At 32.7% G+C, this 65048-nt stretch overlaps 4 protein-coding genes across 7 annotated transcripts; 3 read left to right on the forward strand and 1 right to left on the reverse strand.

Moving 5' to 3' along the window:
- The first annotated feature begins 13872 nt into the window (after positions 1 to 13872).
- On the forward strand, positions 13873 to 22839 carry LOC102605540 (probable helicase senataxin). 3 transcript variants are annotated; one of them, XM_006353948.2, is made up of 8 exons: positions 13873 to 14046; positions 15317 to 17049; positions 18248 to 18427; positions 18856 to 18951; positions 19030 to 19195; positions 19273 to 19405; positions 19492 to 21255; positions 21370 to 22839. In XM_006353948.2, exons 2-8 carry the CDS (start codon positions 15669 to 15671, stop codon positions 21784 to 21786), a joined length of 4137 nt encoding a protein of 1378 aa, XP_006354010.1. In that variant the 5' UTR covers positions 13873 to 14046; positions 15317 to 15668; the 3' UTR covers positions 21787 to 22839. The 3 variants fall into 3 exon arrangements, with proteins under 3 accessions (XP_006354010.1, XP_006354012.1, XP_006354011.1); XM_006353950.2 differs by having other exon boundaries at positions 19033 to 19195; XM_006353949.2 differs by lacking the exon at positions 13873 to 14046 and adding an exon at positions 14136 to 14244.
- Positions 22840 to 29550: 6711 nt separating this feature from the next.
- On the forward strand, positions 29551 to 34980 carry LOC102606331 (random slug protein 5-like). Of its 2 annotated transcripts, none has more exons than XM_006353951.2 (6): positions 29551 to 29719; positions 31697 to 31821; positions 31897 to 32073; positions 32502 to 32600; positions 32953 to 33195; positions 34370 to 34980. In XM_006353951.2, exons 2-6 carry the CDS (start codon positions 31747 to 31749, stop codon positions 34766 to 34768), a joined length of 993 nt encoding a protein of 330 aa, XP_006354013.1. In that variant the 5' UTR covers positions 29551 to 29719; positions 31697 to 31746; the 3' UTR covers positions 34769 to 34980. The 2 variants fall into 2 exon arrangements, with proteins under 2 accessions (XP_006354013.1, XP_015167097.1); XM_015311611.1 differs by having other exon boundaries at positions 31704 to 31821.
- Positions 34981 to 35536: 556 nt separating this feature from the next.
- LOC102578340 (2,3-bisphosphoglycerate-dependent phosphoglycerate mutase) lies at positions 35537 to 39254 on the reverse strand. Its single transcript, XM_006353952.2, has 9 exons — positions 38850 to 39254; positions 38002 to 38273; positions 37568 to 37791; positions 37189 to 37307; positions 36943 to 37099; positions 36756 to 36857; positions 36547 to 36666; positions 35915 to 35968; positions 35537 to 35833 (listed from the first exon to the last, which is right to left on the reverse strand). The coding sequence occupies exons 2-8, from the start codon at positions 38270 to 38272 to the stop codon at positions 35924 to 35926; spliced, it is 1038 nt and encodes a 345-aa protein (XP_006354014.1). The 5' UTR covers position 38273; positions 38850 to 39254; the 3' UTR covers positions 35537 to 35833; positions 35915 to 35923.
- Positions 39255 to 55237: 15983 nt separating this feature from the next.
- On the forward strand, positions 55238 to 59925 carry LOC102599079 (probable cellulose synthase A catalytic subunit 3 [UDP-forming]). Its single transcript, XM_015311591.1, has 14 exons — positions 55238 to 55318; positions 55402 to 55597; positions 55675 to 55874; positions 55947 to 56052; positions 56144 to 56300; positions 56578 to 56877; positions 56963 to 57308; positions 57411 to 57548; positions 57635 to 57760; positions 57841 to 58053; positions 58146 to 58413; positions 58516 to 58703; positions 58796 to 59146; positions 59229 to 59925. Exons 1-14 carry the CDS (start codon positions 55238 to 55240, stop codon positions 59811 to 59813), a joined length of 3255 nt encoding a protein of 1084 aa, XP_015167077.1. The 3' UTR covers positions 59814 to 59925.
- Positions 59926 to 65048: the final 5123 nt, after the last annotated feature.

Below are 65048 nucleotides of genomic sequence, written 5' to 3' on the forward strand. Positions count from 1 at the left end.
ATCCAATAAAAATGTTTTACATAGAGATATCACTATGTGTGTCAGCTGTAAAACCTCATGTGATTTGCAGAATCTTGTACGAATCTAATTGATATATATGTGGTTTTATTTATTATAACACATCTTCGGATCATGAGTTTCTTTTTCTTCTTTCATAACTTTTGCCACAATCCGATTGTTTCGATGACAAGATGGAATCAAACAATTCGGACACACATTGATTCTGTGTACTTTTCAAGTGATTCCTTAATATAATTTTTTCTTGATGCCTTTACTTTGACAATTTTTTGTTTCATTCTGGCACCTCCCTATATATAGTTGTAGGGAGTAGGCATTTCAAAGTGTACATGAACTCTCATACCTTATTATGAGCGGTTTATGTAAGTCATAAAGCTTATCACAAATGTTATATGATAAAATTATATTTGTGTGATTGACCAAACATGTCATTTTAGATATTTGACGGATTTTGTTAGTTTTTGAATTTAATTAAGATTGTCACATTATTTGAACATGTGACATCATTTTTTTTGTTTTAAACTTGACAAGGATGCCAAGTCATCTTGACATGTGGCATAAGTTTGGCCTTCAAAATGAAATGAACCTTGAATTGAGTTTAATAAAATAGACTTATTTAATTGTGCAGTTCAAATTAATTATTTAATTCATATAAACATAAATTTAATCTAAATTTTATATAAATTTGACCCAATAAAATTTATGTGTCTATACTACTATTATTTTTATTTTAAAAAGACAATTGTCTTAATTTTGTGAACGTATAAAAGTCTAATTTGAATAAATTGCTTTTGATAAAAATAAAAGAATACGTGAGTATACAATCTTGACGAGCACTCGTATCTATAAATGAAATAGATTTGAATGTCTTGACCAATTTTACTGATATATTTATTATATTGATGCATTAAACACTTCTTTCAAGAAATAAACCACAACGGGTGAGTTTAATTTATTTATTTTCATGGCATAGAATAAGTTTACTAAAACTAGAGATTATTATGAACTAGTATGATTTTTCTCTAATACATTGTATCTAGGCAATCATATTCAAAAGAGAAAATTACATAATTAGGTTGTACACCAGAAAATATTAGATTTTTGAAATTATCAACATTACTTAACAAGGTAAGGATCATGCACCATCCACATTTTTTAAAAATCTTTTCATATGTCCAAAATTTAAATTACGGTTTAATTATAGACATTTTTTGAAAGTTCACACTTTATAGTATTATCTCCCAAGTCCCAACATTTTAGTATGTTTGACCAAAGTTTTTAAAAGCAGAAAATATTTAAATTTTTTTCAAAAAGTAATTATTTTAGAAAATTAGTTTGTTTGGTCAAATTTTAAGGAAAAGAATTAAGTATTTTCAGTAGTCCAAAAAAGTTATTTTTCAAAAATAAATCTCAAAAGCACAAATTACTGCAAAATATTAATAAAGTGTCTTTAAAATTAATTAGGTAAACATAAATTGTTATTATTGTGAAGTATCTTTTTAGAAAATATTTATGATAAAAAATACTTTTTAAAATTAAATCATTTTTGAAAGCTTAATCAAATAAACAAATTACGTTGTTTCCGTTGTTCCTAAGTTGTCATAAGGCGAAAGAGAAAAAGGGATGTTCATATGTTCATAACATACCAATCGGTGAGTTGAATATATTACTCCATATATTATAGTAATTGATGTTTACCGTAAGAGCTCATTTGATATGAAATTGGTAATTTGAAATTAGCGTTTATATATGCACTTTGAAATTATATTAAAGTTAAAATTATAACTTTATATTACATATCCAAAAACTTATTAATTTTCGTAATGTGGAAGAATTTATTGCTCGTGATAAAACCCCAACAATAACAATATTAACAAAGTAGTCATGGGTCGTGACTAGAATTCGTTGTAGTGAATAAATCCTTTATATGAATACTAAGTTTAATTTACAACATAACATGTAAGAACTACTCTAAGTTTTATAAAGCAAGAGATTTTAATGAAGGAACTTAAAAACAATTGACGTGAAATTCGTTTAAGGTGTCATATATACCTCCTCTTTAGAAGCTCGTTAACCTAGAAGTCAGTCAATCCTAATTAACCTACCTCATCAATCCATTTTATGCTAGGGACATTGCGTACACTTTCCTTTAGGGACTTACCGCCGTCACTAAGAGCCCGTTTGGATTGGCATAAAAATAGCTTTTAAGTAAAAAATAAAAGGTCAAACTTAAATGACTTTTAAGTCAAAAAAATAAAAAGTAGGGGGAGACCTACTTTTGGTTTTTAAGTTATTTTTAACCTTGTCAAACACTTCCTAATTTATATTAAGTCATTTTTTACTTATTTTAAGTTATTTTTATATTTGTCAAACACTTCCAGAAGTCAAAAACTGACTTGAAAATAGGTTTGACTGACTTTTAAGTCAATCCAAACACCCTCTAAGTTTGTCCTATCAGCAGGGCGGTTCAACGAAATATGTGGCCTAAAGCCAATACATAAAAAAGGCATAATTATATTTTACTTATTTTATTTTATATGTTTTAATTTGACTCGACATGAAATTTTAGATATATAAAAAAACTTTTAATATAATTGTCTAATTAAAAGTGTATATAACATACAAAAAATATTTTTTGAATAGGACATGATATTTATTTAGAAAATTTTAAATTTCGTGAGCAGAATTATTATTTTTTACAATAAATTTTAACTCTCTTTATATATATATTGGTGAATTTGGGGCTTTGAAAATTTTGGGGCTTAAAGCAAGTGCTTTAGGCTTCAGCCGGCCCAGCCTATCAGCGTAATGAGGGATACATAATACAATAATGACTAAAAGGCTTATAATATTATTCAATTTCTTCTTTATTTCAACGTGAGATTCACCTAAAATATCATATGCACCTTGTTTTAAGAAAATTGCAAGTCAAAAAGCCTGTAAGTTTTGTTTGCTTTCGAACTCACCCGTCCGTCCTCTGTCAAGACTCTCCCTAATACTAAATCTTTTAATAACGTGTAAACTATTAGATAATAAATAGATTATACCTAAGACATGAGAAAATAATTTGAACTCTAGATTATGTATGAAAATAGATCAACATACCTTATTTACAACATTTGAACATTAAATATTTAGGTCAAATTAAATGCACAAACGATATGAAACATACTTATATAATTATATCATCTAAAGAAAATTGCATATAAACATATATAATGAAATATGAATCCTAATGACGAGCTGGCTGGCTACTGCTTCTTTCTCAATAACACCATCTATAGTTGGAAAGGCCTCCTGCCCTTTGCTCTTTGGTACATCTGCCTTAATAGAAATCATATTGGTAAGACTGATTTCCCTTCTCCTATCTTAATTTGGAACATGACCATAGAATACATCACCCACACCCAGTTGCCTAGTAATCCGGATGCTATTGACATTCAATGGTTTCTACCCCAACTCGGGTTTTATAAATTGAACACGGATGGCTACTTCTCAAAAAACAAAGTTATAAGAGGCATCATCCGGAACTCTAGTGGGGGTTGGATGGTCGGCTTCTATAACATCCCGTAACTAGAAAGAAGTTAAAAAGTGTAAATAGTCATTTTTGGAAAGAATATAAAAATCTGAAAAATTCATGGCATATAGTTATTCGTTCATACTCGTTTACATATGGTGTGATCAATAATGCAACATTTGCATACATACATGCAATACAATGAAACAATTACAAACATATATTACACAAACATGAAATCACAACCATCATCTACCTTGAACAAAGCTTGAATCCCTAAGAAGCTTGATTCTTCCCCTTCCGGATTCTTTCCGCTTGTTCTTGGTCTACAAACAATCATAATAATATGAGGATCAATAAACAAGACCCAATTACCCGGATTCTAATCAATAATAGATCAAACCCTTGATCCCCATACCCAGATTAGGGCTTTTTCCACAATAAATTCCAGATCAAAATCCTCTTCCATTGATAATCACCAATGAATTTACTTTCTACGGATCAAAACATGGATTCGGGGAGTAAAAACTTTACCTTTAGCCTCAAGAATGGTGAAAAACGGTCAAGAACTTGCTTGGGGTCGTCTCCTAGCTCTCAAAGTCGAAACTTGCAGAATAAAACGATTTTGGAGTTTATTTCCGACTTAAATTGCGATTGTCCCACTACAACGGGCCCGCCCTGGTGGAAATAATCCCGTCACATCGGCTTGCACGGAAACAGTGAGTCGAATCAAGAGTTCCAAACCCCCATTTCACAACACACCTTCATCCCATGACACTCAGAACATACCCGTTCACGCTAAGATCAGTTTCGAGAGTTCTACTCGCCCGAATTTAATTACGTAAAATCGTACGGGTTCCTTAACGTCTTAGCTATCTACTCATGTGATCAAAATCATAATTAGATCACCCAATTGTTACTAGATTTCCCTAAGCCTTACTGACTCTGATTTCGTTCAAATTTGGACTAGGTTGGAAAATTTTAAGTTACTACGAAAAAGTTTTCCGGCCCAAAATTTTCCTTGTTGTCTTTTCTATAACAACGGAAATAGATCGTTACACTTCATCATAATTTTTATTAGGATAAAAAACATAAAACTCTTTTGGGAATATGGCGAAATTGTCATTTACACATGTAAACTAGACGAGGGGATTATTATTTTCTGAACTTAATTTTTTGTATTATTACATGCTTAAACAATGTGAAGGTCCTATTATCCCCTCCTCCCCCTCTTCTTCGAACTTAATTTTGTTCATATTATTTATATCAATATTCAAATTTTCTTTTAATTACACATGAACAATATGAAGGTCTTTGCATTATTATGTCATTTAAAAATTACATATAAATGTATATAATAAAAATTTAAAATTTATATTACACTAAAGCAAATCAAAATCTATGAACTTTTGTACAATTAGTAACTTCATCAATCTGATACTAACATTTTAGTGAATGACAAATAGGAGAGTCAAATACAATTTTTCTTATCCTACCAAATAATTTCATCATAATTTTTCCAAAATAGTCCAAAAATATTATTATAATTTTTTTAATATATAATTTGCCAATTTTCCTTGGAAAATTATTTATTCTATTAATATAATCAAGAACATACCAAATTAACCTATTTTCCTTGGGAAATTATTTATTCTATTAATCTAATCAAGAACATACCAAATTATATTTTAAATATTTATTTAATTTAAATTTGTTAAGAAGTTTAGAAAGAAATACTAAAAATGATGTTTTCATAATAAAAATAAATATTTGAAATGATATTTGTTTATACTAGTGTGACAATTTTTTTTATTAGATTTTGAATTATCAAACAAGATGTGAATTACGTGGGAGACATGTTGAAATTTTCATTATATACAGTTGTATTTATAAAAACATAACAACATTAGTACATAACTTGTTTATATCAATTAAATAAATATTAATCATCTATGTTGAAGTTAGTATTGAAGATACTAAATCGATAGTTAGTTAGTATTACTATTTGTAACTGTTTTTCTGATTAGTTAGTTAAGTTGTTAGAGTTTGTTAGAGTTTGTTAGATGAGTAGTCTAGAATCTAGAAGCTTCTATACTTGTATATATATATAGATACACATTCATCTTTGTAAGTAAGTTTTATTCATAAACATGAAATATACAGTTTACAATCTTTCTCTCTGAATCTCAAGATGGTATCAGAGCTTTGAACCAATAATTGTTTGGTTCAAGAAGAAAAATTGATTCTGGGTCTTCCATTAACAAAGAAGATCGATCTTCTACTTTGAGCAATGGTGAACGAGAGTGAGGCGCCTGCTACTGTTGGTACGTCTGTTGTTGTTGAGCCAGATACTTTGGCGTTAGTTGAATCAAGGAGAAACCATCCTCTATATCTTCATCCTTCAGATACGCCTGGCTGTGTATTGACTACAGTTCAGTTAACTGGAGCAGAGAACTATGCGTTATGGAGCAGATCCATGGTGATTAACCTCAGAGAAAAGAGCAAATTGGGGTTCGTGCTTGGGACATGTCGACGAACTGATTATGCACCTGAATTGGAGGAACAATGGGAAAGGTGCAATGCCTTCGTGCTTGCGTGGATCATGAATACAGTCTCAAAAGAGCTATTGAGTGGGATCGTTTATGCTTCAGATGCAGAAACAGTGTGGGCAGATCTGAAGGAACGATTTGATAAGGTCGATGGATCGAGGATCTATCAACTTCATAGAGAGATCTGTACAATTCACCAAGGTAATTCAAATGTTTCAGCTTATTTTACTAAGATACGGTTAATGTGGGATGAATTCGATGTTCTTGTTCCTCCTCCATCTTGTAGTTGCGATAAATCTAGAGTATATGTAGATCACATGAGATACTTGCGTCTGTTTGCTTTTTTAATGGGGCTGAATGAAGTATACAGTCATGCACGTAGCCAGATCTTGATGATGAACCCATTACCAAGTGTGAGTAAGGCATATGCAATGATATTGGCTGATGAAAGCCAAAAAAGTACTTCAGAAATGCACACAGGTAATCATATGGGTGAGGCTACAGCTTTATACGCAGGAAGAGGTAATTTCAACTCTAGAAACACACGTAATGATGGAAATAGGGGTGAATTAAACACTGGTAGAGGTGGTTACTATGCAAAGAAGAAAGTTAATTGGAACTTATTCTGTGATCATTGTAAAATGCATGGTCATACTCGAGACATATGTTTCAAACTCATTGGCTACCCTGATGACTGGAAGTTTAAGAAGAAATCAGGACATGAAGAATATGGAGCTACAAATCTTGGCAGAGGAATGAATGGGAACAAAGAAAAAAGCATTGCAAACAATGTACAAATTGAAAATGGTGCTGAAGATTTAAAGCATGATGCATTTGGGGACAAATCTGTAGGTTCTTCTGGAATGCAGAGTTCAAATAGTCTTCGTTCTGTTAGAACTAACTTGCAGGCTTTAGCTATGAGACAATCCTATACTCCAACTCAGTATCAGAAGATAATGCAGTTGCTTGCTGAAGAAGAAGAAGAGTATGCAGAAGTGGCCAATATGGCAGGTAATCCCAATTCCAATGACCTTGTTGTTTTCTCAATATCTGCGGGTGAAGATGGTTACATGGATATAGTAAACTCTAATGTTGAACAGAACAGAATTAGTAACAGCAATAAATCTAATGCTGAACAGAACAGAATTAGTAACAGCAATAAATGGATAGTTGATTCAGGAGCCACATGTCACATGACTTCTAAGATTGAGATGTTAGACAGTGTTAGTAACTCTAATAAGAATGTAGGAAGAAAGGTATACTTACCTAATGGCCAAACTACATCAGTTACTCATTCAGGAAATTGTAAGATATCAGCAGATGATGTGTTGGAGAATGTTCTAGTAGTTCCTAACTTCAAATATAATCTACTCTCAGTCTCAAAGTTGACCAGACAACTAAATTGTTCTGTGCATTTTTTCCCTGAGTGTTGTATCTTTCAGGACCTCTTCAATGGAGAGGTGAAGGGGATTGGTAAAGAGAAAAATGGTTTATACTACTTTCCCAGTAATTTCTCATATGCAAAGATAGCTGCCAACACAGACAAGATATTAATGACAAAGACAGGAGATTCAGAATGCATGTTGTGGCACAACAGGATGGGGCATCCCTCTTTCAAGACTTTGAAGCTCTTGTGTTTAGTAAATCAGGATACTACAATTTGTGATAATTGTTCAGTTTGCCCTTTGGCTAAACAAACTAGAATTCCATTTCCAATAAGTACTTCCAGAACTGAAAATGTTTTTGATCTCGTTCATCTTGATGTATGGGGGCCATATAGAACTCCTACACATAATGGTTTCAGATATTTCTTAACCATTGTGGATGATCATTCAAGAATGGTATGGTTATACATGTTGAGGTTTAAAAGTGATGTGTTTGGTGTTTTGAAATCTTTTCTTGCTTTGGTTAAAAATCAGTTTAACAGACAGGTTAAGAAAGTGAGATCAGACAATGGCACTGAATTTTTCAATAAAGATTGTTGCACACTGTTTACATCTTTCGGAATTATTCATGAGAGTAGTTGTCCTCACACTCCACAACAGAATGGAGTGGTCGAAAGGAAACACAGACATATCCTAGAGGTGGCAAGAGCTCTTAGATTTCAGGGGTCCATTCCTATTAAGTATTGGGGTGAATGTGTTTTGGCAGCAGTGTACCTGATAAATAGAATGCCCACTGAGGTACTGCATAAACAGTCACCATATGAAGTATTTCATCAAGCAAAGCCACATCTTCATCACTTGAGAACCATTGGATGTTTATGCTATGCAACTAAGCTTGTTAAGAACGACAAGTTTAATCCTAGAGCTGATGCATGTGTTATGATGGGGTATTCTGTCACTCAGAAGGGATACATTCTATACAATTTAAGTATGAAAAAATTCATAATCAGTAGGGATGTTGTTTTTAAGGAGTCTATTTTTCCATTCAGCAATCTTAAAGATCAATATATGCCAATTTTTGCAAGCCAACAACTTCCTTTTGACGACATTGAAAAACATGACACATTCAGAGCAGCTGTACAAGATCCTGTGTTATGTGATCCCAACCAGCTAAGGAATGATCCACCACAACAAGATAATAGTAAAAGTGATGTTGTACCTGATGATGATGATGATGCAGAGATTAATCCACAGTTAAGCCCTGAGGTTATGCCTGATGTAGGACCTAGGACTTCTACCAGATCTTCTCATCCACCTGTTTGGCTAAAGGATTATGTTACACAGGTGATTGATTCTTCACATCCTTATTCACTTGCCAACTATGTAACATATTCCCACTTATCTCCTTCATACCAAGCATACCTGAGTGAAATGTCCACAGAAACTGAGCCTAGAAGTTATGAAGAAGCTGTTAAGGATGGCAGATGGGTGCAAGCCATGAGACAGGAAATTAATGCACTAGAGGATAATGGTACTTGGACAGTGATGCAATTACCACCAGGGAAGAAGGCCATAGGTTGCAAATGGGTCTTCAAAATTAAGTATAAGGCAAATGGGGAAGTTGACAGATTCAAGGCCAGGCTAGTGGCAAAGGGGTACAGCCAGACTGAAGGAATAGACTATTACGAAACATTTTCACCGGTAGTGAAGATGGTGACAGTAAGGGCAATAGTTGTTGTAGCATCTACTGAAAATTGGATAATATATCAAATGGATGTCTTCAATGCGTTTTTGCAAGGAGATCTTTTTGAGGAAGTATATATGGAGTTACCCAAAGGATTTGGTGATAAAGGAAAGGGACAAGTTGGTTGCAAAGGGCAGAAACAGGTTTGCAAGCTTGTCAAGTCATTATATGGCCTGAAACAGGCCTCAAGACAATGGAATGCCAAGCTCACTGAAGCCTTGTCTCAATCCGGATATACACAAAGTCATCTAGACTATTCTTTGTTTACTAAAAGGAAAGGGACAGGATTGGTGATTGTACTTGTTTATGTAGATGACTTGTTGATTACAGGCAATGATCCCAAGTTAATTCAAGACACTAAACAGGTACTTCATCATCATTTCAAGATCAAGGATTTGGGGGAGTTAAAAATATTTCCTTGGAATTGAATTTTGTCGGTCTACACAAGGTATTATAATGCACCAACGGAAGTATGCTTTAGAATTGATATCTGAGGTTGGGTTAGCAGGATCTAGACCTTCAACTACACCTTTAGAATGTAATATGAAGCTTACTAGTGCAGATTTTTCTGAAGATAATAGTGATGAATTATTTGATGATGTGAGCAGGTATCAAAGACTAATTGGTAAGCTGTTGTATCTCACTAATACTAGGCCTGACATAGCTTTTTCTGTGCAATGTTTAAGTCAGTTTATGCAAAAGCCAAAGTCATCTCACTGGAATGCAGCCTTGAAGGTTGTTAAATACATTAAGATGGCACCAGGTTTAGGATTGCTAATGAGTTCTGATAAACAGCCACAGCTTACAGGATTCTGTGATGCAGACTGGGCTGCATGTCCTACTACAAGACGGTCTGTTACAGGTTATCTGTTGAAGTATGGGAAGTCACTGATAGCTTGGAAATCTAAGAAACAAAACACTGTGTCTCGCAGTTCTGCAGAGGCAGAATACAGGAGCCTAGCCACCCTGACTGCTGAGGTAGTGTGGATGACAAATTTGTTCAAAGAGATTGGAATGAAGTTGGATGCATCTACAAGTGTATACTGTGACAGCAAAGCTGCTCTACAAATTGCTGCAAATCCTGTTTTTCATGAGAGAACAAAGCATATTGAAATTGATTGTCATTTCATTAGGGAAAAAATTCAAGGAGGCCTAATCAAAACCTGCTACATCAACACACGAGATCAACAAGCAGATCTACTGACCAAGGCGTTAGGAAGGTCTCAACATGATTTTTTGTTAAGCAAGCTAGGTGTTTTGAATGTTTTCAATACATCTAGCTTGAGGGGGGATATTGAAGATACTAAATCGATAGTTAGTTAGTATTACTATTTGTAACTGTTTTTCTGATTAGTTAGTTAAGTTGTTAGAGTTTGTTAGAGTTTGTTAGATGAGTAGTCTAGAATCTAGAAGCTTCTATACTTGTATATATATATAGATACACATTCATCTTTGTAAGTAAGTTTTATTCATAAACATGAAATATACAGTTTACAATCTTTCTCTCTGAATCTCAAGAGTTAGAATCCCCTTTTAAGCACTTACAATATGAAATTGATTAAGTTGACTTGTTACATCATTTAGATATTAAATATTTAATTAGTGTTTTAAAAAAAAAAATCACGCAATGACAATATGAGACATACTTGCACATTAATTATGCCATTTAAAATAAAATTACATGTATATAAATATCTATAACAAAATAAGAAAAACATTATATTATTCGGTGAGTTCCTTAAAAAATGACCGTTTTCTATTGGATCAATACAAACTTGACCTTTTGTTTAGAGCAAAATAAATTACACAAAATATGTGACATTTCAAATTAGTTGCGTATAAAATTAAAATAAATTAATTCATAGTAACTTCATTAATATGATATATATTGATATTTGGTGAGTGATAAATAGAAGAGTCAGATATAATTTCTTTTCACATCACCAAACTATTTCATCATAATAATTTTTCCAAAATAGTCCAATGATATTATCCTAGGATCCTATAGATTTTGTCAATTCTTAAAATTTTATTTATTTTCTATGGCAAAACTTTTGTTTTATTGATTTAATTAAGAACATATCAAAGAATAAAATAAATAAATCTATATACATTTAATTTGTCTTAGTTAAGTGGTTTCGCAAAAAAAAAAATGCTAAAGAAGGAAAATATAATGACAAAGCAAATATTTTGTATGATAATTTTAAGGCATAATACATAAACATGATCCTTAACTTGACTTCAGTGGACAACTATGCCCTCCAACTTTGAGTGTGCACAAATACACTTAAACTTGTATAAAATTGAACAAGTAAACACACGTGTACTACATGACATAATACACGTAGGATGACATGTAAGATCCTAGTGCCATGTAGGACGAATGTGTCCATTTGTTCAATTTTATACAAGTTTAAGTGTCTACTTGTATACACCCAAAGTTAAAGACCATAGTTCAAGGAGCACAATATGTACAAATTTCAGTTGGTTAATATAATTATCAGTTTTGACCCAAGAAAAATAATTATGTATTGCACTAACATTAAAATTAGGCATAATACATGAACATGACCCTTAACTTGACGTCAGCTAGAAACTATGACCTTTAACTTTGAGTGTGCACAAGTAGACACTTAAACTTGTATAAAATTGAACAAATAGACACACACATCCTACGTGGCAATTTGCATACTACGTGGTGTCTAATATGTATTATGCCACATAGGACTCATGTGTCTACTTGTTCAACTTTATACAAGTTTAAGTGTCTACTTGTGGACATTAAAAGTTAGAAGGTATTAATGTGAAATGAGGCAAGTTAAAGGGCACATTAGTGTATTATATGTGAGATATATTTGATTCGCTCGATCTAGTAAAGCACCGAATTCTTGTCGTGCCTCTCCATATTTAGGGTTTGAAAAATAATAATTACGTGAGTTGTATTTGATTCGCTCGATCTAGTGAAGCACCGAATGCATGTCGTGCCTCTCCATATTTAGGGTGCGAAAAAAATAATAATTATGCGAGTTATGTTTGATTTGCTCTATGCCTCTATCTAGTGAAACACCGGATACTTGTCGCGCATCCTTATATTTAAGGCGTGACGAAGTATAATTATGTGAGTTATGTGATTCAATCGATCTAGTGAAGTACCGGGTGCTTGTTGCACCTCCCCAAATTTAGAGCGTGACAAATTAAAGTATAATCGTGCGAGTTTTTTTTATTCTCTCGATCTAGTGAAACACCTGATGCTTGTTGTGTCTCCCCATATTTAGGGTGTGATAACAAATAATTATGTGAGTTATATTTGATTTGCTCGACCTAGTGAAACACCGAATACTTATCGTGCCTTTCCATATTTAGGACGTGACAAAAAGATAATCACGCGAGTTATATTTGATTCGCTCGACCTAGTGAAGCACCAAATGTTTATCGTGCATCTCCATATTTAGGGTGTTACAAAAAGATAATTATGCGAGTTATGTTTGATTCACTCGATCTAGTGACACACCAGATACTTGTTGCGCCTCCCAATATTTAGGATGTGATGAAGTATAATTAGTGAGTAATGTTTGATTCAATCGATCAAGTGAAGCATCGGGTGCTTGTCGCACCTCGCCATATTTAGAGCCTGACAAAGTACAATCACACAAGTTTCTTTTTATTCGCTTGATCTAGTGAAACAATTGATGCTTATCGTCTCTCCCATATTTAGAGCGTGACAAAAAATAATTACGCGAGTTATAATTGATTCACTCGATCTAGTGAAGCACCGAATGTTTGCCTCCCCATATTTAGCCCGTGATAAAAAATAATTATGCATATTATATTTGATTCGCTCGATCTAGTGAAGCACCGAATGCATATCGTACCTCTCCATATTTAGGGCGCGACACTATTATATATGAACTATACTGGATAAATTTACATAATCATATCATCTAAAACAAAATTACATATAAACATCTATAACACAATAAAAGAGACAATTTATTTTGCTATAGAGTAAATCAAATTACAAAAAAAATAAAATGTAGTCTTTTCTAATATCATTAATGTATAAAATTAAAATAAACTAATATTATAAAAACTCTATCAACATGACATTAATATTTTGACAAGTGACAAATATGATAACCACATATGAACCTATTCACACCTTACCTATTTTCTCTCTTGGAAACTTTCTTTAATTAATCTAATTAATAACATACTAAAAAATAAAAAATAAAAATTAAATCTCTCTTCATTTTCCTTTTTTTCCTTAAAAGTCCAAAAAAAATAAAAATTTAAACACGAATCTCTTTTACATATACGACTGTTAAATGTATCTAGACAGAAAATCACGCAAAACACTAAACGAAATAACAAATTTACTCTCCAATATTAATTATTTACACTCTGTAAATAAAGAAAAACCAAAGGGTATTTACGTACACCAAATCATTATTATACTTCTTATGAAAAAGACAAAGTAGGTTTAATTTAATCAAATTAAAAAGATAAAGTGAACGCCGTCAGATTAAGTATCTGCCGGAAAAATTAAATTAACGGTGATCGGCGTTTTCTCCGGCGGGCCACATGGGCCTTTGTATTTTTCCTATAAATAGGGCTCTCCCCACTCTATTCTTTTCACTTTCATTTGTGTTCTCTTCTTTCTCTCTCTAGAAAAAACTCTCTGCTTTTTTCTCTACAGATATACAAAGCACAAAAACTATATAGTAAAAATAAGAGAAATTTATTATTTTAATATAAATAAAATCAAAATTTTATTTATATTAATAATTTTTTTTTCTCTTTGACCCTTTCTAGATTTCGTGGTGCTGTTTGGAGGTACTTTTCCCTTCTCTTTCTCTCTCTCTCCACACAATTTGATTAATAAATAATAATATATAATTAATAGTAAAAGAGTAAATAAAAAATAGATCGAATAAATTTTGTTGAAAAATAGATCGAAAAAGTGACTATTTAGTGGATTAAATTGGGTTTGATCTGAAGTGAATAGTGTGTGTGGAATTGAGAATTTCTTTGGTAAATTGACTAATGGTTTGAGTAAATTTTTATTTTTTTTGATTGGTTGTTAGATTATTGGAAACCCTAATTGGAATTGGTAAAGATTGAATCTGTTTGATGAATTTTTTGATTGGTAGGGTTCAATCTGGTATTTAATCTGGAAAGGTGTTGGGGGTGATTTAGTTGGGTGATAGTTGTTGTTAGCTGTATTATTTATGTACTGAGTGTATTTTTGTCACATTGGTTGGATTTGTTTTTGATGCATCATTCATTCTGTGGAGTTGGGTACTGTTTGTTGCATTACTTGCTGTATATTTTATTGTGGGGAAATGAAAAGATAGGACTGTTTATGTGTTGTTTTGATGAGTTTGTAATGGTGGATTAATAGATGTGAATGATTGAGGCTAGGGTTTGTTAAGGGAATATGGGTAGATCTTTTGGAGGGCTATGAGAGAATGTTGACATACATAATTTTTATGCATTTGGATATAGTTCATATACAGATTGGAAAAATCATGTGTAATATAGGAACGAATTGCACCCCAAGGGGAATGGGTGTGGCCTAGTGGTTAGTGAAGTAGGTTTGAGAACATTGAGGCCTCAGGTTCGAATCCCAATTGAGGTGTCCCATTTGTCTGATACGTGGTGCTGGTGGGAGGTGGTTACTCTTGGAATTAGTCGAGGTGTAAAAAAAAGAGAGGAGAAATATAGGCACCAATTTTGAAATGAACTGATAACTTTCTTTGGAATTTGTGCAATCTCAGTAGCCCATTTTCCTTCCTCTTAGTTCTGTAGTTGTTTTTCCTCGTATTTGGTTGTTGAGGCTCATTCGTAATTGCATGGTGTTTCATAGGATTTGAACTTGCAGATATTTTTAGGGCTTGAGCTTGATGATGATTTTTCAGTGTCTTTTTGCCTTCTCTTTATTGTTTCATTGATTATGACACAGTTAATCTTTGAGCTACTGTAACAATCAAGATTCAAGAGTTTAACTCCCCGATCATAGCATGCCTGAGTCTCTTTTTGGTTTTCCTTTTTTTTTTCTGCTGAAAGATGAATTGCTGATTGAAATATTAATTTGATCATGCAGGCTATAACTATACGTTCCTGTTTTAAGATTTTGCAACTGTAGCTGTGACTTGTGAGTGCTGACTGCTACTAAAGAAATTCACTTGCTTCATGATTTTAGTATTCCAAATAGACGACGATGATGTAAGCCTTATGTTGTAGAGTGAATTGCAAACCTATGTGTTTGATGGATGTGACTTTTGTCCTTTAATCAAGTTTGTTGCATTCCCCAAATTGCAGTCTTTCTTGCTTTTAATGATCTTTGAGCGATAAAGAGGTTAGAATAGTTGTCAATAGCTCTGCGAGAATTAAATATTTGCAAGAGGTGGTGGTATAAGCTCTTTTTGTTCAGTGTATATGCAATTATATTTGAGATGGGTTCTAAAGGAAGGGCGTTGTTTGATCTTAATGAACCCCCTGCTGAGGATGAGCAGGTTAATGATGGTGTCCTCTGTTTACAGCCTCAGAGAGCAGTTCCCTCTTCTAGTACCAACACTTCTGAGTTTTTGGCATCTTCTGTTGATCCTCCGGGGATAGTAAACAATCATGCATTTTCCCATGCCTCTTCCGTTTCAGGTTTTCAGCCCTTTGTTCGGTCAAAAGGTGCAGAGGCATCTAGAGCTCCCGAGGAACATGGGAGTGGTGGCCCCTCAACTTCGGGTGGTGCTTCATTATCTAAATCAAGTCAGGAACATACAATGAAGTCTTTGATCCAGCCAGATCTTAACTCTCTTGATATGCAAGTGACTGAAAAGGAAGAAGGTGAATGGTCTGATGCAGAGGGTTCAACATATGCGGATAAAAATTGTGGCTTGAATGATAAGTCGAATACTGATGTTGATAAAGCTTCGCAGGAGAAATCAGCAGTTGAGCCGGTGAGCAATAGTGATAAAGTTGGCTCTGTTGATAATGCTTCTCAGGATAACGAGAAAGGGAATGGTGAAAATTACAATATTTCTTCTTTAGAATTAGATCGTGATACAAGTGACAGGAAAAGCAATAGTAGCAGAAATTCTGAAACCAGTAGTAAAGCTGATATCACCATGGACGGTCAGGAGGATTCTGGGCAGGTGCCAAAGCATAGAGAGATTAGAGGTGTTGAGGCAAGTCATGCATTGAAGTGTGCTAACAATTTTGGTAAGCGTCCTAAGGTTGACCAGCAGAAGGAAATGATGCTGGGAAAGAAGCGCAGTAGGCAGACCATGTTTCTTGATTTGGAAGATGTTAAACAGGCAGGTTCTCAAAAAAGTATTGCTAGGCGCCAAAATTTCCCAGCACCTGTTACAACTCGCATTGTGAAAGAGTCTCGTAATGTTCCTTCGCCTTCTGAAAAGAATGGGGAAAAGCAGAGTCAGGTACTTGTCAAAGATATGAAACAAATTGATTCGACTAATGAAGGAAACTTGCCTATGGAATCTAATGATTCTAGATCTGAATCCAGTGCTGATGTGAACCTAGCACCTCTAGGTCGACCAAGACGATTGAATAGTGCTACTGACCTCACGTCTGAGGCTCAAACACCACCTATACCTAGACAGAGTTCTTGGAAACATCCCACAGATCAGAGGCAAAATAGAAATTCACAGTTTCCTGGTAGGAAGCCTGCTCTGACCAGTCAAAATTCCATGGAACCAAAATTGGGAGCCAAAAAACCTCCATCCAAGAAGCAACCTATAGTAAGTAGCCTGTGCCAAGATACATCTGTAGAACGCCTTATTCGTGAGGTGACAAACGAGAAGTTTTGGCAACATCCAGGTACTTTTGAGTTCCACTTGATTATTATTCTCATCTTTTATCATTGTGATTATTACCATTACTTTTTGTTGAATCAAAATTTGCTTCGTTAGTCTTCTGTCTTGAATTTTTTTTCTTCTCTGTGCTTTTTAAGCTATCTTAGCATATAAACTTTTTCCTGTTGATTCTTGTTTGGGGTATGTCCAGCTTTCTGATGCTCCAACTTAGGTTTCAATAGAGCATTGCTCTTACTGTGCCTAGTAAGGTATGTGATGGGAGATGAGCATTTATTTTATCAAAATTTTGCATTTCCTTAGAAAATTGTTAGAATGAGTGGTGCACAAGCAAAAATCCCTTCACTTTTTCTTGTGCTCTATAATAATGATTGTGTCATGAGATAGTATGGAATTCATCTTTGCTCTAGGTTTTATTCGAAGAAGCAAGTATGTGTTTTTTCCCACTGGGCACTGGACCGAAGTGGTCATTCAAGATCTATTAACCCTTTAAATTTCTTTTATGTTGTATTTTTCATTTTTCAAGTGTTCTGGATCGTAAAACTTTCTTTTTGTTTTCATTGGAAAGCTATAAACTGGTACCATTTTACCAGCTGAACATTGTCGCATCTCTCTTTCTTGTATGATCAGTCAGTTTCCTTATGATGGTTCAAGTGTATTCAATAACATGTGTTTTTATACTACCACTTTCTTCTAGGTTGTTTTACTGGCCATATTTAACTTCCTGTCCTATGGGATGCTTGGTGAGGCAGGATTTACTGCTTTAGTTTATTAAGTGGTGGTGTTTATATTACTCAGGCCCATGCATAGCAAAGGGGATCCTCCAGCTTCATCTGGTGGGCATCTCAATCATCAGGATAGCTTGTGGGATGGAAGAATTTTTGTGTCATCTCAAAGTTGGCTATATGATTATTAGTGTATTTTTCATGATTTCCATGACTAACCTGTTCATATGTATCAGGATAAAGTTCTGAGTACATCTTTGTGTTAGCTAACTTTATTGTTTAATGATTCTTCGGTTTGCTCCTCTGAAGCGCCTGTTTAGGCATGTTGAGTAGCGAGTCGCATTGTACTGCTCCTTGAGCCTCATAAGGATTTTTTTTTTCAATTTCTTATTTGCCTTTGTTATGTCAAAACGTGGTGTGGTGCATGAAGTTCCATCATATGGTGTATTATTAAGGGGTGAACTTCTCTCTTCATGTCAGATGAAGCGGAGCTTCAGTGTGTACCTGGTCAGTTTGAATCTGTGGAAGAGTATGTTAAGGTGTTTGAACCCTTGCTCTTTGAGGAATGCCGGGCACAGCTGTACAGTACTTGGGAGGAGATGGCTGACACAGGAACCCATGTGAGGGTCCATATTAAAAATATTGAACGGCGAGAAAGAGGTATAATGTGGCAACTTTATTTATATATTTATTTTATCCTTTGACTTGGATATGAGGAACAACTTTGTTTATACCAAATACATATTTGGGAAGCTATTCAATTCCCTCATCATTCAGTGGGGACGAAGGAGGTCGAACAGTTAATGTTGCGACTTTGAGCTGCTCTTGAGGGATTCATTTTTTCATTTTATCTCTAGGTTTTCCTAGGTTTTCGAGTATCAAGCATGACAAATTTTACTGTATCGAGGATAACAGAAGTGTTTGGGAGGTCCACTTAATATAGCTTACTCTTAGAATGGCTTCACTCTGAGAGAGTAACATGCACACACACACATTAAAGAGAAAGTTTAAGAGCCAGGAAGTTTTGGTCGGCCTGGCTGAATTTCTTTTCCTCCCTTTCTAATCAGCACTGTGTTCCTTCTGCACAGGATGGTATGATGTAATCCTTTTTCCAGATTGTGAGTGGAAGTGGTTATTCAAAGAGGGAGATGTAGCAGTTCTCTCCACTCCACGTCCTGGATCAGGTTGGTACTATATAACATTCTGTTGGTGTGTATTTCAAATTCCCTATGTTTCTTCTTAATATTTTCGTACCAATTAAGCAGTCCGATCACGGAGAAGTGGCACCTCAACATTCGGGGATGGTGATGAGCCTGAAATTAGTGGTCGTGTGGCTGGTACTGTGAGGCGACACATACCTATTGATACTCGAGACCCTGCCGGAGCCATCCTGCACTTCTATGTTGGAGATCCGTATGACACCAACAGGTCAGTGATTAGGCTTTTTAATTCCTTCCGCCTTCCGTTACTAGTGAGCTAAACGTTTTTGTATTTTGTTCTTTCAGCAATATTGGTAGTGATCACATACTGCGGAAACTGCAACCAAGAGGCATCTGGTTTCTGACTGTTCTGGGTTCTCTAGCTACCACCCAACGAGAATATGTAGCTTTACATGCATTTCGGCGTCTCAATCTACAGGTTATATCTTAAAGCCAGCTCTTTCCTGGAAATTACTTTTCTGCCTGTTTACCAGTTTGAATAAAGAATTATGGTCTTATGTGTAGATGCAAAATGCAATTCTTCAGCCAAGTCCGGAGCACTTCCCTAAGTATGAAGAGCAGACACCGGCAATGCCTGACTGCTTTACACCAAACTTTACTGACCACTTGCACAGGACCTTTAATGAACCACAGTTAGCAGCAATCCAGTGGGCTGCAACGCATACAGCTGCTGGAACTAATGGTATGACAAAGAGGCAAGATCCATGGCCTTTTACTCTAGTTCAAGGGCCACCTGGTACAGGTAAAACACACACAGTGTGGGGAATGCTGAATGTTATCCATCTTGTTCAGTATCAGCACTATTACACAGCATTGCTCAAGAAACTAGCTCCTGAAAGCTATAAGCAGAATAACGAGAATAACTCCGATAATGTTGTTACTGGATCCATTGATGAAGTCCTGCTAAGCATGGATCAGAATCTCTTCAGAACCCTCCCAAAGCTATGTCCAAAACCTAGAATGCTTGTCTGTGCTCCTTCAAATGCTGCAACTGACGAGCTTCTTGCACGTGTTCTTGATCGTGGATTCATTGACGGTGAGATGAAAGTTTATCGACCTGATGTTGCACGAGTTGGGGTGGATTCCCAAACGCGTGCCGCCCAAGCAGTTTCTGTGGAGCGGAGAACTGAACAGCTTTTGATGAAGAGTCGTGATGAAGTTTATGGGTGGATGCACCAGTTGAGAGCTCGTGAAGCTCAGTTGTCGCAGCAGATAGCTGGCCTTCAAAGAGAACTAACAGTTGCTGCAGCTGCTGGTCGTGCACAGGGATCTGTTGGAGTTGACCCTGATGTTCTTATGGCTAGGGACCAAAATCGAGATACTCTATTGCAGAACCTTGCGGCAGTGGTTGAGAATAGAGATAAAATACTGGTGGAGATGTCCCGCCTTCTGATTTTAGAGAGTAGGTTCCGTGGTGGTAACAATTTCAACATGGAGGAAGCTCGTGCTAGTCTGGAGGCTAGTTTTGCCAATGAAGCTGAAATTGTTTTCACTACTGTTTCAAGTAGTGGGAGAAAATTATTCTCTCGTCTTACCCATGGTTTTGACATGGTAGTCATTGATGAAGCAGCCCAGGCCAGTGAAGTAGGAGTCCTTCCTCCTCTTTCTCTTGGTGCAGCACGATGTGTTCTTGTTGGGGATCCGCAGCAGCTTCCTGCTACGGTTATCAGCAAAGCAGCTGGAACTTTGATGTACAGTAGAAGCCTCTTTGAGAGGTTTCAGCAAGCAGGCTGCCCAACTATGTTGTTATCAGTGCAGTACAGGATGCACCCACAAATTAGGGATTTTCCTTCTAGGTACTTTTATCAAGGCCGCCTTAGTGATAGTGAAAGTGTTGTGAATCTGCCTGACGAAGTTTACTACAAGGAGCCTTTACTGAAGCCTTACATCTTTTATGACATTACACATGGTCGGGAATCTCATAGAGGTGGATCTGTTTCATATCAGAATACACATGAAGCACAGTTCTGTCTTCGTTTGTATGAGCATCTTCAAAAGACTTGTAAATCTCTTGGTGTTGGGAAGGTTACTGTAGGTATAATCACTCCATACAAGCTGCAACTTAAATGCCTCCAAAGGGAGTTCGGGGATGTTTTAAATTCTGAAGAAGGAAAGGACATTTACATAAATACTGTGGATGCTTTCCAGGGTCAAGAGCGTGATGTTATTATAATGTCATGTGTGCGTGCCTCAGGTCATGGGGTTGGGTTTGTTGCAGATATACGGCGAATGAATGTTGCTCTTACTCGTGCAAGACGAGCTCTTTGGGTATGTTACTTCAGTCTCTGTTTATGTGCATAATGCTATATAGTCATAATATATATGTTCAAACGGCAACATATGAGTCAATATTAACTTTAATCTTTATTGTTCTCTTAACAGGTAATGGGTAATGCCAATGCTCTGGTGCAATCAGAAGATTGGGCTGCATTGATTGCTGATGCCAAAACCAGAAAATGTTACATGGACATGGATACTTTGCCTAAGGACTTCTTGCTACCCAAGGCAGCTTCTCATGCTCCTCCACCGACCAATATGTCTAATAATCGAGGTTTAAGATCTGGGTTACGACATAGAATATATGATCCACACATGGAGCCCAGGTCAGGAACACCTTCAGAAGATGATGAAAAACCAAATGCATTACATGTAAGGAATGGAAGTTATAGGCCTCCTAAGCCATCACTGGACAATTCGTTGAATGATTTTGATCAACCTGCTGATAGATCTAGAGATGCCTGGCAAAATGGTATACAGAGGAGGCAAAATACAGCTGGAATTGGGAGAAGAGACCTGTAGTTGGTGTCCATGAATATGTGCCGCATATCACAGGGACCAATCATTTTTGTTCCTGATGGTGTCTTTGCTCCTTGCTAGGAGATTGGTTGATGGCACAGCTACACATGCTGATCTTATGTGCAACATGGTTTGGTATAAAGTACTCCTTGGTGATGCAAGAATGGAAGGCTATATGGAAGTAAGGAAGCTGTTTTTTTTCCGGAAGACTTTGCTCCTGGCTTGGACAGAGGTTGATAACACAGCTGGTCAAGCAGCTGATTTCTTGTTCAGAATATTGTTTGACAAAAGAATTCTTGTCAATGAAGAGAATTGGCGGGTATGTCAGAAAGGAAGAGATCCTGGTTGATTATGGTGGTACTGTTGGAAGCTTTAACCAGTTAATTGGACTTTGAGCATGGGAGCTCAGTCGTGCCTGAAGTTCTTTTGCTGACAGATTATAATGGTAAATGTTTGAAATAAATGATGTTAGTATATGCTTGCTTCGGTTGGGATGAGAAGGAAAAAAGCTTATCTCAGCAAATGATCTTGAATATACAGCCATTTGGCTGGAAAATGGTAACCCTCTATGATTGCTTCTCTGTTGATGATATATACCATCGAGACTGACCCTAGAGACTTTGCAGCATGGTGTAAGTAGTATGTCTGGCCTTGACAAGACAACTAGTCCATGAAAGAAGCCCAGGACAGAGAGAGAACTGAGCTTGGCCATGTGGGGAAATTGTTTCAGAAAGTTACCGAACTCATTGAAGGCTCCGAACATGGAACTCTGGTCAGATGGCAAGTCTGTGATTTGCAGAACCATTACGAGCTGCTGATGAGCAAGTCACAGGAACACATATAAACTGACTGAGTAGAGTCCCAAATGTTGATATGGAGGGACCTGGAAGATAGCAACTAGTTCTGTACATATTCGTGTGGAGAGCATAATTCTTTTCATTAGGTGGTAGTCTCATACTTAGGAATGTTGCAGTACTTTTTGTTATCCTTTCTCAAATGAAATCTTGAAGTTCATATCTTGTCTTTTTATTAACCGTGTCCCTTTTCCATGTTCAATTCATTTATTGTATGTTCGATGACATTCATCAATGAAAAATTCAAAAAGGATGGTGCGTTTTAGTTCAAATTCTCTTAACTACGTGTAGCACTTTCATCAACAAATTACTCCTGTGTTCATATAACACTTCTAAACTGACATTGTTAATGATTTAATATACAACTGTAGGAATGCTTAATGTTGCTAAAACTATTCCTAGTGTGGATTAAAGATAAAAAAAAAATATAGCTTACATATGTATTATAATAACATATTTGAACGTATATAATAACAAATTCTCTTTCCTTTAATTTGAGGGCTGTGTATAGCGAGATATAGCTTAATTATGAAATGAAGCAGCATTTTGGTTTTAGAAGCGAAGTGTATTGTGTTTGCACATATTGAAATGCATTAAATTTACTCTATGCGTTCACTTGTATCCACATTCCACGCGTAGTATACAATATCTCTACTCTAGTGTTCTATATTAATTCAAATAATATGTGTATCTACACATATGTGCTATAAACTCCAACCTAACGTTATATTATGTACTATAAATTACGACTATAAAGATTAATTAGAGTGTAAACCTTCTTCAATTTACCTAATAGTTCCCTCCTTAGAGAGTTAGAGTGTAAAATTTTCTGCGGTTAACATGATTGAGACCACTTTGCCACTCATATTGTTAGTTTCATATTGGACTTGATACTGTAATAGATAGGGACGTAGGGTACTAATCTATAGAACCTTTGAAAGCTGAAGTTATTAACATTGCACATATGATATGGTAAAACTGAATATAAGACATAAAAATTGGAATTTTCAAAGATCCAAATATTTGTACTAAAACGAATATCCAATCTAAAATTCATAAATTTTAAAAATAAGATTCGGAATCCAGTATCCATAATCCAAAAATTCATATCAAATATCTAAAATATTCGATTTTAATTGGATTTTGGGATTTGCCAAGCCCACCGCCCCACCCCTACTCAACATTTAAGAGACAATACGCTAAAAATTTTAGGGGTTTGTGTCTAAGTGGTAGCTTTGAATAATTAACGCTCTATATTTGAATGCCGTTTAATCGAGGACACACATTAAGTCGATCAACTAAAAATAATTATATTCGATAGTTAAATATAAAAAATATTATATATTATTTAATATTAAAATATATTATATGTATATCATATATTAATAATATACCAAAAAAATATATTTCCAAACTATTATTTTAGTGAATGATTACTTATATCAACTTTTCTAAATAAAACACAAGTCTCTTAGGTCCCATTTGGATTTGGCTTTAACAAACGTTTTTTTAAATGGAATTTATTTTACGGCAAAAGATTGTGAACGTTGAAATTGAACAAATTAGTTGACAAATCGTTATGTTAGTAGCTGTCTGTGTCTTATTTTCAAACCATAAAGAGTTTCTACTTTCCAGAGGAATATTCTAGAACAATGTGGTAAACAAACAACTCATGTTCAATTTTATATTTTATTAAACTTAAGTTCGATCAATATATGTTGTATTTCTTTAGAATAGTTTTGTGATAATATATTATATTTTTATTATGATCTTTTTGCTTATTTCGTAAGATTGTAAAAGAAAATTGGAACAATTTTAATAGTTTTCACAACCTGTTAGGTTTTTATATTAATGAACAAACAATACAACTAAAAAATACAAGCGGTATGTCCTAACAAAACTTTAACTTTTCATATCATGATTTCAAATCACGATTTCATTTTACATAATCAAACGACCCTTAAATAAAAAATAATATAATGCATATGGCGGAGTGATTAAATGTTAATCTCTTATAGTAATTACTTCAAAAGCGTTCTTAGGTTATGGTAGTGTCACACTTCACTAATTTTGTATCTATATAGTATCATTTTTCATTCGAATAAATATAGAGTAATTCAATTCATTTTAAAAAAAGAAATATACCTAACTTTAGTTCACATGGTCACTACATAAAAAGTGGTCTTTAGCGGCAATTAATTAATGATAATAGCTTAATTATCACTAAATATATATTTTTAGCGGCAATTAGTACTCTTTTGTATATGTCCCTAAAGCCTTTAACGACATTGGATCTAATGATACTTAATTAATGCCGGTAAAAACTTTAGCACTCTTTATTAATGTATCTATTTATTGGCGTTAAAAATTATTTTTGTTGTAGTGGGTCCATGTCAATTGCATTGACCAATATATAAATTATAAGCCATGTCCTTACTCCTTAGGTGCAATTTTGGTTCAATTACACTGACCTCATTTTTTGTAACTAGTTATTTAACTTCTTCAAAAGTGGACCAGGTTAGCTAATTGTTAAAGTGTTTAAATCAAACATATGTATTATATCACATTTTTTTACTTGATTCATTAAAAGTGACGTATCTTAAATATTCTGAAAAATTTAAGTAACTTAAAATATTATCGTGTTCAACCATATACCACATGAATTTGGTGTCTAAGTTTCAAAGATAAGCTCTATATTATTGTAAATATCACTCCTATTTATAAGGATTAGGCAAAAAAAAAAAAAAAAAAGCTATAAAAGAGTTGTCATTCATTAATTATCCACTGAATTTTTTAGTTCACAGAATTAAAAAAAAAGTCAAACCTAAGAATCACTTAGAAATAAAAATTGCTAGTAGTTGTGCACAACATAAAGTAATATATCCCCCATTTAAAATATTTAAAATTAACAGCAATGGTTACGAAATTCAAGGATAGATCAGTCTTTTTCTTATATATATATGAAAAAGAATATCCGAATTTGCATAATAATTAAGGATCTAGGTGGGAGTCCCATATTCTTCCAATTTTTATAATTTTAAAAAGAAAAAGGTGGAACAAGATAAACAGAGATGAGATTAGTGGGTATGGCAAATTTATATGAGATTGGCCCCTCATTTTTATTATTGGGTGTGTAGTACGATTCTGGTGTTTGATTAAATTCAATTTTATGTCGAGAATTTTCACTTTTAATAAGTAAAATGTTTTTTTATCAAAGACGACTTCATACTAGTACTCAAGTTTAAATACGTCTAATAAGGAATGAAAAAAAATACTTGTACAACTATCATGTAACCCTTGGTAGTGGAGTGAATCCAATCGATTCCATTATCATTGATTCATACTATCATTCTATAACTAACTTTATTAAGGTTAACTAAATTTAATGTTTTCAAAGTTTAAATTTTGAATTTATTTCTACGTGCATTTATTGCAGAGTGGATGAAAGGGAGTGGGGGGCTAGCTAGGCCCTTGTGAGAGTTAGCATGTCAACATGGGTCTGTATGTTGTAAGGTCTTGGTGACATTATTATTTTAACAAATTGGAAACTTTCTTTTGTTTCTATCATTCATTAGAACAACTTTGTTTGTACTTGTGCTTTTACACTCTGTTTGGATTATTGTTACCCATTGTATTGTATTATATCGTTACTATACCTACAATGTTTGTTTTGATTGTTACTTAAAATGTATTGTATTGTATTGTATTGTTAAATTTCGTTGTTACGTAACAATGAAAACCCCTATTTTATGGAACAACCGATTTGGTGTGTTCTATTGTTACTTAATTTCTTTTTCCAATTATATCTTTACATAATATTTCAAAATACTATTTTACCCTTTACCTTATATTATTTAATTCTAGTCAAACCTCCTACCCTAGAATAATTAAGGATATTTTAGTAAATTTATAAATTACAATATAGTATGATACAATCAAATCAAATAATTAAAATGTTATTAAACAACAATAAACTATACAGTCTAGCCAAACATTGTATCTACCATACAACATAGTACAATAGAGTACAATACATTATGAAACAATGACTAACAATGATCCAAACAGAGTGTTAGCACCTAATTGGTTTCTGTCATTGCATAATTATTTTAGTAACATTGATAAAAAGAGCTTCTAAGTTTTTTCCCAATAAACTCAAATTAAATCACAAACGCAATGAGTAAACTAATTTATTTATATATAATATATATGTTGGCAAGAAGATTTCACAATAAATACTACTTAATTCTACAATTTATAAATATATTTTGAGTTGGACGATCACATGTGTGCATATTAATATCGAACTCTTTCGTATTGTTAAAAGTTATGTTGAGATGGATAAATATGAGGATTCGAGTTCGAGCATAGGAATAAAAAAAATCTTGATACAAAATGTTTCTTCCTTTAATAAGCCTTATATTGCATGAATTCAAATTGATCGGGGAATTAAAATTGGTACCAAACACATGATAAAAAAATAAAACGAAAACTAATATTGAGAGATTACTTTTTTTTTTCCTTTTTACATATATTCATTCAGTATTCAAAACTCACTTAACGAATTGTATTTTTTTCGCAACATAAAGTCCACGAAAGAGGAAATGTTCCCTTCTGGCGATTTTTTTATTCCGAGAGTGTGAATATAAGATCTCTCATTGAGAAATAAGAGTGGATGAATTATATTCATCCAGTTCACACTTGTTAGTGATATTAAGGAGAAAAATGACAAGACAATTACACGTATTTGTTGTTTGTGTGGAGGGACCGTTCAAGAACATTAATGACCTAAAGCAAAAATCAAATGGAGATCTTAAATATTTTTTAAAATATTATATTTTTTTTATGCAGTCTATTCTTCTAGCTTTTTGGGATGCAAAATTGATAAAAAAAAATTTATAATCATTCTTTTAATAAATTTTTTTCAATTGATAATCTAGTTAATTCAATTAATCTTTCATGAGACATAGTACTATAGATATGTCAAATTCCTAATAATTTGTTTATATGAAAAGTTTATTTTTTCTACAAACAGTACTCAATAAACAAAAAAGTCCTCAATTATTTTTTTAAAAACCTATTACTCCTACTACTATGTTAAAAAAATAGGGTTCCTTAAATTTGGAGGCTTAAGGTGCATGTTTATTATAAGACTCTTTAGAACCGTCTTTGGTTAGACGTGAACAAACTTCCATATTGGTGTTGGGTATTCTTAATTAATGATGTGATGCTTTTAGAAAAAAAAAAAGCTTGCGTGATAATATCTCACTATATTAAAAATATTTTAGATTGTTTTAATCCAACAACTGAAATCGATATTATGATTCAACGACATAATGTCTTTGTTCGTCTACTTGTCGCTTTGCTACCTTTATCCACAGCTTCAAGGACACATATACACAAAAACAAATTATTGAGCTTTGATTGCCATATACTCATTGATATGAATATATAATATAATGACACATAATTAATTTTCAAATTAACCCATGAATAGTGACAAATCATATAAAATTTAACTTAAAGAGAGAAATTATTTGGTGTATGTGAACAAAATCTACATTAATAAGTGAATTTTTTATTTAAGTATTTCAAATATTTTTAATGATATGAGAGCTTTTGAAAAAAATTACGACTAGAAAATCTTTAAAAAACTATTGCACTTGGCGCTTCAGAAATTATGTTAAAATAGTTTTATAGATTTTTATTTATTTTTACATATTTTCTTGAAAGTTGCACTTTTGTCCTCTTTTTTTTTCCCCTTTCGTTTCTTCTCGAGTTCTCGTCTATGCCAAAATAGCACACTAGTAGTTAGGGGGTGGGATACATACCACCAGATTGTTCATGGTTATGGTTAAAAAATCAAATCGAACCGTAATTCAAATCAAATTGATTAAAAAACCCGATATTTGGTTTGATATGGTTAGATTTGGTTTTACATTTTGAAAAATCGATACTATTTGATTTGGTTTTGATTTTACTAAAAAATAACTGCAAAAATAACCAAATCGAACCGATAAATTAGATATATAAATTTTATAATTATTTATATATTATTCATAAATAAAATATAAATATTTTGTTAAATTTCAAGTAACTTAAGTCGTTAACTTTATCATTTTTTCATGCCCAACACGTAAATTTTAGTCCATCTATTACAATAATAAGTCCAAGTCTATCAAAATTCATTACTTTAGTCTTTACCTACCATACCTTTCATAAGATAGTTACAACTACTCTTAATTGGATTACTTTGTTCATGTAATGATAACTTTAGTATTGTTTAATTGCTTAATTGAACCAACAATAGCTTTTCAGTAGATTGTTCATGTACTAGGTGTTTGTGTCTATCAAGATATGTATGTCCTCAAAAATTTATTACTTTCAAACTGAAAAAACCAAAAAAACTAAACCGAACCAAACCGTCAATAACCAAATCGACGGTTATTTTTTTTCATTTGATTTGGTTTGGTTTGGTTTTGGAAATTTAAAAAACCGACTAGATTGGTTTGATTTTGGTTTTAACCAATAACCGATCCAAATCGAACTACGAACACCCCTACATGTACTATATCGATATGAGCTTTTTGATATTCTAATTTTGATATTATGATATTTTATACGAATTTTATGAAAAACAAACTTTAAAATGCGACATAACAACAATTAAATATATTGAATAAAATTCACTAAATAAATTTAAAAAGAATAGAATAATAGTAAGTTGTCAACTTGACAAACTGAAAATTGACTTTGAGGGACCAAAAGTAAATTACCTTACCTGCTTGCTGATTCAGGATTTTACGATTTTGACCATTTTGTCCTTTATCGTTACCAGTAGGGACTGTCTTCAGATTTTTCTCACATGGTGAGCTCTATTCATACATCTTAATTATAATATAATATGAGGATTATTTCCCATCATATATATGTTTGTTTAATCTCTGCCAAAAACTGTATAATGTATAATGACCTCTCTAATCTCTGCCAAAAACTGATCTTCTTCCGGTGGATTCTGGTTCTTGATCATTGAGGAGATCTTCTTGAACTTTATCCAATTCTTCAAATTTACAGTTACCCAGGTAACAACTACTCAATTCTCTTCTGGGTTTTTTATATTTTTGAAAATGAATTCTGGGTTTTTGTTTTCTTGAGCACCCACTCTGTTTTGATGCCTGTTTATTGAATTCTGTGATCACTACAACTATAGGAATCTTGATTTCTGGCTTTTAGAAATCATGAGTTAGTTGGTTAGCAAGCTAACTAAGCTTATGTGGTGTGATGAGTTGGACAATTGGACTTAAAATTATGTTAAAACCCCATAAAGAGGGTAACTTGTTGATGTTTGCACTGTATACTGGAAATTTTGTGCAATTGGAAGTTTTCAATTACAAGGTTTGGTCTTGGTTGTGTAAATCTCAGGCTACGTCAAGAATGTAAGAAAAGTAAAGTGATGGTGGTTTTTTTTTTTTTTTGGTAGAAAAAGTCAAGTTCTGTTTTTTTGGGAATAAGAATCACTGAAATGAGGATGTACACTTCGAATATTACCTCTGGACATGGCAGCTTCACCTAAAATTGCTACTCGTGTTTGAGCGAACTGATTTAATGGATGATGATTGATGACTATCATTTCATCAATAACAAGTTCCTAAGTGATAGTAGAAATGAAGAAGAGCTTGATAGATTTTAAATGTTGTTTCTGATCTCTTGCAGCTAAACCATTAATCTAGGTTTACATTGTTCCTTAACAACTTAGTGGACATTGCAATATTTTCGTGTTTACATTTACCTGTTGCGCCGTCTGGGAATGCGAACAGGAAATCATGTTAGGCATTAACATATTTTTCCTCCTCAAAGCTTCTCTTAGTTTGAATCTTGACTTTTCAATCTGGTAATTTGAAGATTTTATACCAAACGTATTGCTCTGTAGAGTTTTTATCCGTCAAATATTTTGTTATGACATAGCATGTGATGCCTAAATGGCTTAATGACATATTTGGCAATTGAAAGGGGAGTGCTAAACTTGTGGTGGTGGTGTCTAGTATAAAGTGTTGATCAAGGAAGTGTGGGTAAAGAGAATGTTTTATTATCATTTTCTAGTAAGAACTTAGAATGTCATCAGTTTTGACTTTGGACTTCATATATCAATATCAGAAGATGTGTTGCAAACTGCTGGTGAGTTCCACGTTGAGGTGCTAATGTACTGGTAGAGGAACTAGAATCTTTAATGTGATATATCATAAGATATTATGATGAAGATACATAATGAGTTTTTTCATGCTTTTTAACATGGCTTACTAGTTTAAGGGCTAAACATTCAAAATATTCAAATTCCGATGTTAGTTCAATGGAAGCTAACAAATGAAAACATGTCAAGGCTAGTAGTAAACATACATGAAATACCTAGTCAAAGATGATAAATGAAGTGATACAAAGAAATTGTGGTCACTGCTAGGCGATTATGCCTTTCCCTGCATGAGTCCCATGAACCAATGAAGGCTGATTAGGTTTTGTCATCTACTATATAGTGCTCAATAGATTATCCTGGTTACACAAGTTGCAAGCAACAGGCAGCAAGTTTCTTGTTAGCATTATAAAAGGAAAAACAGCTATGAGAAATGCTTTGTAAATGTGATTTAAACTTCGTGCAACTAATGCCATTTCTGAGATGGTCCTAACTTCAAGGTTTATGTTCAGAATTTGCAATCCCACACAGTTGCTAATACGGGGAGGTATTTCTTCATATTCACGTGTTGCAAAAGTTCATCACTCTAACTGGGAAATGGTTCTCTTCTCCTTTATGTCCTAGAGAACAAAAGGGCTGCCTGAATAAATAATTATATGGCTTTTATTTATTTTTGTTTTTTGATCTTTAAAAGATTTTGATAAGACAATGAAAAAGTTGCAACTATTTTCTGCTACATTTATGAGGGAAGGGGTTCCTTTCGATTCTTGGCTCTTGCTTGAGTTGTGTTTGTTCTGATCCTTGGTTATAGCTGTGTTCTTGTCAGGCTGCACTATTACAATGAAACTTTACTTTGTAGTCATTTTCATTACAGTGTGCAGTGGTTGAATAGTTTTGATTACACCAGTAAAGCTCCCTGAAACTATGAGTACTGGTCCAACAAAACCCACGCCAAATGGCTTTGAGAATTCTTTGAGACCGGAAGAAGAACAGAACAAGGTATCTCAATTTTTAAAGTTCCGTTCATGGTTTTAAGCTGGATGGTGCTAATAAACAGTACTTTATTCCTAGCAGATTGATGAGATGAGAAAGTTGATTGGGCCGCTTTCAGGTAAGTTGGCCCTTTATTGTTCTGATGCATCCATTTCAAGATATTTAGTAGCTCAAAGCTGGAATGTGAAGAAGGCAGCTAAGATGCTTAAAGCGTCCCTGAAGTGGAGACTGGATTTCAAGCCTGAAGAAATTCGCTGGGTACTGCTACTGAACCCTCTCTCTGTCATGTTCTTTTTTACCATCTTCAAAAGTGTCTAGATGCTTGTTTGACACTTATTTCTTGATGAACTTTTGAAACCTGCATTTATGGGTCTTTCTTTCTTTTTCTTGCCCTTTTCTGTTTTGTGGAGGAGAAAGAATGATGCTTTTATTAATTAAAATTAACTTCTTTTGAGATTTACACCTCCTCAATCGGTAGACCTTTAGCATGATCTGCTTCATAATTATTATTTATGGGTGACATTTTTTTTCCGATAAATTGTTTTGTGCATTACCTTAGTCTGTATCTGCCGGATTGTAACCTTGAAACGTGACAGTAGTATTTGTACTGATCATGTTGATAATAGTATCCTCTGTTCTTTCTTGCTATTTTTTAATTCTTTTTAAAAAGCATTTCTTTGATGCAGGATGATGTGGCTAGTGAAGCAGAAACAGGCAAAATTTATAGGTCAAACTATAAAGACAAGCATGGGAGGCCAGTTCTTGTCATGAGACCTCGTTGTCAGGTAGGTTTCAGTTTTGCTTTTTCTTTCTTGGGTAAAATAGTGTGTTACAATCATATCGCTTATGATTTTCTAATCCAATTGGTTAATTGAGATAATAATTGCAAGGAAAATGAACATTTAAAACCATTTAAACTCAGTTATATAGGCCTCAAAGCTACAATGTATGTATCATTCTTTTTGTGTTATTTATATTACCTCTATTTCATGAACTTGATTCAAATTGATTATGCTCGTCTGTCTGTCAGCAACTAAGAAATGGACTTCAAAAACTGCATTAATAAGTTATACTGATTAATGTTTGGCTACAAGGAACTAACACAAGCTTGATAACATTTTGAGTCTCTCCTTGCAGAACACTAAGTCTGTAGAAGGACAGATGAAGTATTTAGTATATTGCATGGAAAACGCAGTTGTAAATCTCCCAGAAGACCAGGAACAGATGATCTGGTTGGTTGATTTTCATGGATACACTCTGTCAAATTTCTCAATCAAGGTGACAAAAGAAACGGCTCATATTTTGCAAGACTATTATCCTGAAAGACTGGGGATAGCTATTTTATATGATGCACCCAAAATATTTGAACCATTTTGGAAGGTAATTTTCCCTCAAACTTGTTTAAGTTAGCAGTTGTTAATTTTGTGAATGTTACACTACAGGATTCTACTTCTTTATAATGTGTACTGAATAAATTTTGATTATAATCATTGGCATGGACTGTGACCTCCAATATTAATGTTGAAACTAAAGATCATCTTGACAATAAGAGATTTCCTGACACCAGATAAAAGGATATCTTTTGGTATCTTAAGATTGCAGCAGTGAGGCTCACTGTCAGGTAAATGCTAAAGAAAAATGTTCATGCATGGGGTTGTCATGAGAATTGCATAACTGACGACATGGTCAATTGGTGTTTGCAATTGGTATATGAGCTGTATCACTTTTTAATACTCCTCTATCAGTCTTCTGTAGGCCTAGTCCTTTACTCTGGGTCTTTATGATGCAGACTGGGATTAGCTTTGTTTGCCTAAACTGAGCCAAAGTTGTAGTTACTTGTGGCTTTCTGGGACTCCAAGACATTGTCTGCATGTCTTGCATAGTTGTAATTACTTTCTAGAAATTCAGTTGTGCGTAAGATGGCTGATGGATTTTGGTGCAAACAATGGTTTTCCCAAAGGACAGAAATGCTGAAACTTTGAAGGCTAGTGTCTGCAGTAGAAAACTTAATTCATGTATTGCGATGCATGGAATAGAGTAAGAAGAAAGAGGACAATGTTGTCAATCAGATGATCATGGACTTCTATTTTCACGAAATCTAAACACACACTGAAACAGAGAAACTATAAAAAGTTAAGTGAGGAAAGAACGGCATGTGAGAACTGAATCAGGGCTTTTGATGAAAGCTAGTTTTACTTGATCAAGAAAAAATAACTGGATAAAGATAAGAGGCCTTCTGAAGAAAAGAAAGAACAGAGGAACCAGGATTGTTGACAGATGAATAATAAAAGCAGGAAAGTATGAGTTATGTATTAATTACTTATCCTCCCCCAAGATTTGGTTGGGTTATTTAGCAACCATTAGAGCGAAAATATGTGCCTGCTTCAATTTTAAGCATTCAAGTTGCTACATTACTTAAGGTTACATTTGCTTTATTCCAATGGATTCCCTTTGGACTCTGTTTTCTCAAATATTAGTATGACACATCCCTTATTTGCAGCATCTCCATTTGATTACCAGGCAACCAATTATTTTATTTATCTAAATGGTGCAGCTAGCAAAGCCTTTTTTGGACCCAAAGACTGTGAGCAAAGTCCAATTTATGTACTCAGAAGACCCCAACAGCAAGAAAATGATGGAAGAACTGTTTGACATGAGTCTGGTGGAGTCTGCATTTGGCGGAGATGATAAGGCTGATTTTGATGTCAATAAATATGCTGAGAGGATGAGAGAAGATGATAAAAAGTTGTCTGCTTTCTGGAAGAAAGACGATAGTTCTGCATCAAATGCACAACCAACTGTGACAGCTGATCCCTCTTTAGAGCCAACAAATTCTGATTCTGATTCTGAAGTCTTAGATGAGAAAGTAGAGAAACCTTCTCTTGATGTTGATGAAGAGGAATTATCAATTGAAGAAACTTTGCCTAGAACTGCGAATGTTAAAGCAGTGTAACTAGATGCTCACAACATGGGCAAATTAACCATTTCTCCAAATGGTTCAGAACTGAAGTGTACTCAGCAGAGAACATTTTGATGTAATGAGTGTGATATGCTATAAAATGAATGTTCTTTTGGATGTTTTGCATATACCAATTCTTTTAACACAAGAAAATGTGGAGACAGTAGCTTTTGCAAAATGGCAGTTCATCAAATTGCTTTTACTGATATGTGTATAGTTGATAGCAGAAGAAATGATTGAAGTAGCAGTTGGAATATTAATTTGGCAATATGAATAGTTCAATTAGAGTAAATTACTACCATTTGAACGTGGTTAACTGACAATAATATTTGATCCTTAGGAGTTCAAAGGATCTTTGGTTTGCCTTCTGATCTCATCAACAACCTATTTCTTAATTCTTGGTTTAATAGTAGTTCTTAATTGAAATATTTTTTCTTATGGGAACATAACATCTGAAGAGGTTGTCAAATATCTAGAATTTGTTTATCCAAGATAAGAATTCATGTATAAGTTTTTTGTACGTCTTAAAGTGAAACCTGACAGGGATGGCTATTTCATATTTCGTGCTCATTTTGTCATTGTCCTGTTGATGTGTTGGGTTCGGGAGGAAAAATAATAATTCCTAAAGTGATATAGCTTTTAATTAAAGTATCTTTCTAAGTAAACTATTTTGTGTTACAAACTTAAAATAAAAATTGAAGATCAACATGCAACGCACATTCAAAGAAAATAGCATAATGTAAATGGAACCACATAGCAAGCTGAGAAAAGAAACCCCATGTATATTCTACATTTGTCTTATTTATAAGCTGTATAGATGAACAAAAACACTAGTAGGCTCATTTGTCTTTAATCTGTCTACTCATACTGATCAAAACCAACATATTCTACATTACAATTCACATATAGAACAACATTTATGAAAGGCTAAAAGTGTCCGAGTTTGTTTGGCCTATCTATGCGAAGACTACATTAAACGAAAAAACAAATCACTCCCATTTGCAAGAGAAACTAGTCTTCAAGAGGCATATCAAATCTACTTCAACTGAAAGCAAACCCCTGCACAAACCATGAGATAATTAGATTCAAGAATCATAGCAGGTGGTTTTCAAGGAATAGAACACCAGTAAATCGCCATACCTTGTCACGTTACTCAAACATATCATCTAGCTTTTGTCTGTACTGAGCCAATTTCTGTGATTATGAAAAAGAAAGGAGTACTTGGTCATACAAAGATAATCAATTAGCTATAACCGGCTAAATGCTAAAAATCCAGGACTTCAACAAATGTAAAGACTGTTTTGCTTTGCATTTTACTATGTTCCTTTTCGACTTATTTCTTCTGTACTCTATGCCCGACTGAAGAATATCTCAATTAATGTTGGAGAGGTGAGAACCTGAGGATTCTTACTCAGACAACTTAAATCAAATGAAACTCCAAAGTATAGAAGCAAGCACCGCTGTTTGGCCTTTGTTAGAGGTAGCAGCAACCTAATTTTCCGATTCTTAACTACATGATTACACAGCTTCATATTTGTTTAGCAAACTATATGAAGTTCAAAACTTTGTGCTATAACCCAATTGTAATGCCTAATAATAACCTTTGCATGTTCAAAGCTATTATTCTTTATTGTTCCCTTTAAAAGCAAATTAACCAGTTGTTCAACAGGATTCTTTCTGGCTTCACTTTCATCCAACTATTTGTCAAACAAGAATGTGACGTCTAGATAAAGATAAAACAACTTCAAACACAACTTTGAGAATTTGCATACCTTCGTATAAGCATAGACTGTTGCCTCGGTTGGTGCTGGAGGACTTCCCCTGCGAATAAACCTTCCTTCTTTGAATATGTAAAGCATGGGGATTCCAGTGGCAAGCTCCAAACTTATAACCTGATAAGAAGAGTTTCAATTCATAATGTTTCCTAACAGGACAAGACGAAAAAAAAATGCAAGAGATTCCAATAAGTTTGAAATTCCACCTCTTGGGATGTTAGCTTGTCAAGATACATAATGATGGACCTCAATGAGTTCCCATGGGCTGCAATCATTATATTTTTTCCACTTGCCAGTTGGGGTTCAATCTGCAGCATTACAGCAACAATGTCATTTCATAAAACCTAAAACAGGATTGATGATATGATGGAACAGAAATATGCTTCAGCTTACGTGCTCTGTGAAGTAGGCAACAGCTCTCTCAGCACACATTTCCAAACTTTCGCCGTTCGGAGGAGGAATATCATAGCTACGACGCCACTCATGAACCTGCTCACTTCCATATTTATCAGCTGTTTCCTGCTTATTAAGACCTTGTAATTCCCCATACCTACAAAATAGCAAAGTCATACATCAGAACCATCAACTGATATATAAAGAGATAGGAAAAATAACCTTGGAAGGAGAAGATGTTTTTACATTCTCTCATTTAGTTGCCAAGCTGTTACAACTGGTATACATTGCATGTTGGTATCTTCACTAAAGATCTGACTCCAAGCTCCTGCTTGTTCACTCTCTTCATGAATGATAGTTGGCACCTAAAATTGACATGAAAGTGGCAATGATAAATATTTTAGGCTACCAATACAGAAGCCTCAAGCAGTTCAGAGCAGAAGGATAAACCAAACTGAAAGGAGTCTACTGCGGTTTGAAAGCATGTATAGGCAAACACACTAGGCTTCTAATCAAACCATAATATTTCTATCTATTACGATACAGTTTCCCCCAAACACATCTTACCCTTGTGAAATGAAAGTAAGAAAAATCCAAATGTTACAAGCTTTAACCACAAAATTACCTTCTTGCGGCGGTGCTGAGTCATGGCAAGCATGGCAGTCATTTGAGCACGAATCAAAGCAGAAGTATAGATCATGTCGACAGGTATATTACTAATTCGTTTCCCAGCTTCAACGGCCTCTTCCACACCCTTAGTAGTCAAAGGCACATCAACACAACCAGTGAACAAGTTTTTTTCGTTCCACATAGACTCGCCATGTCTGATCAGGATCAAAGCAGCTTCACCTGAAGAGAAAAGAGGAAGATGGGAATCAGATGTGGTGCTGCAGAGTAGCTTAAAACAATCATATAATTTATCCCATGAAAATCATTTCCAGGAAGGGGAACAATTACTTCTTAATGTGATAATGAAAGAAATGATCACAGATTCTTCTTATCTTATGCTGTGCGTATGATTATTTTGAAAATAACAGTTCAAGAGATGGACTATCATACTTGTTTTCTTGTTGGAGTCACTGGTGGTGGCACTTGATGGTGCTGAAGCTTCATCAAACACCATAGCCTGAGAAGCAGAGGCTTGAATTACACAACTACTTCTCTTTCTAGAACAAAAACTTCCTCCTCTCAACAATCCCACATCAACTTTGAAACCCTTGGACACCGATCTAAAGGAAACATGCCCATAATCAGGACACAATCCAGAGTTGACATTATTTCTACAAGACTGAAGAGTCCCAACCGATTGGTAAAGGGTCGTTGCAGCCATTCTGAGATCAGAGAAACCATAATTGTCAATGAAAAGTTCATGCAAATAAAAAACAGCAACATTTCAAGTTTTCAACTAGTAAAGATGTAACAAGAAAGTACAACACAGTTACTCAGAGAAACAAAGGAACTAATTCTTGAGTTTCAAGAGCTCAACACAAAATGTTGCCCTCTTTCATAGGAACAATTTCTACATCAAGATGAAAATGAATGTGTTATAAACACAAACAATGCCAAAAGGAAAAGCATAGAGCAAAATCCCATCAATTGAATAACTAAGCATTACCAATAAAATTAGCAATCAAGATAGATCTAATTCAAGATTAAGAACTACAAAACCCACTGACTAACGAGTAACAAGATATGACATCGATTAAACAAAGTGGGGTTAGCCCATATCAAATCATACATACATTACATCAACAGATAAAAGCAGAAATCATAAAATCACAAATAAACCCATTAACATCGAACATATCGAAATGAAAACAGAGCTCACATAACCAAGAAAAAGAAAACCCAGTTAAGATCAACACCAGAAAATGCAGAATATACAGAGAATTAATTAGAGATCGTACGCTTATTTATACAGCCAAACGATGCGAGAAGATGCTTGTGAGTTGGTGAAGAAACCAAAGCAATAGAAAATGGAAACGATGCTACCCAAGAAAAATCTTGTTTTTCCCCCCTTTTTCTTTTCTTTCTTTTGGTGCGGTTAAATGGGGGAAAACGAAAAAGGGTGTTGAGTTTATATATACCAAGAAAAGTTGGCGGAGAAGAAGATGGAAAATAAAATGCTTCACATTACATGCATCAAATGGTATAAAGATTCAGTTTTTATAGAGTAAAAAGTGTCTGACAAATCAAGATTAAGAGGGAAAATGATGGGATGCTTAGGAGAAATCGTTTTCTTGAAAAAGAGAGAAAGAAAAGCCCAAGAAATTTCTCCCAGAAAGTGTGTATATGCAGTTGGCAATTGGGTGTTGAGAAGAATATAATATAGTGTCTCTATATGTGGGTAGGTAATGCCTCTATTCCCATTTTGACTCCCCCTTTTTTTCACTTTCAAAATATGAATATTTCTTTTTTCTATTTTAATCGTGACGTCTGAGTCAGATTACATAAGTTTATTCATTAAAAACTTAGACATGTGAATAACGATTTTAGGGAAGATGTTGTCATAATTGTAAAGCAATCTCTACTTTAGTTTTGATATTTGTCAACTAACAACCCTTTTGGTCAAGTTTATGCGAAGTCAAAGTACTTATTTATTTTAGAGTTTGAAGTATTTGGTCAAGATTTTAGAAAAAGTATTTTTTTTTAACATAAAAAAATAGAAGCTGGAAAAAAATACTTAATTTTTTCTATAAGTACTCCCTCTGTCTCTAATTACTTGTCCACTTTTCCTTTTTTAGTTGTCCCTATTTACTTGTCCATTTTGACAAATCAAGAAAGAACAATTTTTTTTACCTATTATACCCTCAATTAATTACTTTGAAAAAAGTAGAATTTTTTGAAAATCTTAAGTTTATAATTCATAATTAATAGGGGTAAAATGGTAAACTCACTATGTCAATTATTGTTTTCTTAATAGATGTGTCAATTCAAAAGTAGAGAGGGAGTGTTTTTTAAAATATTAATTGAGTGTGAACTGTTGTTTTCTTCAAAAATATTTTTTGAAAAACACAAACACTTTGAAAGTTTGATCCAACACAAACACAAACACTTTATATTAATTGAGAAAAAACTTATCTGCACCGGGTGTTTACACCAAGTCAATGCAATTTCTATTATTACATGATTTAATGAAGAAAAATGAACTATAAATTTAAACACATGACATGCATGTATTGACTTGATGTAAACACCCGGTGCGAATAAGTTTTACCCGTTTGACCAACATGTACTAATTCCCTAAATAAAAAGGAAAAAATTATATTTGAATTTTCCCTTGAAATTTTGTGAGTGGAATGTGGATAGTGAATTAGGGTGAAAATATAATTTAATACTTAATCATACATCATTATTTTATAGTTTCAAGTTAATATATTTAGTATAGAAATTACTATCACTTAAAAATTATTTACATGTGAACTTCTTTGAGATGCAAAATTTACACCAAATTGCCTATTATAACATGTAAATATACCATTATATGTAAATATTTTTAACTCTTATTTTTATTATCCTAATAAGCATTTCGTAACAATGACTTTCAAATCCTATTCCCCTTTAGAGATTCTCATATATCACAAGAAAGGGAAGCAAATGTCTATGGGACTAATATATATCTTTATTATTAACCAATCACATGTATTTAATGTTATGGGACTATAGTGTATATATTTATTTATTTAATCTATCACATTTTTTTAAAATGTAAATAGTGAAAGGTTGAATTCAAAGTTAATATGGTAGTTAGTAGATAACCCTTGAAGGGGTCTTAGGGACCTAACCCTTTCGAGTCTCAACAATACAACTGACTTTTAATTTTAATATTTTAATTTAAACATATTTATTTGGTAACTCTTCAAAAATTGGCCATTAATATCACCTAACTCCTGCACGTGCCTCCCTTTAATGCCACGTGCTTATAATGTTTGTTCAATAATATATGGCTGCTAATTCCATTTCCACCCACCTAACATACTGCACCTCTACCTTCTAACACCAACTACCAATATACTCCGTTGGTTCCGATAATTTTGATTTTGATCTTTGTAATATATGATTTAACGTCATGTGTTTTTGGTTGTTCAAATATGTATACGATAATACAAATTTAATATAACACATGATCAGTTAGACAATTGAATAGTTAATAATACTTAAAAATTGTGAATATTCATAAGTAAAGGAATCAAAAGTGAATGTATCAAGTAATTGAACTATGCTTAATCAAATATTACAAGAACCAGAATTTGAATTTATCAATAATTGAAAGATCAAAAGAGTTATTATTAACCCTTTCCGATGCATTTACATGATATATCATTTTCTTTTTAATTTGTTTAAAAATTAGTGACGAGTTCTTAAATTTAGAAATAATAATTGACTTATTTTTTATTTTTTTTATCATTGATAACAAACTTTTGTAGTTCTTCAAATATTATGACATGTGGTTAATACTACATGTGTCCTACGTAGCATGCTATATATGACAATTCATGTCCTATGTGGCGTTCTACATGTATCATATCATGTAGAGTGTATGTGTCTACTTTGTTTTCAAGTTTATTTTCTACTTGTGCACACCCATAATTGAAAAACATAAATGTCAATTAAGATTAAGTTAAATGACACATTTACGTATTAGGTAAGAGTGTGATAAGGACATGAGGTAATACTAAATTTATTAATATTAAATTAAATTAAATTTATGAATACCACAAATGAGTCATAAATACAATGATGTTTTATTGTATCCACGGATTAAAATACTGAATCGCCTTTTTAACTTATTTTATATTGGATCGTTGATATTCTATAGTTTCTTGGGAGTAGATTTTCATATTGTTACTGAACTAATAGTTATTATTTATTTATATATAATTATTATATGGCAACTCAGATTATGGTCAAACCTAATAATAAGTTGGTGAGGCCAAAGAAAGATTCGGAACTCGCAAGAATATGCTTTTTAAAATTCAAACTTAGTCGACCTAATGTCTGCTTCCCAAAAAGCAAAGTAAATTGGTTATACTTCATAATACTCATTATTATTTTTCAAATTAATTGAGTGGATGCAAATTAAGTTAGATTTGTAAAAATAGTATTAAAGACAAGTGAATTAGGTTGGATTGATTTTTTTTTCTCTTTTGGCTAAGATCAGATAAACGAAACGAATACCTCCTTTGTATATTTGTCCATTATTTATGTGTCGAATTGATGTTGGCCCAATAGTGAGACCCAATTTTTATCCTATACAATTACGGAAAATTTTCAAAATTTTAGCATTTAATAGGATGCCTTTGCCACATTTTCAATATTTATTAAAAGTGTCAATAGTTTAGTTTGTTATATATCTTATTTATGTATTTCTTAATTTGTTTAATTTGAAAGAATACAATGATTTAATAACAGAAGGAAGAAAATCAAGGGAGAGAATATTTCAAAAAAAGGTAAATATCACTTAATTTTCTGATCAGTTACGTTTTTTTAAAGAAAACTCAAACGTGTGCCTTTTTCACAATGTATTTTTATTTTCCAGAATTTTGTAACCGTTTTTAAATCATATTCATTCCAATATGTATATTATTTGTATTCATTATAGTTTTCATGTTGTATTTTGTATAATGAATGAGATTTTGAATGAATACAAATATTAATAGCATACATACAGATTTGAATATTAATTGAGAAAGGATACAAAATTCTAAAAAAAATTATAAAAACAAAACAAAACAAACCAATAGGAAGTTGTTCTTCCTCTAAATAAAATACATATCTAGTTAACATACCTTTGGGATGAATTCAAATTAGGAACAAATACAAGATTCATAAACTATACAACATGAGATTTTGAATGAATACAAATATTAATAGCATACATACAGATTTGAATATTAATTGAGAAAGGATACAAAATTCTAAAAAAAATTATAAAAACAAAACAAAACAAACCAATAGGAAGTTGTTCTTCCTCTAAATAAAATACATATCTAGTTAACATACCTTTGGGATGAATTCAAATTAGGAACAAATACAAGATTCATAAACTATACAACATGAGATTTTGAATGAATACAAATATTAATAGCATACATACAGATTTGAATATTAATTGAGAAAGGATACAAAATTCTAAAAAAAAACTATAAATACAAAACAAACTAATAGGAAATTATTCTTTCTCAACTTGGTCTTCAACAACTTCTTCGAAATCTTCAGCACCCAATTTTGGAAATCAAAATATACTTAGTGACAATGCATTTACCTTTATTCGTGGGTGAATTTTTTTTTGAAGAAATTGTGAGATTTCTTGAACAAATTGGAGGAAAGTAGAATAAGTGATTTTCTTAGACAAGAAAAGGAGAGAACAGTGGTAAAAAAACTCAAGAGAGAGAAAGGAAGAATTTGGGGTATAAACCTAGAAAGAGGGGAAAGTGGGTAATGGGAGTTTTTTTTCTTCTTTTTCACGTATAGGGGAGTAAATTAGTTGAATGTGGGGCCTGATTTGAGAAATAAAAGGAAAGAAAATCAATTATATTATGATACATTTTATTTACTAAAATATTGACATATTGACATTTTCAATAATTATTTTAATGTGTAGATGTTTTTAATAATTATGTTAGGGAGTTTGACTAGTTTGCTAATTTTCCCATACAATTATGCCCTTCATACTGACCGTGTAAGTCTTGGTCTCTTAAGATTATGATACGTGTTAAAATATGATGTCTATTGACTAATTAATTTGTTATTAGTTAAGAGCGGGAATTTTTTAAAATAGGGACGTATTTGGATAAAAGTAAAGACATATATGAGCTAAGTATTAACAAAGGAAAAATCTGATCAATTTTGCATAGTTATACATGAGTTATCATGTATTAAGCAGGTTCTCATTTTTCTTTTATGCATAACTAAGGCATGTTTAAGTTGTGAGGAATTTAGTCGGGCTCCAATGTGGGTATCGGACACCGGATGGAAAACCAAAAAGAAAAAAAAAGTTGTGAGGAATTTACGTATTATTTTATGCAAGTTAAAAAAAGAATAACTAACTCAACTCAACTTATCCGTGCATTATTAATACCTATATAACTAATCCTTACATAAATAAGAATGGAAAAATCTTTTTGGCCAGAAAATTTGGCCAGAATGATATTTTATCTATGTTATTTTACCTTTTTAAACGTTTTTATCCTTTTAACTTTAATAACTTTTAATATACTTCCTCTTTCCCTAATTACTTGTCCACTTTTGAATTGACACACTTATCAAGAAAACAATTATTGACATAGTGAATTTATCATTTTATTCCTATTAATTATGAAGTGGATGAATTAAAAATTTAAGATTTTCAAGAAGTTCTACCTTTTTCAAAATAATTAATTGAGGGTATAGCAGGTAAAAAAAGTTTGTCCTTTCTTGATTTGTCAAAATGGACAAGTAATTAGGGACAACTATAAAAGGAAAAGTGGACAAGTAATTAGGGACAAAGGGAGTATCTGCATAACGACCCCTTAGAGGACAATCTTGTTCTATCTGAGTTTTTGGACTTGTTAATTAATGTTCCATTACTTGTTTCAGCTACATTTTCAGGCACTAGTTAACGCATAATTCACTCTTTGCAGTAAATGAAGTATGGCGATGAAATCAATAACAGTTTCATTGAATTTATTTCTGCTGAACAACTATTCACAGGTAACAAAATGTCACATTTATGAGAAATCATCTCTTAACTACTCATCTTAATAATGCAATTAACTTCACCACACAACTAAGAATTCATGCATTTATCAGGGACATTGATTTTGAATAAAATAAAATAAAAGGTAGCGAAGCCCAGTGCACTAACCTCCCATTATGCATAAGGTTTGGGAAAAGGACCTTGATTATGTATTCTAAGTAGATACTACTATAATTTCAAATTATCTAATCACAGCTTGTTAATTTTGGTTCCTTTATTTTATTTTTTCTATAGTGTACAAGTAATGTAAGATGTTGAAAGATTCATGCCCTTTCAAATTGGGAAAAGGTGGAAGTCCCATAAACATTAGCTCACTGTTTCAAATTTTAATACAGAGGAAAGTCCACATCATATTAGCAATTGTTTGAATTATGAAAGTTTGATAGTGTAGGTCTGCACGACCTAATAATTTACTGATTTTAACTTTTCGCCTAAGTGTGAAACAAGTTATTTAACGTGTTCCAGCAAAGCAGTAAGGACAGTAAGTAAAAACATAGTATTTTTACGTGGAAAACACCCGGCTCAAAAGGTGTAAGAAACCACGACTTGTACCCCTACAGGATTTAACTCCAACTTCATTAACTCACTGAGCCTCCACAGAAAATAGATTACAAACTTTGCAACCTATGGAACTAACTCTAATTCCTTAACTTCAACACAAACCTCCCAAGGTATGTGTTTCCAACTCTTCGAGTTATTACAACCTGAAGACAACACTCCTAATTCAGTTTATAACTCGCTGAACTAAGATTACATCAAGACTCAATCAAAAAGAAAAACTCCTAACATATAAACTCTGTAAAAGGATCAGGTTCTTCAATGTGTTCCTTCTATGTGTTCTATGTGTTCCTTCAGTTCGCTGGTAGCACTTGCGAAGTTAATTTCTCAATTGCTTTTTTTGCTCTGTAAGTGCACAAGTATTCTCAACGACTTCACGTCTATTTAAGCACAATTCTTCATAGAGTTATTGTTTACTTCAAACTCCTCATTGACTTGAACTCTCTTGACTTAGAGTTCTACTTCAAGTAAGACTCTTTCTTCAATTCAAACTCCTTGCTTCTTTAGACTCCTTCAAATTTCATTCATTTATTCTTTTGTATTGTAGTCAAACTCCAACACTTCAATTCAGCAGTAACTTGAGGAATTCTACTTTAAGTGAGACTCCTTCTTCAATTAAAACTCTTTGCCTCTTTAGACTCCTCCTTCAAATCGAACTCATTGATTCTTTCTCTTCAATTCATCAGATGTTTACTTCGTTGGGCTTTCTCACGAAATTAACATTATCCATTCCTTTATTTCTCACTCTTGTCTTTATTCATCTTAAAAACTTTTCCGAATTAAACTACTCGTGACTGTGTACCTTTGGACCATATTGACTGACGTGTTTCATCTTTTTTTGTCAATCATCAAAAATGCATAAATCCCAACAGATAGCATGACACACTCAAATGCCCTAATAAAGTTTGGACTATCAAGAAATAGACATATACATCATCTATAGACTATAGGGGGACGGAGAATGGGAGAAGATGGGTAGTTGTATTAGTAATCGCGATTGTGTAGGCACCACGAGTTCTTTACTTTTTTGGTGGAGGTAGAGGGCTTTTATACATTATAGCACAAGTCATGCCTACTTTATTAACCTTGATTGATGCCTGCAAAACTCTGCCTATAGGTTAATTCTCATGTCCGCTTTTCAATCTTATGGCGTGACAAGGGGTTGTTACTTTACATAAGCATTCTGAATAGCAGAAACCAACAAAATATCATCATATATTATCATATCATCATCATATATCATATATTACTAAAAATGGGAACAAAAAAAATTGAAAGTTGAAATACCATTTTGCCTAGAACTTGAAAGTCATTGTACCAAAACTGTACTAACGACAAGTCTAAGAACAAGGGGTATAACCCCAAAACTAAACAACACCTTAACAAATAGTCTGAGTCCAAAAAGAGTGGACTTAAACAAGAGAGATCCATGGCAGCCCGAAAGAACTGGCTCACCCTTGAATCCAGTCACGCCCATTAGTCACCTAGCTGAAGTCTATCAATAGCCACCTGAAGATGTCTTGTACTCACAAAGAAAGAGCAAGTGTAGTATCAGTGCACAACCACATTGTACTGGTAGGATCACGCGGCTATCCCACTAAGTGTAACATACATTAGTCAATACAACAATATAATCACATACACATATCGAACATATACAATATCATCAACATATACGAACAATGAACAACTTCACGATTCTCACATATCACCAGTTATATCAATTTAGAGCAACATATCGTCTTCCAATATCAATCACCATTAGATATGAACGAACTCATCACAAGTAGATACACAACACAATTCAATGGTCCTCTCACGAAACCCAATTCAATGGTCCTCTCATGGAACCCAAACCCAAACAGTTAGCATGCCAGAACATGGCAATTCGATCCTATATTTATACCAGAACGTGGCAATCGATCCCATATTTATGCCAAAACGTGGCAATTCGATCCAAGTTAATTATGTCGGAACGTGGCAATCCGATCCAACTTAATTATGCCGAAACGTGGCAATCCGATCTCATTCACACACCACAATCACAAGTACATCATCAAGATCATACATTTAAGTCATGATTTCATGGCAATGATATTTCATCTATCTCATTTACAACAAGTGTGTTCAATAATGCAACATTCACATACATACATGTATCAAAATGAAGCAAGAACAAACATACATCACATAATCATAGAATCACAACCATCACCTACCTCAAATCCAAGCTTGAATCCCCTAAGGCACTTGAATCTTCCCTTTCCGGATTCTTTCCGCTTGTTCTAGGTCTACAAACAATTTAATACACGCAAGAATCAACAATCAAAGGTCTAATTATCCGGAATTATAAACAAACTGAATAACCCTAGACCAACCCAAGATCCTAATACCCAATTTAGGGATTTTTCCACCATAGATTCCATATCAAAACCCTCCCCCATCGATAATTACTCATGAATTTACATTCTACGGATCGAAACATGGATTTGGGGAGTGAAAAGCTTACCTTTGGCCTCAAGAATGGTGAAAAACGAGTAGGAATCACCTGGGGTTCGTTCCTTAGCTCTAAAAGTAAAAAATTGCCAAATAAGGCCGTTTAGGGGTTTATTTAAGACTTTAAGTCGCGTCTGTCCCGCTACGGCGGACCCCATCCCGCTCTGGCGGCCCTAATCCCACTCTGGCGGCCTGCATGGAGATAAAATGTTACCCGTTCACGCTAAAGATCATTTTCGTGAGTTCTACTCACCCAAATTCAATTTCACAAAGTCGTACGGGTTCCTTATCGTCTTAGCTATCCACTCATGTAATCAAATTCATAATTAGATCTCTTATTCATTACTAGATTTTCCTAGACCTCACTGACTCAGATTTCGTCCAAATCTGAACTAGGTTAGGGAATTCCAAGTTACTACCAAAAAATTTCTGACCCCAATTCTTTCTCCATTGGCTTTTCCCTAACGACGAAATCAGGTCGTTACATTGTTTTACCCTATATTAAATTAAATTATTATAAAATATCTAATTTATTAAATCTTCTATCATTAATTAAGAATATCATATTAAGTTTTACAATAATATAATTAATATGTACTTGAGTATACAAACGGATGGATTAATTTCCTTGCTACTGCCACTTATTTCAATACTCTAGAATGACTTATCATTTTCCCATACCAATTCAATGTTTTAAAGTTCTTTTCAACTTCTTACGGTAAGCTTTCAAAATTTTATAAATAGCCAAATCAGTGAATCATGCTAGATTAGATCCATTGATGTTCTCCTCCTCTTCTTTTTTTGAATTCATCTTCAATGTGTCTATTAAGGGTTCCATTGATATTTCTCATATGCCGGCTCTCTTAACCATCTATTAACTTATTATTATGCTTAATTATGAATTATTCTTGGGTTGCTAATAATATGTCACGACACAAAAGGCAGCAAATGCAGTTAACAGTGCTACTGGCATGAACAAATGAAAAATATATATGTATATCAAATCATGGACATCTCTGTTCAACATTTAGGCTGCTAACTCTACCTTTATTTTGTTTTATCTTTTAATTTTGCATTTAGTTATTTAGGTTTGATTATTATTAAGATGGTGTATATTTCTGATTTGAAGAAGAGGAGGAAGTTGTTTTAATTGCATAATCTTACTTCATTTGGGTTGGAGAGATCCAATTTCCTAAGTCTAGAAGATTAGAGATATTTTTGGACTTTTTCAATTTTGAATTATAATGTTATTTCTTAGATTTTTGTGTGCTGGCCACTATTGGGACAGCCAAATAATGTTGAAATGTTTTTTTTTAATTATGCATAATTAATAAAACTGGCCCTATGGGTCATATTAAACAAAAAAAAATTCTCCTTAATCGCCCGACTTATTTATCGCAGTAACATTATGATATGTGTCCATAGGACTTCAAACAAAAAGAAATTGAAAGAATAATGTCCTTAACATGGCCTAAAATTATCTTGTCGTTTTAGTTGAAAAAAAGAGGTTGCAAGATTCAAGAAACTGAAACTTTCTATCTTTAAGTGTTAATTTACTTTCCACTTTGAAGCACTGTATTTTTTTTGTTCTCTCAATAATTATATTTTGTAATGTCATTGATGAAGTTGCATACACCTCTAATTGGTACAAATAAGTTACTGTCTAAATATTGATTTTGATCCTTTAGAAAACATATTTTAATGTGAAAATTTTGTATTTCTCAAGAAATATAATTTGAATTTTATTTTATGCTATTATTATGTTGTTGTCTTGGCATACATAAACATTTAAACAATTCACACAAGATAATATGTGCAATGCACTTACATATTGTGAATTTGAAATTACACGATCTTGATCATGATAGAACAACTAAATTAAATATCATAATGAAGTGAAACATACATTAAGAACATCATCTATCAGAAAGTAATTGTAATCTTGTTACACATTGTGCTTAATTAAAATATAGTTCTTCAACTTTACATGCTCAAAGATATCTAATGATTGTAAATTTAGATTTGATGTTATTTATTATACACATGTATTGATATGAAATAAACGTTTAGAAATTACCAATTTTTAGGAGGGAATTTTAAAATGGATTTAACTTTCCCCAAAACAAGTCACAAAACATTTAGAAATTACCGATTTTTTTGTACCTATCATTCTTGTTGTTCTAGGATCTTCAACCATCCTCCTCTTTCTCTTCTCTTCTACTTTAGTTTAATTTTGCTTAGCTTTAATCTAATTGTAATTTTCATTCAAGTTAATTACCTTAGCTCTTGACACATGACTTCCAATTTCATTTTACTTCTTTAGCTCAGTGTCACAGACTTAGAGTCAAGTTAAGAGAGCTTTTAAGAAGGTTTTCTATATTGCCGGGAAGATTACTTACAACTTGTTAGGTTGTCTTTGCAAAATAAGAGTCCCTCTATTTATACTACTTTTAGGGGGCTAAAATATAAATAAAAATTACTACACAAGTCCTTATTTATTTACAATCTAGTCCCTCTTCTAGAATTCTCTATTAGTCTAGAGTATTCTAAAGCTTTCTAAAATATTCTCTAAGACATTCTAGAGTCTTCTAAGAAAAGATCTCTGTTAGTCTAAAGAATTCTAAAGCTTTCTAAAATATTATCTAATGCATTTTAGAGTCTTCTAAGAAAAGATCTAGGAAATTCTAAATACTTTTACTAACTTCTCCATAACTCTAGATTCTTCCCCCTTATTTTTATGCCAAACTAGTATACGTGACCGTGTGATGCGCGATTATTTTACTTAAATATTAAATTATCAAAAAAATTACACATTTAAAGAAAATAACGACAAAAAATTAATATGATTTATGCGAAGTGCTTTTAGTACAAACAATATTTATGTTCTACAATCTTTATTGTAAAAATTATTAATAACAATTTTTTGTATTAAATCATTATGTTACTTTAGTTTTAAGCGAATTCATTGTACAATTTTCATATTATCCCTAATATTCTTTTTGTAAATATTGTTTGTTCTATGGTTTAATTAGTTTTCCTCGTATAGAATTTTACATGTAATAGAAATAAGGTTATATTAATTTGAATCCAAAATATAAAAAGAGATATTCTTTTTTTAATATTTTGCTTATTAAAAATCTACCGAAGTGTTTTTTATATAATATGTGATAAGATGCTAAAATTTCATTTTCACTTTTATTTTCAATATAGAATTTGAGATTATATTCAAAATAATTTTATTCCTATATGAAAATTTAGTTAATTTTTTTTGTATTTTATTGTGTTGCTAGAAATTCTTTCATTATATAATTTTGTTTTTTCCTAACTTTATCTATTAAGAATTAAGTTACATGATATTATGTATTGCATGATTTCTTTATACATTATAATTCTTCTTTTTTAAAAAAAAATATTTTTCTTCAATGATATTTTTACTAACTTTTTTATTTTTTATTTTTTATTTCATTTATAGTTCAAATAATGTCATTATTAAACTGTGATTATATATGAAATAATTCTCTTACCTATAAAAAATTGAGTTTTACCTTGAAAATTGAAATATCAACGTGATAATTTTGAATTTTATTTTTATTTCAAATATGTTTTTCGAGAGTTTTTTTATTGATTAAACATTTTTATTTTTGTTGTTATATTGTACGATTTCGATTACATGAGGTTATTCATATAGTATGATTTTTTTGACATTTTAAAATACTTTCTCATCTCAAATTTAAATGTTTATACTTTAACATTGAAGTTATGTATTTATATGTTTTTTTTTATTTTCTTGTTCATATCTATTGTTATTGTGCTAACCATTTGTCATGTGTTCATTTTAAAAAAAAATAAATCATTGTCCTTCTCTATTACTCATCTTCTAATATTATGTAGATAAATATATAACTTCTTACTTTCAAACTTATACGAAATTCTTATTATACTTTTATTTTATTAATCAAAATTCTTTCATTATTTAAATTTAACAAATGTAATCAATTACTATATGAAATATAATCTCATCCAAATTAGAGAGTGCATGTAGCATATTAGCTTTTATAATTAATATTTAATAACTTTTTAGCATAACTTTTATATCAACGAAGGATGGAGAATGAGGAAAGTGCATTTTTTTTAAAAAATAAAATAAAAATAAAAAAGTAAAAATTTATATCAATAATTACCTAAGGTATGACGACATCTTCATTTCTGAATCATCTCAAGTCTTTCATCTTCTCCAGCAATATTCATATTGATTTTATTCTTTCAAAATGAAACACCTATTGAATCGTTAAAAGAATATGAAAACAACATAAATAAGGAACGCCAACCAAATTTAAATGGTAATTGAGTTTAGTATGTATATTCATCTAATAATCTAATAAATCACTTAAAAAGAGACCATTTTAATTTAGCATAAAAATGAACAGAAAAAAGGCTAAATTATGAAAAAAAAGAAATATTAAATGTCATGCAAAGTATTAAATCGACGAAACAATTATCATATCAATAATTCATGTACCAACAATATTAAAAGGTGGCGTACATGGTCCACTACCATAAAATTCTTCAGAATTCCTCTATTTCTTTATCATTAGTTTCTTCTTTTTCCTCGTTGCACCGGAGAGAATGGTGGTCCTTCGCCTTCAACCATAATCAAATAATTTAACATAAAATAATTAAGAAAGAGGGCATGCAATTAAGAAAGAAGACATACATACATACAATACACTACTATATTTCCACTCAATTTTCTTTTTTGAATGTGATTTTTGTTACACATTTTTTGAATTTATATTTTGAAGAGTTGGTTTAAGAAGATGTGGATGATAATGTAGTTAAGAGTAATATTTTTTCACAGATTTGGCTTATGAAGGTTAATTGTTTTTTAGGGATAAGGTTAATTATTATTTAAAGTTTAAATTTTAAATTAATTATTTAGTATTTTGTGATGGCTAGAGCTTTCTTTTTATCTATAAAGAACGTGGTTCTGCATCTTCTTTTTTTTTTTTTTAATTTTTATGACTGGAAGCTTTTTTTATATATTATTTAATAAGGCATGTGATCGAGATGAAATTTTAAATATTAAAAAAGGAACAAAACTATCTCTTTTTCCCTATGAAGATCAACTGTTTTTAATTAATTTTCTTACCAATCTATTTTTAATATTATAAAATTATGTGTATTAATTAAAAAAAAAAATTACAGTTACATCACCATAATTTTTAAAATTATTTTAAAATTATTTCCATTTAATTAATTTTAATTAATTAAAAAATGTGTTTTTGTGGTGCTGACATGTGACACTTTTTCCTCTCCTATTATATATAGATAGAAGATAGATTTGAAGGGGAAAGTGGCTAATCATGAAATTTATATGTAAATTGAGTCAATCTAACAATGAAGTTAAAATATAGGCTCAATTTAAGTAGGCATTTGACTATATATCATTGTAAAAATAAAAAGATTTCTTTTTTTCTCAAAGTGAAAAATACTACTTAAAAATTGGGAGTTGCCTTCGAAGAAAATGAAAAAAAATTCATGGGCAAACGATCCCTGAGGCTATGAGAAAGTTTTCATCATATTGTAATTCTGCCTCGAGCATTACAGAAGCATAGTTTTTTTCAGTACTAGAAAGAGAAAATGACCATTTGTTTCTGATTATAAGTCAATTCATACTATTTGAGTTGGTGCTCTTTTCTCAACAACCCAATTTCCTCAAATCAACATAATGTACCTGTTGCAAGTACTGTGACAACAAGAATGAATCCATGCATAAATATAATACAATACGATATATTATAAAACAATACGTAACAACCATTCAAACTAGTCGCCAAGGTAAGAGAAAATTTGTAAGGCATAAATAAGTTATGTCCTAGGCTTAAGTTATGCCTCAAGGCAAAAGAAACTAAGCCATGACACAAGTTATGTCCTAGAGAATAAGTGCAGTGACACAAATTATACCTGAAGGCAAAATAAATTAAGTACAGGGCAGCTTAACTTCTGTAAATAAAAGTTCTCTATAAGTCTTGTCCGGTAAATTAGAAATTATGCGTGAAGGCATCTAAAAAGTTTTGCTTGCAAAGTTAGTTGGGCCGAATTTTCATTAAATAAGCACAAAAATTAAAGTCCACACGAAATACGGACAGTGTGCAAAAACTTGCATTTTAACTCATTTCGACTCAAATAACTTCTCCCATTTTGAACCACCCAAATTCTGTCCAATGTGCACAACTAGGGCTGGGCATAAAATATTGAATGAAATAAAAAAAATTGGTAATTTGTTATTCGGTTCGTATACGAGTAAAATTTTAGAATTACGATATTCAGATTTGAATTTGGTATTCGATATTTTTCGAATACCAAATTATTTAGTCAATGAAAGTCATATATCAACATGTCTATTATTCATTAGTACAATTACAATTAGAAAGTTAAAATTAAACATAAACAACCAAAATGCATGTCGTTTAATTGTGTCAAGTTGTTTTTATTGATGTCTTCTTACTTGTTGATCTTTTATTATATCGCGCCTCCACATAGAAAAATAAAAATAATTGAAGCGATAGTATTAACTTTGTAATATAATCAGCTACAACTTTAATATGATATTACTGAATATCATATCAAACGGAAGTTTGATTTATACTAATTACCGAACTGAAATTTAAAAATTTGATATCTACTTTTAACTATCAATTACTGAACTCAAAATTTGAAAATTCCAAACGAAACCCCGAACGTCCACCCCTTTGCCCAACTCATTGTGCCAACTAAGAGAGATATAACGTATGTTTATAGAAGAGGAGAAACACTTACAAATTATGGTATGCGGTGCAATGGAACCAAAATTGGTGACAACATTGACCGATCGACAGAAAATGATGGAAAATTGTTAAGTGTCCCTTGTGCCCTATGACAACTATATACCTTAATAATATGCCAAAAATATAACACATGATCAATGTTGATGATGATAACAAGGGTGGGTCAAGGACAAACATATATAAAAGAATCCATAAGTTTGTGACAGAGACGTGAAAGAGCGGCACAAAACAGTTGGAAATAACGACATAACTTTACCATCGTATGCTTATATGTACTTGGACAATTACCGTGATATCAGAGTCAAGTTCATTCATGCTCCAATTGGACTTGAGTGTGAAGGGGATTGGTAGAGTAGATTAGAATCCCACGTGACTTGGGAATGGACGATTGGTCTGCTTATATGGACTTTGTCAATGTTTTAAGCACATTCCTAAAAAAATGTACCAGAATGAATTTTTGGATAATTTTCATTTCATACAGAGAGCAGAAGCAGTAGAAAACAAAAGAAGTAAAAGGAAAGGTGGGATCATCTAGCTAGAAACTGTTTTCTGTTCAATTTGGTTTATGTAATAAATATTCATATAGATATATATATAACCATCAGAGCTAAAATTTGTTTAAAGATTGAATTTTGAGTCAAATCTTGAATTATCATTTGAGGCCAAGACTAGTTCCATGGAGGTCAATGCTGGACTAGTTGCAGGCAGTCACAACCGGGATGAAATAGTTGTTATTCGCCGTGATGGTGAATTCACTGTAAGTAATCATTTGTGTAGCTCTTGTTGTAGTGTTATGAATATGATTATGGTTAATTAATAGTGTTGATTTATGGTCATCAGGCAAACTCTATGCAGCAGCAGAGTGGTCATATTTGCAAAATTTGTGGAGATGAAGTGGGGTTCACAATAGATGGAGAGCCATTTATAGCTTGCAATGAATGTGCTTTTCCAGTTTGTAGAACTTGTTATGATTATGAACGTCGAGAAGGTAGCCAACTTTGTCCTCAGTGCAAAACTCGTTTCAAACGCCTAAAAGGTAATGTGTCATTTTAAGTTTCTTCCTGTGAAATGTTATTTGGGTATATATTTCTAATTCTTGGAACATTTTTATAGGTTGTCCTAGAGTACATGGTGATGAGGAAGAAGATAACATTGATGATGTTGAAAATGAGTTCAATTTTGAAAATGATCGCGTAAAACATGATTTCCAGTGTTATGGTTTTGATTACTTTGAGCAACACATGCCTTCTCGTGACTCGAGACATCAACTTCCACAAGTTCCTCTGCCCAGTGTTATGCATATGCATTATCATGTAATGGTTCTTTTAGCTATGATAATGTATTGATGAACAAGACTAAGATAACATATATACATTGGTTTGCAGGTAGATACTGATATCGATCCAGATAAACATGCATTAGTACCGATTGGTTCAGCAGGGTACGGTGGCAAAGGGGTACTTGCCCTTCCCTACCACTACAACACCAGAGGTAATACACTATAATAAGACATTGAATGCAAACTCGGAATATATACTATCTGCAGGGATATTGATGAATTCTTGAATTTTTGTTTCTGCAGTGCCACCAAGGTCTCTGGATCCTTCAAAGGACTTAGCTGTTTATGGCTATGGAAGTATAGCTTGGAAGGAGAGGATGGAAAGTTGGAAGAAAAAGCAAGAGAAGCAGCAGATGAAGAAAGACGGAGAGGATGGCGAAGATGAATTTGATTTATCAGTGTAAGTTTTGCAGAAGCCAACATCTCTTAACTTGTTGAAAATTGTATTATGTGCATTTTAGTTTCCATAATATAATATTTATAACATGAATAGATAAAGTCAACCTTCCAGTTAATTTTTTTATGCAACTCCCAACTCCCAAGTCATTACCAGATTTTGATTAATATGGAAGCAGTTAGCAGCTAGTACTATTTAATGTGTTAGTGAAAATGTTGCTGCATCTTCTATGTATTTGATGTGACAGATAGAGATCCAAACATTTATGGAATTGTCATAGTGCTGATTTTTGTATTACTTTTTGTGAAATCAGGTTAAATGAAGCAAGACAACCATTATCAAGGAGATTGCCAATTCCATCTAGCCAAATCAATCCGTATAGAATCATCATCATGATTCGGCTTGTTGTTCTTGGTTTTTTCTTTCATTATAGAGTCACTCATCCTGTTAAGGATGCGTATGGATTGTGGCTAGTCTCTGTAATATGTGAAATTTGGTTTGCTGTCTCATGGATTCTTGATCAATTCCCTAAGTGGCTTCCCATTGACAGGGAAACTTACCTCGATCGATTGTCCCTCAGGTACTGTGCTTAGTCAATTTTACTCCTCTATCATGTTCACATTCTCTTTGTTAATCAAGACTCAAGAGTAATTTATGTCTTTTAGATATGAAAAAGAAGGTCAGCCTTGTCAACTTTCTGCAGTGGATATATTTGTGAGTACAGTAGATCCACTTAAAGAACCTCCTCTGGTGACTGCAAACACGGTTTTGTCCATTCTAGCGGTGGACTACCCTGTCGATAAGGTGGCATGCTATGTATCAGATGATGGGGCTGCTATGTTGACCTTTGAAGCATTATCAGAAACAACTGAGTTTGCCAAGAAATGGATTCCTTTCTGCAAGAAATATAATATTGAGCCTCGGGCTCCTGAGTCCTACTTTTCTCAGAATATGGACTATCTCCAAGGCAAGGTTTTAACTTCATTTATAAAAGAGCGACGAGCAATGAAGGTAAGCTATCATGAGTCATGACTCCCCAAATATTTCCAGGACCTTAAGTAAAAAAATACTGTCTTTTAGTTTCTTTTGAATAGAGTTTACCTGATATTGCAGAGAGATTATGAGGAATTTAAAGTACGCATAAATGCTCTGGTTGCTAAGGTGCAAAAGGTTCCCGAGGGAGGTTGGACGATGCAGGATGGGACTCCTTGGCCTGGGAATAATATTAGAGATCATCCTGGCATGATTCAGGTGCTGAAATTTGGATGTCATTATTAATATTGGCTATTTTGTTCATTCTAGCTGTAGTAATTTCTTCTTATGGTTATCATTTCCAGGTCTTCCTAGGCCAGAATGGGGGGCGAGATACTGATGGTAATGAGTTACCTCGACTAGTATACGTAGCTAGAGAAAAAAGACCTGGATTCAACCATCACAAGAAGGCTGGTGCAATGAATGCTCTGGTTTGTAATGCATAAAGTTTTTACTTTTGCTCTATAGATACGCGATATTTCTGCTTATGAGCTTAAAATCTATTTGACAGGTCAGGGTGTCTGCTGTGCTCACTAATGCTCCTTATTTATTAAATTTGGACTGTGATCACTACATTAACAACAGCAAAGCCATTAGGGAAGCTATGTGTTTCATGATGGATCCAACGCTTGGGAAGACAGTTTGTTATGTTCAGTTCCCTCAGAGATTTGATGGCATTGATAGGAATGATCGGTATGCTAATAGGAATACGGTGTTCTTTGATGTAAGTGCATACTTGTACAATCAATGACTACATATCTGCTTAACATTTCTTTGTACTTGAGTGAAGATTATAATTGCTTTTACATGAATCAGATCAATATGAAAGGATTGGATGGTATTCAAGGACCTATATACGTTGGAACTGGATGTGTGTTCAGACGCCAGGCACTGTATGGACTCGATGCACCCAAGAAGAAGAATGCTCCATCTAGGATATGCAGTTGCTGGTTAAAGTGGTGCTGCTGTCAAAGTTGTTGCTCCGGAAAGAAAAAGAAAAATAAGAAGCCTAAATCTGAGGTCAAGCCTCTTTTAAATGACGAAGACTCCCTGGCATTAACGGTCTCTCAAGAGGTCACACAAGGTAAACTGATTCAGACATCCTTCTGCATACTATGCTAGTACCATTTAATTGAAATTCCTCACTAGCCAGTTCAACTGTTTTATGTCAATGTGGCTTGAGCAGGTGAAAATCGAGCTCTTATTTCTGACCACAAGTTAGAAACTAAATTCGGGCAATCTCCTGTTTTTATTGTATCAACACTACTAGAAAATGGTGGGACTCTTAAAAGTGCTAGTACAGCTTCTCTACTAAAAGAGTCCATTTATGTAATAAGCTGTTGCTATGAAGATGAAACAGAATGGGGAAAAGAGGTACTAATTCTGATCCATCTCTTAAAATTCCTCGCTTTCTAATCGTGTTCAAAATGTACTGATTATTCAATCTAACTACTTTGAAAATGCAGATTGGCTGGATATATGGTTCAGTCACTGAGGACATATTAACAGGCTTCAAAATGCACTGTCATGGCTGGAGATCCATATATTGTATGCCTAAAAGGCCCGCATTTAAAGGATCAGCACCTATCAATCTATCAGACCGTCTTCACCAGGTCCTTCGATGGGCACTTGGTTCTATTGAAATCTTTTTTAGCAGGCATTGTCCTCTCTGGTATGGATATGGTCGTGGTCTCAATTGGCTCGAACGTTTCTCATACATAAACGCCACCATTTATCCATTCACGTCTATTCCCCTTGTCGCTTATTGCACTCTACCTGCTGTATGCTTGCTCACAGGAAATTTCATTGCACCTAAGGTAAAATCCTTATTTTTCCATCCATTGATCAAGTTATATTGAACTCATCAAGAAAGATAATTCATTCTGTTAAATGTTGCAGCTTGACAATATTGCTAGCCTATGGTTTTTGTTACTTTTCATTAGTATTTTTGCAACAAGCATTCTTGAAATGAGATGGAGTGGAGTAGCGATAGATGAATGGTGGAGGAACGAACAATTTTGGGTGATCGGAGGTGTTTCAGCACATCTATTTGCTGTGTTCCAAGGTTTACTAAAAGTGTTAGCTGGTGTGGAAACAAACTTCACAGTAACATCAAAATCCGGAGACGATGAAGAATATGCAGAGCTTTATGCATTCAAATGGACAACTCTACTCATTCCACCAACCACATTGTTAGTCATAAACATTATAGGAGTTGTTGCTGGTATCTCCAATGCTATAAACAACGGGTACGAGTCATGGGGACCGTTGTTTGGGAAGCTGTTTTTTGCAATCTGGGTGATTCTTCATCTCTATCCATTCTTGAAAGGACTTGTTGGTAGAAACAATAGAACTCCAACAATCATCATTGTCTGGTCAATCTTACTTGCTTCCATATTTTCACTCTTGTGGATTAGGATTGATCCATTTTTGGCGAAAACAGACGGTCCACTTCTTGAAGAGTGTGGATTGGATTGTAACTAGTTTGTGAGTATAGTAGATCCACTTCTTGTTGCTTTGGCTATTTGGTTTTTCTTTGGGATTCTGTTTCATTAAACTTTTGTACAATCCATTGAGCTATATGTATGTCAATAGAACTCCAGCAAATGATCTTTTTTTGCACAACACATAATGAAGGCACTACTACATGGTCTATCATCGCTCACTATTATCAACCACTATCATCGTGATCGCCTACCATTATCAGCTATCACCCGATGCAACACCACCATCCTTAGTCACAACCACCATGATGCCATTACTACAATAAACCGTCACCACCACTGGTCACCATTACAATTATCACCACCATTAACACAATAACTATCAATCACTATCGATGATCATTATCATAGTCTTCACTATATATTGCCAAACACCATTATCATTTACTACACCATTAGTTATTCATATTACCCACCACAAGTATCAAACTTCAGAACCATCGATCACTACCGTCAGCGACCATATTAATATCACTAGCTATTACCTACAACACCCGTAAACTTAGGAAAAAATCATGTGTATATATGTATATCTATTTTGAGAATCTGACAGAAACTAGGATATAATTAATTGTATTCCCATGAGGAACATATGAGTGTTCTTGTGCCGTTGGTACAAGGCAAAGGAACTGCTTGTGAGACCAGGGTTCGAATCTAGCTAGAGCGCTATTTTATTATTTTTATTTTATGTTTTACTTAGAAATCAAATATTGGTGCACTCGAAGTCTTCAAATCATGGGCTACGCAACAACCACCGTGACTAGCTATCAACATCACCAACCACCACATAATTTTTAAAAAATATGTTGTTGATATAATTAGATTAATCTAGAATTTTATTAAACTTTATATTTATTAATTTTTAAATAAAGACAACAAAAAAAACTATACTTACAAGTTACAAATGTTGAAAAACAAATAACATAATTATTTAGTATATTCAAATTCAAACATTTAAATCTTAATGCATATTTTAATATTCAAATATTTTAATTTTAATAAAAGCAAATAAGTCTTTACATAATTACTGAACAGACAAGTTCCAATATATAACTATGGAAGTGTCAAGTTCTAATCAATAATTGAGATTAACATATTCCAAAGATAAGATTTGTTGTTGTCACATACCAAGACAACGAATTAAGCCCTTAATTGCTAATTTACTATACGTGGAGCAGTGCTTCCATTAGTTGTTTTTTTTTTTCATGTTGATCACTAATTAAACTGTATTTATTATCAGACAAGTGTAACTTTAATAACTGACCAAATTGGATTCCAAGGTATATAGTATAGATTAGCCTTTTTGAAGGCATAATTACTTTGCCAATTAATTCCTATCCCATGTTAGTGGCAAACATATATATGATCACTATCAACCACCATCAATTTCAATTGGCAATTGCAACATTTAATTTATTAATTTATATTCATCATTAGTTATATATGATGCTCTTAAAAATGAGCATAAACGATCCATTAAATTATATAATCTCCTTTTACTGCTCATTGGAATGTATATAATTAAAGTCACTTTGCAGTGATCAAAGAAGTAAAAAATAAATAAAGAGAAAATGAAAAATATGGCCCTTTCTATATGTTTGGAAGTAGATTCAAAATAATCTCTTAAATATGCACTAAATTGTTTTGGACCCATGAGTTCATCAAAAATTAATATTATTAGTCTCCGTCAAATAAGGATGTGCATAGGTTGGTTCGATTCGATTTTATGTACTATTGATTTGGTTTTCAAATTTTAAATAAGTCAAACTAATAATCAAATCAATAAGATTTTTTCTTATTGATTTTTGATTTATCGACTCTTAATCCTTAATGGTTCAATTTCGGGTTAACTAATAAGAAAATGTTCATAAAACAAATATATGACTTCTCCAACAATTTGGCAGGACAGAACAATAATGTACCTTACGTAATGCTCATAAAATAGCAACAATAATAACTAACATGAAAAAAAATTATACAAGTGCAATACAAATTAAAGATTTAAGATGAATTGAAAACTAAAAAGTAAAGATAGTAACCAATAAGGTACTGATATTGATATTTAATACATGTAGGGGTAAAAAAGTAAATTACTACCGTCTTAATGGGTTATCTATTTACCCATAACCCAATATTAAAAAATCAAAACCAAACCGATAATCCAATATTTTTTTATTTTTATAAAACCATTAAAAATCCGTTAACTAATAACCCAATAACAATAAATCAAGGGAAAAGGGTTTGATATACCCCCTCAACTTTGTCATTTAGAGATGATATACCCCTCGTTATGAAAGTGACTCATATATACCTCTACTATTATACAAATGGCTCACATATACCCTTTTCCTCTAACGGAAGTGAAAAAAATTAATTTTAATTTAATTTTTTAATTATTATTTTTTAAAAATATAATCCCATATGGGTATACTTAATCATCCTCAAACATATATTTTTTTGACTTCTTTTTGTTTCAATGACTAATATAGATTTATTATTTTGATGGTCAAATTTATTTATGTTTCACTAAAATTCTTGTAAATTTATTATAGATGACCCAATTTTTTTTTTCAAATACAAAACTTAAAATACAATATAGCCGAAAAAATAGTTTTAAATTATAATATAGCCACAAAAAAATAGTTTTAAGTTTTTTTTATATTAAGGAATGAAAGAAAAAAATAAAATAAGAATAAGAAACTCAAATATGATAATCTAAGAAGTCAAAAAATAATTTATGTGTGAAGAAGATTAAAATACACCTTGAACTTTGCTAGAAGGATCATATATACCCCTAAATGATTTTAAAAAAATTAAAAGTTAAATATATAAATTTAAAACTAATATTTTCACTCCCGTTAAATGAAGGGTATATGTGAGCTCATTTTGTAACGATAGAGATATATGCAGGGCTTATATATATATATATATATATATATATATATGTACTATGAGTGATATGATTTCTACTAAGGAAATTGCCTATGAGATGAATATAAACCTGAATTTTGTAAGAAACAACTTAATGAAAATATGGATTACAAAACCACAAAGTCCCTTGAAGAATCTTTTAGAATGTAGATCAAACTATTTTTTCACTTCAAAATAGATTTGAACCAATTGAAGCATACGAAAATATTTTTGATTTCTTGTTTAGTGGTAAAATATTGAGATCACTAGATAATGAGAATTTTAAAAAATGTTGTGTTAACCTTGAACTTTCTTTAACACGTAATAGTTATTCTAATATTGATGATTTACATTTATTTTTTGAATTAAAAATATTAAGAGATATAATACAAGTAGAAGATAGTCATCTAATGAAAATACTACTCAATCAAATAAAAAGACTTGATTCTTTTTCCAAATAAACATATTGCTTATAGAATAATGTTAACAGTTCTTGTAACCTTTGCCTCAGCCGGAGGAAGTTTTTCGAAATTAAAATTGATTAAATCTTCTTTAAGATCAACGATGTCTCAAGAGAGATTGAATGAATTAGCTATATTATCATTTGAAAAGAAATTATTAAAACAAATTGATTATAAAATAGTACTTAATGACTTCACATCTAAAATAGCTAGAAAAGTAGATTTTAAATAAAAATACATATGATGGAAAACAAAATATTAGGATCCCTCTCTTAAGTTTCGCTTTAGGCCCCTAATGTTGTTGAGTCGGCCCTGGGTATACGTGAGTCATTTGTATAACGGTAAGGGTATATATGAGCTACTTTCATAACGAGGGGTATATTAGGCCCTTATCCCATAAATCAATAACAATTTTTTCAGCTTGATTTATTGATCGGTTCAATTTTTGCACACCTCTACCGTCAAATATTTACAGAACTTTGTATGTTAGCAACACATAAAATCTTAATAGTTCATCAGTTGATTAACTATATAAACTCCCACCTTATTGACGATGGTTCGATTCTCGTGTTATGAAAAAGGGAATTTATGGAAGGAGACGAATAGAGCTTCAAACAAGATGTTGAAGAATCTAAGAGAGGACCACTCACTAATAATAAGGTCCAGAATGCCACTAATAATGGCTCACAACTGACACTGCGACTATCCTTTTTCAAATGTAACCCAACATATATCTATGGACCGGGTCGACATTTAATTTATATTCTTCCCCCAATCACTTCTTCAATTTTCAAAAACTTTCATAAATATCCACTCTTAATTATCAATCATATCAATAGTTTAGTCTATTAATTATCAATCATATCAATAGTTTAGTCTATTAATTATCAATCATATCAATAGTTTAGTCTATTAATTATCAATCATATCAATAGTTTAGTCTATTAATTTGCCTTGTATAGAATGTGTTTGATTGTGCTATATCGATTTACTCTGTATTAATTAGAATGAATTTATTTCAGATCATAAATTTCAAAAACTTATTTTCTTTTTTAAAATTTGTGTCAACTCAAACTAGATTAATTAAAGCGGGACGGAGAGAGTAACTTTTAAAGTGAAGAAACCAAAAGGAGATGGATTTTTTTTTCCCCTAAAAGTTGTCCATCATAAAGTAAAAGAAGTTAAAAAAAAGTAGGGAGATGATGATTCATAAAATTAAGGAATTGCTTTCATGACGCAGTGCACTTTAATTATAAACTAGTGAATTAGTGGAATTTGCTCACGCAACTCCACTTTTCAACTAATTCATTCATCATCCTTCTATGATGCATTCTCAATTAATTATCATATACTATATAGTACTTGATATATATGCTGATGAAATGATGTAGGACTTGTTTCCAATAAGACCTAGATTTTCTTTTTTGCTTATTAAGCCTAATCTTTTATTGATTATGACATGATCCAAACATCAATTTTGTGACACAAAACGTTAGTAAGAATGCTAAGTCACGTCTATGGTTCAAAGTCGAGAGATCAAAAGTCAGAACTATTTGATTTTTAAAGTAAAATTGATTCGGAAAAATTATTTCCACCCTAGAACGAATATATACGTATTAGAAGACATATGGTGTTGTCAATTTTAATTTAATTCCAAGTTAAAAGGACTATAGGGCCAAAAAAAAAAAGGTTAAAGTATTAGTGAGTGTGAACTAGTGAGACCTTATTGACTTATAGTGAATCTAACATACATAATTTAATTAAAGTATAGCAGACGGCAGTGTGTCAGCAATTCACCGCACGAGTACATACACTTAACCATAACAACTGCGCCCCCCCCACCC

Source organism: Solanum tuberosum, unplaced genomic scaffold (assembly GCF_000226075.1).
Source record: "Solanum tuberosum cultivar DM 1-3 516 R44 unplaced genomic scaffold, SolTub_3.0 scf00164, whole genome shotgun sequence".
Classification (NCBI taxonomy): Eukaryota; Viridiplantae; Streptophyta; class Magnoliopsida; order Solanales; family Solanaceae; genus Solanum; species Solanum tuberosum.

Bases quoted from the DNA above. Each gene is read 5' to 3' on its own strand.
- LOC102599079 (XM_015311591.1), top strand. From the start codon at position 55,238: ATGGAGGTCAATGCTGGACTAGTTGCAGGCAGTCACAACCGGGATGAA. The intron at 56,301-56,577 runs GTAAGTTTTGCA...GAATTGTCATAG, and splicing joins GATGAATTTGATTTATCAGT to TGCTGATTTTTGTATTACTT. The intron at 57,761-57,840 runs GTTTGTAATGCA...TCTATTTGACAG, and splicing joins CTGGTGCAATGAATGCTCTG to GTCAGGGTGTCTGCTGTGCT.
- LOC102578340 (XM_006353952.2), bottom strand. From the start codon at position 38,272: ATGGCTGCAACGACCCTTTACCAATCGGTTGGGACTCTTCAGTCTTGT. The intron at 37,100-37,188 runs GTAAAAACATCT...GCTATTTTGTAG, and splicing joins TGGCAACTAAATGAGAGAAT to GTATGGGGAATTACAAGGTC. The intron at 35,969-36,546 runs GTATGCAAATTC...TCATAATCACAG, and splicing joins CAGTCTATGCTTATACGAAG to AAATTGGCTCAGTACAGACA.
- LOC102606331 (XM_006353951.2), top strand. From the start codon at position 31,747: ATGAGTACTGGTCCAACAAAACCCACGCCAAATGGCTTTGAGAATTCT. The intron at 31,822-31,896 runs GTATCTCAATTT...TATTCCTAGCAG, and splicing joins CGGAAGAAGAACAGAACAAG to ATTGATGAGATGAGAAAGTT. The intron at 32,601-32,952 runs GTAGGTTTCAGT...CTCTCCTTGCAG, and splicing joins TCATGAGACCTCGTTGTCAG to AACACTAAGTCTGTAGAAGG.
- LOC102605540 (XM_006353948.2), top strand. From the start codon at position 15,669: ATGGGTTCTAAAGGAAGGGCGTTGTTTGATCTTAATGAACCCCCTGCT. The intron at 17,050-18,247 runs GTACTTTTGAGT...TCTTCATGTCAG, and splicing joins GAAGTTTTGGCAACATCCAG to ATGAAGCGGAGCTTCAGTGT. The intron at 19,406-19,491 runs GTTATATCTTAA...TCTTATGTGTAG, and splicing joins TTCGGCGTCTCAATCTACAG to ATGCAAAATGCAATTCTTCA.